Below are 72,089 nucleotides of genomic sequence, written 5' to 3' on the forward strand. Positions count from 1 at the left end.
CTCCTGTGAGTCCAGTTTTAGATTCCGCTACTTCACTTCAGGTTTACTGTATCCCTTAGACCTTCTTATTGACGATGAAACCCAGAAATTGCATCCGAATTTAATACATATGGCACAATGCCGACTTTAGTACAAGAGGACTGACACTCTCACTTTCTATGATTTGTACCTCTCCTGTGAGTCCAGGTTTGGAATCCGATGCTTCACTTCAGGTTAACTGTATCCGTTGGACCATCTTATTGACGATGAAACACAGAAATTGCATCCGAATTTAATAGAAAAGCCACAATGCCGACTTAAGTACAAGAGGACTGACACATTCCCTTTCTATGATTTGAACCTCTCCTGTGAGCCCAGTATTAGATTCCGATGCTTAACTTCAGGTTTACTGTATCCCTTGGACCTTCTTATTGACGATGAAGCACAGAAATTGCATCCAAATTTAATACAAAAGGCACAATGCCGTCTTAAGTACAAGAGGACAGACACTCTAACTTACTACGATTTGAACCTCTCCTGTGAGTCCAGTTTTAGATTCCGATGCTTCACATCAGGTTTGCTGTATACCTTGGAACTACTTATTGACGATGAAACACAGATATTGCATCGGAATTAAATTCAAAAGGCACAATGTCGACTTAAGTACAAGAGGACTGACACTCTATCTTTCTAAAATTTAAACCTCTCCTAAGAGTCCAGTTTTTGATTCCGATGCTTCACTCCAGGTTTACTGTATCCCTTGGACCTTCTTATTGACGATGAAACACAGAAATTGCATCCGAATTTAGTACAAAAGGCACAATGCCGACTTAAGTACAAGATGACTGACACTCTCACTTTCTATGATATGAACCACTTCTGTGAGTCCAGTTTTAGATTCCGATGCTTCACTTCAGGGTTACTGTATCCCTTGGACCTTTTAATTGACGATGAAACACAGAAATTGGATCCGAATTTAATACAAAAGGCACAATGCCGACTTAAGTACAAGAGGACTGACACTCTAACTGTCTATTATTTGAACCTCTCCTGTGAGTCCAGTTTTAGATTCCGATGCCTCAATTCAGGTTTTCTGTATCCCATGGACCTTCATTTTGACGATGAAAAACAAAAATTGCATCCGAATTTAATACAAAAGGCACAATGCTGACTTAGGTACAAGAGGACTGACACTCTAACTTTCGATGATTTGAACCTCCCCTGTGAGTCCAGTTTTAGATTACGATGCCTTACTTCAGGTTTACTGTATACCTTGTACTTTCTTATTGACGTTGAAACACAGAAATTGCATCGGAATTAAATTCAAAAGGCACAATGCCGACTTAGGTACAAAAGGACTAATACTCTAACTTTCTATGATTTGAACCTCTGCTGTGAATACAGTTTTTGATTCTGATGCTTCTTTTCAGGGTTACTGTATACCTTGGACCTTCGTGTTGACGGTGAAACACAGAAATTGCATCGGAATTAAATTCAAAAGGCACAATGCCGACATAGGTACAAGAGGACTGACACTCTAACTTTCGATGATTTGAACCTCCCCTGTGAGTCCAGTTTTAGATTACGATGCCTTACTTCAGGTTTACTGTATACCTTGGACTTTCTTATTGACGTTGAAACACAGAAATTGCATCGGAATTAAATTCAAAAGGCACAATGCCGACTTAGGTACAAGAGGACTGATACTCTAACTTTCTATGATTTGAACCTCTGCTGTGAATACAGTTTTTGATTCCGATGCTTCTTTTCAGGTTTACTGTATACCTTGGACCCTCGTGTTGACGGTGAAACACAGAAATTGCATCGGAATTACATTCAAAAGGCACAATGCCGACTTAGGTACAAGAGGACTGACACTCTAACTTTCGATGATTTGAACCTCCCCTGTGAGTCCAGTTTTAGATTACGATGCATCACTTCAGGTTTACTGTATACCTTAGACCTTCTTATTGACGTTGAAACACAGAAATTGCATCGGAATTAAATGCAAAAGGCACAATGCCGACTTAGGTACAAGAGGACTGACACTCTCACTTTCTATGATTTGAACCTCTCCTGTGAGCCCAGTTTTAGTTTCCGATGCTTCACTTCAGATTTATTGTGTACCTTGGACCTTCTTATTGACAATGAGGCACAGAAATTGCATCGGAATTAAATTCAAAATGCACAATGCCCAGTTAAGTACAAGAGGACTGACACTTTAACTTTCTATGATTTGAACCTCTCCTGTGAGTTTAGTTTTGGATTCCGATGCTTCACTTCAGGTTTACTGTATCCCTTGGAGCTTCTTATTGACGATGAAACACAGAATTGCATCTGAATTTAATATAAAAGGCACAATGCCGACTTAAGAACAAGAGGACTGACACTCTAATTTTCTATGATTTGAACCTCTCCTGTGAGTCCAGTTTTAGATTCCGATGCTTCACTTCAGGTTTACTGTATCCTTGGTACCTTCTTATTGACGATGAAACAAAGAAATTGCATCCGAATTTAATACAAAAGGCACAATACCGACTTAAGTCCAAGAGGACTGACACTCTAACTTTCTATGATTTAAACCTCTCCTGTGAGTCCAGTTTTAGATTTCGATGCTTCACTTCAGGTTTCCTTTATACCTTGGACCTTCTTATTGACGATGAAACACAGAAATTGCATCCGAATTTAAAACAAAAGGCACAATGCCGACTTAAGTACAAGAGGACTGACACTCTCATTTTCTATGATTTGAACCTCTCCTGTGAGTCCAGTTTTAGATTCCGATGCTTCACTTCAGGTTTACTGTATCCCTTGGACCTTCATATTGACGATGAAACATAGAAATTGCATCCGAATATTATACAAAAGACACAATTACGACTTAAGTACAAGAGACTGACACTCTAACTTCCTATGATTTGAAGCTCCCCTGTGAGTCCAGTTGTAGATTCCGATGCTTCACTTCAGTTTTACCGTATACCTTGGAACTTCTTATTGACGATGAAACACAGAAATTGCATCGGAATTAAATTCAAAAGGCACAATGACGAGTTAAGTACAAGAGGACTGACACTCTAACTTTCTATGATTTGAACCACTCCTGTGGGTCCAGTTTTAGATTCCGCTGCTTCACTTCAGGTTTACTGTATCCCTTGGACTTTCTTATTGACGATTAAACACAGAAATTGCATCCGAATTTTATTCAAATGGCACAATTCCGACTTAAGTAGAAGAGGACTGACACTCTATTTTTCTATGATTCGAACCTCTCCTGGGAGTCCAGTTTTAGATTCCGATGCTTCACTTCAGGTTTACTGTATGCATTGGAGCTTCTTATTGACGATGAAACACAGAAATTTCATCCGAATTTAATACAAAAGGCACAATGCCGACTTAAGTACAAGAGGACTGACACTCTCACTTTCTATGATTTGAACCTCTCCTGTGCGTCCAGTTTTAGATTCCGATGCTTCACTTCAGGTTTACTGTATACCTTGGACCTTCTTATTGACAATGAAACACAGAAATTGCTTCGGAATTACATTCAAAAGGCACAATGGCCACTTAGGTACAAGAGGACTGACACTCTCACTGTCTATGATTTGAATCTCTCCTTTGAGTCCAGTTTTAGATTCCGCTGCTTCACTTCAGGTTTACTGTATCCCTTGGACCTTCTTATTGACGATGAAACACAGAAATTGCATCCGAATTTTATACAAAAGGCACAATTCCGACTTAAGTACAAGAGGACCGACACTCTATTTTTCTATGATTCGAACCTCTCCTGGGAGTCCAGTTTTAGATTCCGAAGCTTCACTTCAGGTTTACTGTATCCCTTGGACCTTCTTACTGACGACGAAAAACAGAAATTGCATCCGAATTTAATACAAAAGGCACAATACCGACTTAAGTACAAGAGGACTGACACTCTAAATTTCTATGATTTAAACCTCTCCTGTGAGTCCAGTTTTAGATTCCGATGCTTCACTTCAGGTTTACTGTATCCCTTGGACCTTCATATTGACGATGAAACATAGAAATTGCATCCGAATATTATACGAAAGACACAATTACGGTTTAGGTACAAGAGACTGACACTCTAACTTCCTTTGATTTGATGCTCCCCTGTGAGTCCAGTTTTACATTCCGATGCTTCACTTCAGGTTTACCGTATACCTTGGAACTTCTTATTGACGATGAAACACAGAAATTGCATCGGAATTAAATTCAAAAGGCACAATGCCGAGTTAAGTACAAGAGGACTGACACTCTAACTTTCTATGATTTGAACCACTCCTGTGGGTCCAGTTTTAGATTCCGCTGCTTCACTTCAGGTTTACTGTATCCCTTGGACTTTCTTATTGACGATTAAACACAGAAATTGCATCCGAATTTTATACAAATGGCACAATTCCGACTTAAGTAGAAGAGGACTGACACTCTATATTTCTATGATTCGAACCTCTCCTGGGAGTCCAGTTTTAGATTCCGATGCTTCACTTCAGGTTTACTGTATGCATTGGTGCTTCTTATTGACGATGAAACACAGAAATTGCATCCGAATTTAATGTAAAAGGCACAATGCCGACTTATGAACAAGAGGACTGACACTCTAACTTTCTATGATGTGAACCTCTCCTGTGGGTCCAGTTTTAGATTTCGATGCTTTACTTTAGGTTTACTGTATCCCTTGTACCTTCTTATTGACGATGAAACACAGAAATTTCATCCGAATTTAATACAAAAGGCACAATGCCGACTTAAGTACAAGAGGACTGACACTCTCACTTTCTATGTTTTGAACCTCTCCTGTGCGTCCAGTTTTAGATTCCGATGCTTCACTTCAGGTTTACTGTATACCTTGGACCTTCTTATTGACAATGAAACACAGAAATTGCTTCGGAATTACATTCAAAAGGCACAATGGCGACTTAGGTACAAGAGGACTGACACTCTCACTGTCTATGATTTGAATCTCTCCTTTGAGTCCAGTTTTAGATTCCGCTGCTTCACTTCAGGTTTACTGTATCCCTTGGACCTTCTTATTGACGATGAAACACAGATATTGCATCAGAATTTTATACAAAAGGCACAATTCCGACTTAAGTACAAGAGGACCGACACTCTATTTTTCTATGATTCGAACCTCTCCTGGGAGTCCAGTTTTAGATTCCGAAGCTTCACTTCAGGTTTACTGTATCCCTTGGACCTTCTTACTGACGACGAAAAACAGAAATTGCATCCGAATTTAATACAAAAGGCACAATACCGACTTAAGTACAAGAGGACTGACACTCTAACTTTCTATGATTTAAACCTCTCCTGTGAGTCCAGTTTTAGATTCCGATGCTTCACTTCAGGTTTACTGTATCCCTTGGACCTTCATATTGACGATGAAACATAGAAATTGCATCCGAAAATTATACAAAAGACACAATTACGACTTAAGTACAAGAGACTGACACTCTAACTTCCTTTGATTTGAAGCTCCCCTGTGAGTCCAGTTTTACATTCCGATGCTTCACTTCAGGTTTACCGTATACCTTGGAACTTCTTATTGACGATGAAACACAGAAATTGCATCGGAATTAAATTCAAAAGGCACAATGCCGAGTTAAGTACAAGAGGACTGACACTCTAACTTTCTATGATTTGAACCACTCCTGTGGGTCCAGTTTTAGATTCCGCTGCTTCACTTCAGGTTTACTGTATCCCTTGGACTTTCTTATTGACGATTAAACACAGAAATTGCATCCGAATTTTATACAAATGGCACAATTCCGACTTAAGTAGAAGAGGACTGACACTCTATTTTTCTATGATTAGAACCACTCCTGGGAGTCCAGTTTTAGATTCCGATGCTTCACTTCAGGTTTACTGTATGCATTGGAGCTTCTTATTGACGACGAAACACAGAAAGTGCATCCGAATTTAATATAAAAGGCACAATGCCGACTTATGAACAAGAGGACTGACACTCTAACTTTCTATGATTTGAACCTCTCCTGTGGGTCCAGTTTTAGATTTCGATGCTTCACTTTAGGTTTACTGTATCCCTTGTACCTTCTTATTGACGATGAAACACAGAAATTTCATCCGAATTTAATACAAAAGGCACAATGCCGACTTAAGTACAAGAGGACTGACACTCTCACTTTCTATGATTTGAACCTCTCCTGTGCGTCCAGTTTTAGATTCCGATGCTTCACTTCAGGTTTACTGTATACCTTGGACCTTCTTATTGACAATGAAACACAGAAATTGCTTCGGAATTACATTCAAAAGGCACAATGGCGACTTAGGTACAAGAGGACTGACACTCTCACTGTCTATGATTTGAATCTCTCCTTTGAGTCCAGTTTTATATTCCGCTGCTTCACTTCAGGTTTACTGTATCCCTTGGACCTTCTTATTGACGATGAAACACAGAAATTGCATCCGAATTTTATACAAAAGGCACAATGCCGACTTAAGTACAAGAGGACTGACACAATCCCATTCTATGATTTGAAACTCTCCTGTGAGTGTAGTTTTAGATCCCGATGCTTAACTTCAGGTTTACTGTATGCCTTGGACCTTCTTATTGACGATGAATTACAGAAATTGCATCCAAATTTAATACAAAAGGCACAATGCCGACTTAAGTACAAGATGACTGACACTCTCACTTTCTATGATATGAACCTCTTCTGTGAGTCCAGTTTTAGATTCCGATGCTTCACTTCAGGGTTACTGTATCCCTTGGACCTTTTAATTGACGATGAAACACAGAAATTGCATCCGAATTTAATACAAAAGGCACAATGCCGACTTAAGTACAAGAGGACTGACTTTCTAACTTTCTTTGATTTGAAACTCTCCTGTGAGTCCAGTTTTGGATTCCGATGCTTCACTTCAGGTTTACAGTAAACCTTGGCCCTTCTTATTGACAATGAATCACAGAAATTGCATCCGAATTTAATACAAAAGGCACAATGCCGACTTAAGTACAAAAGGAATGACACTCTAACTGTCTATGATTTGAACCTCTCCTGTGAGTCCAGTTTTAGATTCCGAAGCCTCAATTCAGGTTCACTGTATCCCATGGACCTTCATTTTGGCGATGAAAAACAAAATTGCATCCGAATTTAATACAAAAGGCACAATGCCGACTTAAGTACAAGAGGACTGATACTCTAACTTTATATGATTTGAACCTCTGCTGTGAATACAGTTTTTCATTCCGATGCTTCACTTCAGGTTTCCTTTATACCTTGGACCTTCTTATTGACGATGAAACACAGAAATGGCATCCGAATGTAATACAAAAGGCACAATGCCGACTTAAGTACAAGAGGACTGACACTCTAACTTTCTATGGTTTGAACCTTCCCTGTGAGTCCAGTTTACGATTACGATGCATCACTTCAGGTTTACTGTATACCTTGGACCTTCTTATTGACGTTGAAACACAGAAATTGCATCGGAATTAAATTCAAAAGTCAAAATGCCGACTTAGGTACAAGATTACTGACACTCTCAATTTCTATGATTTGAACCTCTCCTGTGAGCCCAGTTTTAGTTTCCGATGCTTCACTTCAGATTTACTGTGTACCTTGGACCTTCTTATTGACTATGAGGCACAGAAATTGCATCGAAACTAAATTCAAAATGCACAATGCCGAGTTAAGTACAAGAGGACTGACACTCTAACTTTCAATGATTTGAACCTCTCCTGTGAGTTTAGTTTTGGATTCCGATGCTTCACTTCAGGTTTACTGTATCCCTTGGAGCTTCTTATTGACGATGAAACACAGAAATTGCATCCGAAGTTAATATAAAAGGCACAATGCCGACTTAAGAATAAGAGGACTGACACTCTAACTTTCTATGATTTGAACCTCTCCTGTGGGTCCAGTTTTAGATTCCGATGCTTCACTTCAGGTTTACCGTATACCTTGGACCCCCTAATTGACGATGAAACACAGAAATTGCATCGGAATTAAATTCAAAAGGCACAATGCCGAGTTAAGTACAAGAGGACTGACACTCTAACTTTCTATGATTTGAACCACTCCTGTGGGTCCAGTTTTAGATTCCGCTGCTTCACTTCAGGTTTACTGTATCCCTTGGACCTTCTTATTGACGATGAAACACAGATATTGCATCCGAATTTTATACAAAAGGCACAATTCCGACTTAAGTACAAGAGGACTGACACTCTATTTTTCTATGATTCGAACCTCTCCTGAGAGTCCAGTTTTAGATTCCGATGCTTCACTTCAGGTTTCCTTATCCCTTGGAGCTTCTTATTGACGATGAAACACAGAAATTGCATCCGAATTTAATATAAAAGGCACAATGCCGACTTAAGAACAAGAGGACTGACACTCTAACTTTCTTTGATTTGAACCTCTCCTGTGGGTCCAGTTTTAGATTCCGATGCTTCACTTTAGGTTTACTGTATCCCTTGTACCCTCTTATTGACGATGAAACACAGCAATTGCATCCAAATTTAATACAAATGGCACAATGCCGCCTTAAGTACAAGAGGACAGACACTCTAACTTTCTATGATTTGAACCTCTCCTGTGAGTCCAGTTTTAGATTCCGATGCTTCACTTCAGGGTTGCTGTATACCTTGGAACTTCTTATTGACGATGAAACACAGAAATAGCATCGGAATTAAATTCAAAAGGCACAATGCCGACGTAAGTACAAGAGGACTGACACTCTAACTTTCTAAAATTTAAACCTCTCCTAAGAGTCCAGTTTTTGATTCCGATGCTTCACTTCAGGTTTACTGTATCCCTTGGACCTTCTTATTGACGATGAAACACAGAAATTGCATCCGAATTTAGTACAAAAGGCACAATGCCGACTTAAGTACAAGATGACTGACACTCTCACTTTCTATGATATGAACCTCTTCTGTGAGTCCAGTTTTAGATTCCGATGCTTCACTTCAGGTTTACTGTATCCCTTGGAACATTTAATTGACGATGAAACACAGAAATTGCATCCGAATTTAGTACAAAAGGCACAATGCCGACTTAAGTACAAGATGACTTACATTCTCACTTTCTATGATATGAACCTTATCTGTGAGTCCAGTTTTAGATTCCGATGCTTCACTTCAGGGTTACTGTATCCCTTGGACCTTTTAATTGACGATGAAGCACAGAAATTGCATCCGAAATTAATATAAAAGGCACAATGCCGACTTAAGAACAACAGTTTTAGATTCCGATGCTTCACTTTAGGTTCACTGTATCCCTTGTACCTTCTTATTGAGGATGAAACACAGAAATTGCATCCGAATTTAATACAAAAGTCATAATGCCGACTTAAGTACAAGAGGACTGACACTCTAACTGTCTATGATTAGAACCTCGCCTGTGAGTCCAGTTTTAGATTCCGAAGCCTCAATTCAGGTGTACTGTATCCCATGGACCTTCATTTTGAAGATGAAAAACAAAAATTGCATCCGAATTTAATACAAAAGGCACAATGCCGACTTAAGTACAAGAGGACTGATACTCTAACTTTCTATGATTTGAACCTCTGCTGTGAATACAGTCTTTGATTCCGATGCTTCTTTTCCGGTTTACTGTATACCTTGGAACTTCGTGTTGACGGTGAAACACAGAAATTGCATCGGAATTAAATTCAAAAGGCACAATGCCGACTTAAGTACAAGAGGACTGACACTCTAACTTTCTAAAATTTAAACCTCTCCTAAGAGTCCAGTTTTTGATTCCGATGCTTCACTTCAGGTTTACTGTATCCCTTGGACCTTCTTATTGACGATGAAACACAGAAATTGCATCCGAATTTAGTACAAAAGGCACAATGCCGACTTAAGTACAAGATGACTGACACTCTCACTTTCTATGATATGAACCTCTTCTGTGAGTCCAGTTTTAGATTCCGATGCTTCACTTCAGGTTTACTGTATCCCTTGGAACATTTAATTGACGATGAAACACAGAAATTGCATCCGAATTTGGTACAAAAGGCACAATGCCGACTTAAGTACAAGATGACTTACATTCTCACTTTCTATGATATGAACCTTATCTGTGAGTCCAGTTTTAGATTCCGATGCTTCACTTCAGGGTTACTGTATTCCTTGGACCTTTTAATTGACGATGAAGCACAGAAATTGCATCCGAAATTAATATAAAACGCACAATGCCGACTTAAGAACTACAGTTTTAGATTCCGATGCTTCACTTTAGGTTCACTGTATCCCTTGTACCTTCTTATTGAGGATGAAACACAGAAATTGCATCCGAATTTAATACAAAAGTCACAATGCCGACTTAAGTACAAGAGGACTGACACTCTAACTGTCTATGATTAGAACCTCTCCTGTGAGTCCAGTTTTAGATTCCGAAGCCTCAATTCAGGTTTACTGTATCCCATGGACCTTCATTTTGAAGATGAAAAACAAAAATTGCATCCGAATTTAATACAAAAGGCACAATGCCGACTTAAGTACAAGAGGACTGATACTCTAACTTTCTATGATTTGAACCTCTGCTGTGAATACAGTCTTTGATTCCGATGCTTCTTTTCCGGTTTACTGTATACCTTGGAACTTCGTGTTGACGGTGAAACACAGAAATTGCATCGGAATTAAATTCAAAAGGCACAATGCCGACTTAGGTACAAGAGGACTGACACTCTAACTGTCGATGATTTGAACCTCTTATATGAGTTTAGTTTTGATTCCGATGCTTCACTTCAGGTTTACTGTATCCCTTGGAGCTTCTTATTGACGATGAAACACAGAAATTGCATCCGAAATTAATATAAACGGCACAATGCCGACTTAAGAACAAGAGGACTGACACTCTAAATTTCTATGACTTGAACCTCTCCTGTGGGTCCAGTTTTAGATTCCGATGCTTCACTTTAGGTTCACTGTATCCCTTGTACCTTCTTATTGACGATGAAACACAGAAATTGCATCCGAATTTAATACAAAAGGCACAATGCTGACTTAAGTACAAGAGGGCCGACACTCTCACATTCTATGATTTGAACCCCTCCTGTGAGTCCAGTTTTAGATTCCGATGCTTCACTTCAGGTTTACTGTATCCCTGGTACTTTCTTATTGACGATGAAATAAAGAAATTGCATCCGAATTTAATACAAAAGGCACAATGCCGACTTTAGTACAAGAGGACTGACACTCTCACTTTCTATGATTTGCACCTCTCCTGTGAGTCCAGTTTTAGAATCCGATGCTTCACTTCAGGTTAACTGTATCCCTTGGACCTTCTTATTGACGATGAAACACAGATATTGCATCCGAATTTAATAGAATAGCCACAATGCCGACTTAAGTACAAGAGGACTGACACATTCCCTTTCTATGATTTGAACCTCTCCTGTGAGTCCAGTTTTAGATTCCGATGCTTCACCTCAGGTTTACTGTATCCCTTGGACCTTCGTATTGACGATGAAGCACAGAAATTGCATCCAAATTTAATACAAAATGCACAATGCCGTCTTAATACAAGAGGACAGACACTCTAACTTTCTATGATTTGAACCTCTCCTGAGAGTCCAGTTTTAGATTGCGAAGCCTCAATTCAGGTTTACTGTATCCCATGGACCTTCTTATTGACGATGAAACACAGAAATTGCATCCGAATTTAGTACCAAAGGCACAATGCCGACTTAAGTACAAGATGACTGACACTCTCACTTTCTATGATATGAACCTCTTCTGTGAGTCCAGTTTTAGATTTCGATGCTTCACTTCAGGGTTACTGTATCCCTTGGAACATTTAATTGACGATGAAAAACAGAAATTGCATCCGAATTTAGTACAAAAGGCACAATGCCGACTTACGTACAAGATGACTGACACTCTCACTTTCTATGATATGAACCTTATCTGTGAGTCCAGTTTTAGATTCCGATGCTCCACTTCAGGGTTACTGTATACCTTGGACCTTTTAATTGACGATGAAACATAGAAATTGCATCCGAATATAATATAAAAGGCACAATGCCGACTTAAGTACAAGAGGAATGCCTTTCTAACTTTCTTTGATTTGAAACTCTCCTGTGAGTTCAGTTTTGGATTCCGATGCTTCACTTCAGGTTTACAGTATACCTTGGACCTTCTTATTGACAATGAATCACAGAAATTGCATCCGAATTTAATACAAAAGGCACAATGCCGACTTAAGTACAAAAGGACTGACACTCTGACTGTCTATGATTTGAACCTCTCCTGTGAGTCCAGTTTTAGATTCCGAAGCCTAAATTCAGGTTTACTGTATCCCATGGACCTTCATTTTGACGATGAAAAACAAAAATTGCATCCGAATTTAATACAAAAGGCACAATGCCGACTTAAGTACAAGAGGACTGATACTCTAACTTTCTATGATTAGAACCTCTGCTGTGAATACAGTTTTTGATTCCGATGCTTCTTTTCCGGTTTACTGTATACCTTGGAACTTCGTGTTGACGGTGAAACACAGAAATTGCATCGGAATTAAATTCAAAAGGCACAATGCCGACTTAGGTACAAGAGGACTGACACCCTAACTGTCGATGATTTGAACCTCCCCTGTGAGTCCAGTTTTAGATTACGATGCATCACTTCAGGTTTACTGTATACCTTGGACCTTCTTATTGACGTTGAAACACAGAAATTGCATCGGAATTAAATTCAAAAGTCACAATGCCGACTTAGGTACAAGAGGACTGACACTCTCAATTTCTATGATTTGAACCTCTCCTGTGAGCCCAGTTTAGTTTCCGATGCTTCACTTCAGATTTACTGTGTACCTTGGACCTTCTTATTGACGATGAGGCACAGAAATTGCATCGGAATTAAATTCAAAATGCACAATGCCGAGTTAAGTACAAGAGGACTGACACTCTAACTTTCAATGATTTGAACCTCTTATGTGAGTTTAGTTTTGGATTCCGATGCTTCACTTCAGGATTACTGTATCCCTTGGAGCTTCTTATTGACGATGAAACACAGAAATGGCATCCGAAATTAATATAAAAGGCACAATGCCGACTTAAGAACAAGAGGACTGACACTCTAACTTTCTATGGTTTGAACTTCTCCTGTGGGTCCAGTTTTAGATTCCGATGCTTCACTTTAGGTTCACTGTATCCCTTAAACCTTCTTATTGACGATGAAACACAGAAATTGCATCCTAATTTAATACAAAAGGCACAATGCTGACTTAAGTACAAGAGGACTGACACTCTCACATTCTATGATTTGAACCCCTCCTGTGAGTCCAGTTTTAGATTCCGATGCTTCACTTCAGGTTTACTGTATCCCTGGTACCTTCTTATTGACGATGAAACAAAGTAATTGCATCCGAATTTAATACAAAAGGCACAATACCGAGTTAAGTACAAGAGGACTGTCACTCTAACTTTCTATGATATAAACCTCTCCTGTGAGTCCAGTTTTAGGTTCCGATGCTTCACTTCAGGTTTCCTTTATACCTTGGACCTTCTTATTGACGATGAAACACAGAAATTGCATCCGAATTTAATACAAAAGGCACAATGCCGTCTTAAGTACAAGAGGACAGACACTCTAACTTTCTATGATTTGAACCTCTCCTATGAGTCCAGTTTTAGATTCCGATGCTTCACTTCAGGTTCGCTGTATACCTTGGAACTTCTTATTGACGATGAAACACAGATATTGCATCGTAATTAAATTCAAAAGGCACAACGCCGACTTAAGTACAAGAGGACTGACACTCTAATTTTCCATGATTCGAACATCTCCTGGGAGTACAGTTTTAGATTCGGAAGCTTCACTTCAGGTTTACTGTATCCCTTGGACCTTCTTACTGACGACGAAAAACAGAAATTGCATCCGAATTTAATACAAAAGGCACAATGCCGAATTAAGTACAAGAGGACTGACACTCTAGTTTTCTATGATTTGAACCTCTCCTGTGAGTCCAGTTTTAGAATCCGATGCTTCACTTCAGGTTTACTGTATCCCTTGGACCTTCTTATTGACGATGAAACACAGATATTGCATCCGAATTTAATAGAAAAGCCACAATGCCGACTTAAGTACAAGAGGACTGACACATTCCCTTTCTATGATTTAAACCTCTCCTGTGAGTCCAGTTTTAGATTCCGATGCTTAACTTCAGGTTTACTGTATCCCTTGGACCTTCTTATTGACGATGAAGCACAGAAATTGCATCCAAATTTAATACAAAAGGCACAATGCCGACTTAAGTACAAGAGGACAGACACTCTAACTTTCTATGATTTGAACCTCTCCTGTGAGTCCAGTTTTAGATTCCGATGCTTCACTTCAGGTTCGCTGTATACCTTGGAACTTCTTATTGACGATGAAACACAGATATTGCATCGTAATTAAATTCAAAAGGCACAATGCCGACTTAAGTACAAGAGGACTGACACTCTAACTTTCTAAAATTTCAACCTCTCCTGAGAGTCCAGTTTTTGATTCCGATGCTTCACTTCAGGTTTACTGTATCCCTTGGACCTTCTTATTGACGATGAAACACAGAAATTGCATCCGAATGTAGTACAAAAGGCACAATGCCGACTTAAGTACAAGATGACTGACACTCTCACTTTCTATGATATGAACCTCTACTGTGAGTCCAGTTTTAGATTCCGATGCTTCACTTCAGGGTTACTGTATCCCTTGGACCTTTTAATTGACGATGTAACACAGAAATTGCATCCGAATTAAATACAAAAGGCACAATGCCGACTTAAGTACAAGAGGACCGACACTCTAACTGTCTGTGATTTGAACCTCTCCTGTGAGTCCAGTTTTAGATTCCGATGCCTCAATTCAGGTTTACTGTATCCCATGGACCTTCATTTTGACGATGGAAAACAAAAATTGCATCCGAATTTAATACAAAAGGCACAATGCCGACTTAAGTACAAGAGGACTGATACTCTAACTTTCTATGATTTGAACCTCTGCTGTGAATACAGTATTTGATTCCGATGCTTCTTTTCAGGTTTACTGTATACCTTGGACCTTCGTGTTGACGGAGAAACACAGAAATTGCATCGGAATTAAATTCAAAAGGCACAATGCCGACTTAGGTAGAAGAGGACTGACACTCTAACTTTCGATGATTTGAACCTCCCCTGTGAGTCCAGTTTTAAATTACGATGCTTTACTTCAGGTTTACTGTATACCTTGGACCTTCTTAATGACGTTGAAACACAGAAATTGCATCGGAATTAAATTCAAAAGGCACAATGCCGACTTATGTACAAGAGGACTGACACTCTCACTTTCTATGACTTGAACCTCTCCTGTGAGCCCAGTTTTAGTTTCCGATGCTTCACTTCAGATTTACTGTGTACCTTGGACCTTCTTATTGACGATGAGGCACAGAAATTGCATCCGAATTTAATATAAATGGCACAATGCCGACTTAAGGACAAGAGAACTGATACTCTAACTTTCAATGAATTGAACCTCTCCTGTGAGTCCAGTTTTAGATTCCGAAGCCTAAATTCAGGTTTACAGTATCCCATGGACATTCATTTTGACGATGAAAAACAAAAATTGCATCCGAATTTAATACAAAAGGCACAATGCCGACTTAAGTACAAGAGGACTGATACTCTAACTTTCTATGATTTGAACCTCTGCTGTGAATACAGTCTTTGATTCCGATGCTTCTTTTCCGGTTTACTGTATACCTTGGAACTTCGTGTTGACGGTGAAACACAGAAATTGCATCGGAATTAAATTCAAAAGGCACAATGCCGACTTAGGTACAAGAGGACTGACACTCTAACTGTCGATGATTTGAACCTCTTATATGAGTTTAGTTTTGATTCCGATGCTTCACTTCAGGTTTACTGTATCCCTTGGAGCTTCTTATTGACGATGAAACACAGAAATTGCATCCGAAATTAATATAAACGGCACAATGCCGACTTAAGAACAAGAGGACTGACACTCTAAATTTCTATGACTTGAACCTCTCCTGTGGGTCCAGTTTTAGATTCCGATGCTTCACTTTAGGTTCACTGTATCCCTTGTACCTTCTTATTGACGATGAAACACAGAAATTGCATCCGAATTTAATACAAAAGGCACAATGCTGACTTAAGTACAAGAGGGCCGACACTCTCACATTCTATGATTTGAACCCCTCCTGTGAGTCCAGTTTTAGATTCCGATGCTTCACTTCAGGTTTACTGTATCCCTGGTACTTTCTTATTGACGATGAAATAAAGAAATTGCATCCGAATTTAATACAAAAGGCACAATGCCGACTTTAGTACAAGAGGACTGACACTCTCACTTTCTATGATTTGCACCTCTCCTGTGAGTCCAGTTTTAGAATCCGATGCTTCACTTCAGGTTAACTGTATCCCTTGGACCTTCTTATTGACGATGAAACACAGATATTGCATCCGAATTTAATAGAATAGCCACAATGCCGACTTAAGTACAAGAGGACTGACACATTCCCTTTCTATGATTTGAACCTCTCCTGTGAGTCCAGTTTTAGATTCCGATGCTTCACCTCAGGTTTACTGTATCCCTTGGACCTTCTTATTGACGATGAAGCACAGAAATTGCATCCAAATTTAATACAAAATGCACAATGCCGTCTTAATACAAGAGGACAGACACTCTAACTTTCTATGATTTGAACCTCTCCTGAGAGTCCAGTTTTAGATTGCGAAGCCTCAATTCAGGTTTACTGTATCCCATGGACCTTCTTATTGACGATGAAACACAGAAATTGCATCCGAATTTAGTACCAAAGGCACAATGCCGACTTAAGTACAAGATGACTGACACTCTCACTTTCTATGATATGAACCTCTTCTATGAGTCCAGTTTTAGATTTCGATGCTTCACTTCAGGGTTACTGTATCCCTTGGAACATTTAATTGACGATGAAAAACAGAAATTGCATCCGAATTTAGTACAAAAGGCACAATGCCGACTTACGTACAAGATGACTGACACTCTCACTTTCTATGATATGAACCTTATCTGTGAGTCCAGTTTTAGATTCCGATGCTCCACTTCAGGGTTACTGTATACCTTGGACCTTTTAATTGACGATGAAACATAGAAATTGCATCCGAATATAATATAAAAGGCACAATGCCGACTTAAGTACAAGAGGAATGCCTTTCTAACTTTCTTTGATTTGAAACTCTCCTGTGAGTTCAGTTTTGGATTCCGATGCTTCACTTCAGGTTTACAGTATACCTTGGACCTTCTTATTGACAATGAATCACCCAGAAATTGCATCCGAATTTAATACAAAAGGCACAATGCCGACTTAAGTACAAAAGGACTGACACTCTGACTGTCTATGATTTGAACCTCTCCTGTGAGTCCAGTTTTAGATTCCGAAGCCTAAATTCAGGTTTACTGTATCCCATGGACCTTCATTTTGACGATGAAAAACAAAAATTGCATTAGAATTTAATACAAAAGGCACAATGCCGACTTAAGTACAAGAGGACTGATACTCTAACTTTCTATGATTAGAACCTCTGCTGTGAATACAGTTTTTGATTCCGATGCTTCTTTTCCGGTTTACTGTATACCTTGGAACTTCGTGTTGACGGTGAAACACAGAAATTGCATCGGAATTAAATTCAAAAGGCACAATGCCGACTTAGGTACAAGAGGACTGACACCCTAACTGTCGATGATTTGAACCTCCCCTGTGAGTCCAGTTTTAGATTACGATGCATCACTTCAGGTTTACTGTATACCTTGGACCTTCTTATTGACGTTGAAACACAGAAATTGCATCGGAATTAAATTCAAAAGTCACAATGCCGACTTAGGTACAAGAGGACTGACACTCTCAATTTCTATGATTTGAACCTCTCCTGTGAGCCCAGTTTAGTTTCCGATGCTTCACTTCAGATTTACTGTGTACCTTGGACCTTCTTATTGACGATGAGGCACAGAAATTGCATCGGAATTAAATTCAAAATGCACAATGCCGAGTTAAGTACAAGAGGACTGACACTCTAACTTTCAATGATTTGAACCTCTTATGTGAGTTTAGTTTTGGATTCCGATGCTTCACTTCAGGATTACTGTATCCCTTGGAGCTTCTTATTGACGATGAAACACAGAAATGGCATCCGAAATTAATATAAAAGGCACAATGCCGACTTAAGAACAAGAGGACTGACACTCTAACTTTCTATGGTTTGAACTTCTCCTGTGGGTCCAGTTTTAGATTCCGATGCTTCACTTTAGGTTCACTGCATCCCTTAAACCTTCTTATTGACGATGAAACACAGAAATTGCATCCTAATTTAATACAAAAGGCACAATGCTGACTTAAGTACAAGAGGACTGACACTCTCACATTCTATGATTTGAACCCCTCCTGTGAGTCCAGTTTTAGATTCCGATGCTTCACTTCAGGTTTACTGTATCCCTGGTACCTTCTTATTGACGATGAAACAAAGTAATTGCATCCGAATTTAATACAAAAGGCACAATACCGAGTTAAGTACAAGAGGACTGTCACTCTAACTTTCTATGATATAAACCTCTCCTGTGAGTCCAGTTTTAGGTTCCGATGCTTCACTTCAGGTTTCCTTTATACCTTGGACCTTCTTATTGACGATGAAACACAGAAATTGCATCCGAATTTAATACAAAAGGCACAATGCCGTCTTAAGTACAAGAGGACAGACACTCTAACTTTCTATGATTTGAACCTCTCCTATGAGTCCAGTTTTAGATTCCGATGCTTCACTTCAGGTTCGCTGTATACCTTGGAACTTCTTATTGACGATGAAACACAGATATTGCATCGTAATTAAATTCAAAAGGCACAACGCCGACTTAAGTACAAGAGGACTGACACTCTAATTTTCCATGATTCGAACATCTCCTGGGAGTACAGTTTTAGATTCGGAAGCTTCACTTCAGGTTTACTGTATCCCTTGGACCTTCTTACTGACGACGAAAAACAGAAATTGCATCCGAATTTAATACAAAAGGCACAATGCCGAATTAAGTACAAGAGGACTGACACTCTAGTTTTCTATGATTTGAACCTCTCCTGTGAGTCCAGTTTTAGAATCCGATGCTTCACTTCAGGTTTACTGTATCCCTTGGACCTTCTTATTGACGATGAAACACAGATATTGCATCCGAATTTAATAGAAAAGCCACAATGCCGACTTAAGTACAAGAGGACTGACACATTCCCTTTCTATGATTTAAACCTCTCCTGTGAGTCCAGTTTTAGATTCCGATGCTTAACTTCAGGTTTACTGTATCCCTTGGACCTTCTTATTGACGATGAAGCACAGAAATTGCATCCAAATTTAATACAAAAGGCACAATGCCGACTTAAGTACAAGAGGACAGACACTCTAACTTTCTATGATTTGAACCTCTCCTGTGAGTCCAGTTTTAGATTCCGATGCTTCACTTCAGGTTCGCTGTATACCTTGGAACTTCTTATTGACGATGAAACACAGATATTGCATCGTAATTAAATTCAAAAGGCACAATGCCGACTTAAGTACAAGAGGACTGACACTCTAACTTTCTAAAATTTCAACCTCTCCTGAGAGTCCAGTTTTTGATTCCGATGCTTCACTTCAGGATTACTGTATCCCTTGGACCTTCTTATTGACGATGAAACACAGAAATTGCATCCGAATGTAGTACAAAAGGCACAATGCCGACTTAAGTACAAGATGACTGACACTCTCACTTTCTATGATATGAACCTCTACTGTGAGGCCAGTTTTAGATTCCGATGCTTCACTTCAGGGTTACTGTATCCCTTGGACCTTTTAATTGACGATGTAACACAGAAATTGCATCCGAATTAAATACAAAAGGCACAATGCCGACTTAAGTACAAGAGGACCGACACTCTAACTGTCTGTGATTTGAACCTCTCCTGTGAGTCCAGTTTTAGATTCCGATGCCTCAATTCAGGTTTACTGTATCCCATGGACCTTCATTTTGACGATGGAAAACAAAAATTGCATCCGAATTTAATACAAAAGGCACAATGCCGACTTAAGTACAAGAGGACTGATACTCTAACTTTCTATGATTTGAACCTCTGCTGTGAATACAGTATTTGATTCCGATGCTTCTTTTCAGGTTTACTGTATACCTTGGACCTTCGTGTTGACGGAGAAACACAGAAATTGCATCGGAATTAAATTCAAAAGGCACAATGCCGACTTAGGTAGAAGAGGACTGACACTCTAACTTTCGATGATTTGAACCTCCCCTGTGAGTCCAGTTTTAAATTACGATGCTTTACTTCAGGTTTACTGTATACCTTGGACCTTCTTAATGACGTTGAAACACAGAAATTGCATCGGAATTAAATTCAAAAGGCACAATGCCGACTTATGTACAAGAGGACTGACACTCTCACTTTCTATGACTTGAACCTCTCCTGTGAGCCCAGTTTTAGTTTCCGATGCTTCACTTCAGATTTACTGTGTACCTTGGACCTTCTTATTGACAATGAAACACAGTAATTGCATCCGAATTTAATACAAAAGGCGCAATGCCGACTTATGTACAAGAGGACTGACACTCTCACAATCTATGTTTTGAACCCCTCCTGTGAGTCCAGTTTTAGATTCCGATGCTTCACCTCAGGTTTACTGTATCCCTGGTACCTTCTTATTGACGATGAAACAAAGAAATTGCATTCTAATTTAATACAAAAGGCACAACACCGACTTAAGTACAAGAGTACTGACACTCTAACTTTCTATGATTTGAACCTCCCCTGTGAGTCCAGTTTTAGATTCCGATGCTTCACTTCAGGTTTACTGTATGCCTTGGACCTTCTTATTGACGATGAAACAAAGAAATTGCATCCGAATGTAATATAAAAGGCACAATGCCGACTTAAGTACAAGAGGACTGACACACTGACTCTCCATGATGTGAACCTCTCCTGTGAGTCCAGTTTTAGATTCCGATGCGTCACTTCAGGTTTACTGTATCCCTGGTACCTTCTTATTGACGATGAAACAAAGAAATTGTATCCGAATTTAATACTAAAGGCACAATGCCGACTTAAGTACAAGAGGACTGACACTCTAACTTTCTATGATTTGAACCTCTCCTGTGAGCCCAGTTTTAGATTCCGATGCTTCACTTCAGGTTTCCTTTATACCTTGAACCATCTTATTGACGATGAAACACAGAAATTGCATCCGAATTTAATACAAGAGGCACAATTCCGACTTAAGTACAAGAGGACTGACACTCTCACTTTCTATGATTTGAACCTCTCCTGTGAGCCCAGTTTTAGATTCCGATGCTTCACTTCAGGTTTCCTGTATCCCTTGGACCTTCTTATTGACGATGAAAGACAGAAATTGCAACCGAATTTAATAAAAAAGGCACAATGCCGACTTCAGTACAAGAGGACTGACACTGTCGCATTCTATGATTTGAACCTCTCCTGTGAGTCCAGTTTTAGATTCCGATGCTTCACTTCAGGTTTACTGTATCCCTGGTACCTTCTTATTGTCGATGAAATAAAGAAATTGCATTCGAATTTAATACAAAAGGCACAATGTCGACTTAAGTACAAGAGGACTGACACTCTAACTTTCTATGATTTGAACCTGTCCTGTGAGTTAAGTTTTAGATTCCGATGCTTGACTTCCGGTTTACTATATCCCTTGGACCTTCTTATTGGCGATGAAACACAGAAATTGCATCCGAATATTATACAAAATTCACAATTCCGGCCTAAGTACAAGAGGACTGACACTCTAACTTTCTATGATTTGAACCTCTCCTGTGAGTCCAGTTTGAGATTCCGATGCTTCACTTCAGGTTTACTGTATCCCTTGGACCTCCTTATTGACGGCGAAAAACAGAAATTGCATCCGAATATAATACAAAAGGCACAATGCCGACATAAGTACAAGAGGACTGACACCCTCACTTTCTATGATTTGAACCTAACCTGTGAGACCAGTTTTAGATTCCGATGCTTCACTTCAGGTTTACTGTATCCCTTGTACCTGCTTATTGACGATGAAACACAGAAATTGCATCCGAATTTAATATAAAAGGTTCAATGCAGAATTAGTTCAAGCGGACTGACACACTAAACTTCTATGATTTGAACCTCTCCTGTGAGTCCAGTTTTAGATTCCGATGCTTCACTTCATTTTTACTGTAACCCTTGGACCTTCATATTGGCGATGGAAAACAGAAATTGCATCCGAACTTAATACAAAAGGCAAAATGCCGACATAAGTACAAGAGGACTGACACTCTCACTTTCTATGATTTGAACCTCTCCTGTGAGTCCAGTTTTAGATTCCGATGCCTCACATCAGGTTTACTGCATACCTTGGAGCTTCGTATTGACGATGAAACACAGAAATTGCATCGGAATGTAATATAAAAGGCACAATGCCGACTTAAGTACAAGAGGACTGACACTCTGACTTTCTATGATTTGAACCTCTCCTGTGAGTCCAGTATTAGATTCCGATGCTTCACTTCAGGTTTACTGTATCCCTGGTACCTTCTTATTGACGATGAAACAAAGAAATTGTATGCGAATTTATTACAAATGGTACAATGCCGACTTAAGTACAAGAGGACTGACACTCTAACTTTCTATGATTTATACCTCTCCAGTGAGTCCAGTTTTACATTCCGATGCTTCACTTCAGGTTTCCTTTATACCTTGGACCTTCTTATTGACGATGAAACACAGAAATTGCATCCGAATTTAATACAAAAGGCAGAATGCCGACTTAAGTACAAGAGGACTGACACTCTCACTTTCTATGATTTGAAACTATCCTGTCAGTCCAGATTTAGATTCCGATGCTTCACTTCAGGTTTACTGTATACCTTGGACCTTCTTATTGGCGATGAAACACAGAAATTGCATCCGAATTTAATACAAAATGCACAATGCCGACTTAAGTACAAGAGGACTAACACTCTCACTTTCTATGGTTTGAACCTCTCCTGTGAGTCCAGTTTTAGATTCCGATGCTTCACTTCAGTTTTACTGTATCCCTTGGACCTTCTTATTGTCGATGAAACACAGAAATTGCCTCAAAATGTAATACAAAAGGCACAATGCCTAAATAAGTACAAGAGGACTGACACTCTCACATTCTATGATTTGAACCTCTCCTGTGAGTCCAGTTTTAGATTCCGATGCTTCACTTCAGGTTTACTGTATCCCTGGGACCTTCTTATTGACGATGAAACACAGAAATTGCATCCGAATTTAATACAAAAGGCACAATGCTGACTTATGTACAAGAGGACTGACACTCTCACTCTCTATGATTTGAACCTATCCTGTGATTCCTGTTTTAGTTTCCAACGCTTCACTTCAGGTTTACTGTATCCCTTGTACCTTCTTATTGACGATGAAACACAGAAATTGCATCCGATATTAATACAAAATGCACAATGCCGACTTAAGTACAAGAGGACTAACACTCTCACTTTCTATGGTTTGAACCTCTCCTGTGAGTCCAGTTTTAGATTCCGATGCCTCACTTCAGGTTTACTGTATCCCTTGGACCTTCTTATTGACGTTGAAACACATAATTTGCATCCGAGTTTTATACAAAAGGCACAATTCCGACTTAAGTACAAGAGGACTGACACTCTAACATTCTTTGATTTGAACCTCTTCTGTGACTCCAGTTTTAGATTCCGGAGCTTCACTTCAGGTTTACTGAATCCCTTGGACCTTCTTATTGACGACCAAAAACAGAAATTGCATCCGAATTTAATACAAAAGGCACAATGCCGACTTAATGACCAGAGCATTGACACTGTAATTTTCTATGATTTGAACCTCTCCTTTGAGTCCAGTTTTAGATTCCGCTGCTTCACTTCAGGTTTACAGTATCCCTTGGACCTTCTTATTGACGATGAAACACAGAAATTGCATCCTAATTTAATACAAATGGCACAATGCCGACTTATGTACAAGAGGACTGACACTCTCACTTCCTATGATTTGAACCTCTCCTGTGAGTCCAGTTTTAGATTCTGATGCTTCAATTCAGGTTTTCTGTATCTCTGGTACTTTCTTATTGACGATGAAACAAAGAAATTGCATCCGAATTTAATAAAAAAGGCACAATGATGACTTAAGTACAAGAGGTCTGACACTCTAACTTTCTATGATTTAAACCTCTCCAGTGAGCCCAGTTTTATATTCCGATGCTTCACTTCAGGTTTCCTTCATACCTTGGACCTTCTAATTGACAATGGAACACAGAAATTGCATCCGAATTTAATACAAAAGGCACAATACCGACTTAAGTACAAGAGGACTGACACTCTCACTTTTTATGATTTGAACCTCTCCTGTGAGTCCAGTTTTAGATTCCGATGCTTCACTTCAGGTTTCCTGTATACCTTGGGCCTTTTTATTGACGATGAAACACAGAAATTGCATCCGAATTTAATACAAAAGGCACAATGCCGACTTAAGTACAAGAGGACTGACACTCTACCTTTCTATGATTTGAACCTCTCCTGTGAGTCCAGTTTTAGATTCCGATGCTTCACTTCCGGTTTACTATATCCCTTGGACTTTCTTATTGACGATGAAACACAGAAATTGCATCCGAATTTAATACAAAATGCACAATGCCGACTTAAGTACAAGAGGAATGACACCCTCACTTTCTATGAATTGAACCTAACCTGTGAGTCCAGTTTTGGATTCCGATGCTTCACTTTAGGTATACTGTATACCTTGGACCTTCTTATTGGCGATGAAACATAGAAATTGCATCGGAATTTAATACAAAAGGCACAATGCCGACTTAAGTACAGGAAGAATGACACTCTAACTTTCTATGATTTGAGCCTCTCCTGTGAGTCCGGTTTTAGATTCCGATGCTTCACTTCAGGTTTACTGTATCCCTGGGACGTTCTTATTGACGATGAAACACAGAAATTGCATCCGACTTTAATACAAAACGCACAATGCTGACTTATGTACAAGAGGACTGACACTCTCACTCTCTATGATTTGAACCTATCCTGTGAGTCCTGTTTTAGTTTCCAATGCTTCACTTCAGATTTACTGTATCCCTTGTACTTTCTTACTGACGATGAAACACAGAAATTGCATCCGAAGTTAATATAAAAGGCCCAATGCCGACTTAAGTACAAGAGGACTGACACACAAACTATCTATGATTTGAACCCCTCCTGTGAGTCCAGTTTTCGATTCCGATGCTTCACTTCAGGTTTCCTGTATACCTTGGACGTTCTTATTGACGATGTAACACAGAAATTGCATCCCAATTTAATACAAAAGGCACAATGCAATCTTAAGTACAAAGAGGACTGACTCTCTCACTTTCTATGATTTGAACCACTACTGAGAGTCCAGTTTTAGATTCAGATGCTTAACTTCAGGTTTGCTGTATACCTTGGACCTTCTTATTGACGATGAAACACAGAAATTGCATCCGAATTTAATACAAGAGGCACAATGCCGACTTAAGTACAAGAGGAATGACACACTCTCTCTCTATTATTTGAACCTCTCCTGTGAGTCCAGTTTTAGATTCCGATGCTTCACTTCTAGTTTACTGTATACCTTGGACCTTCTTATTGACGATGAAACACAGAAATTGCATCCGAATTTAATACAAAAGGCACAATGAGGACTTAAGTACAAGAGGACTGACACTCTAAATTTCTATGATTTAAACATCTCCTGTGAGTCCAGTTTTGGATTCCGATGCCTCATTTCAGGTTTACTGTATCCCTTGGACCTTCTTATTGACGATGAAACACAGAAATTACATCCGAATATAATACAAAAGTCACAATGCCGACTTAAGTACAAGAGGACTGACACTCTAACTTTCTATGATTTGAACCTCTCCTGTGAGTCCAGTTTTAGATTCCGATGCTTCACTTCTGGTTTACTGAATACCTTGGACCTTCTTATTGACGATGAAACACAGAAATTGCATCCGAATTTAATACAAAAGGCACAATGCCGACTTAAGTACAAGAGGACTGACACTCTAAATTTCTATGATTTGAACCTCTCCTGTGAGTCCAGTATAGATTCCGATGCCTCACTTCAGGTTTACTGTATCCCTTCGACCTTCTTATTGACGATGAAACACAGAAATAACATCCGAATAGAATACAAAAGTCACAATGCCGACTTAAGTACAAGAGGACTGACACTCTAACTTTCTATGATTTGAACCTCTCCTGTGAGTCTAGTTTTAGATTCCGATGCTTCACTTCAGGTTTACTGTATACCTTGGACCTTCGTATTGACGATGAAACAGAGAAATTGCATCCGAATTGAAGACAAAAGGCACAATGCCGACTTATGTACAAGACGACTGATACTCTAACTTTCTATGATTTGAACCTCTCCTGTGAGTCCAGTTTTAGATTCCGATGCCTTACTTCAGGTTTGTTTTATACCTTGGACCTTCTTATTGACGATGAAACACAGAAATTGCATCCGAATTTAATACAAAAGGCACGATGCCGACTTAAGTACAAGAGGAATGACACTCTCACTTTCTATGATTTGAACCTCTCCTGTGAGTCTTGTTTTAGTTTCCAATGCTTCACTTCAGGTTTACTGTGTCCCTTGTACCTTCTTATTGACGATGAAACACAGAAATTGCATCCGAAGTTAATATAAAAGGCCCAATGCCGACTTAAGTACAAGAGGACTGACACACAAACTATCTATGATTTGAACCTCTCCTGTGAGTCCAGTTTTCTTTTCCGATGCTTCACTTCAGGTTTCCTGTATACCTTGGGCGTTCTTATTGACGATGAAACACAGAAATTGCATCTGAATTTAATACAAAAGGCGCAATGCCAACTTAAGTACAAAGGGGACTGAGACTCTCACTTTCTATGATTTGAACCACTACTGAGAGTCATGTTTTAGATTCCGATGCTTAACTTCAGGTTTGTTGTATACCTTGGACCTTCTTATTGACGATGAAACACAGAAATTGCATCCGAATTTAATACAAAGGCACAATGCCGACTTAAGTACAAGTGGACTGACACTCTCACTTTCTATGATCTGAACCTCTCCTGTAAGTCCAGTTTTAGATTCCGATGCTTCACTCTAGGTTTACTGTATCCCTTGTACCTTCTTATTGACGATGAAACAACGAAATTGCATCTGAATTTAATACAAGAGGCACAATGCCGACTTAAGTACAAGAGGACTGACACCCTAACTATCTTTCATTTGAACCTCTCCTGTGAGTCGAGTTTTGGATTCCGATGCTTAACGTAAGGTTTACAGTATACCTTGGACCTTCTTATTGACAATGAATTACAGAAATTGCATCCGAATTTAATACAAAAGGCACAATGCCGACTTAATAACAAGAGGACTGACACTCTAACAGTCTATGATTTGAACCTCTCCTGTGAGTCCAGTTTTAGATTCCGATGCCTCACTTGAGGTTTACTGTATCCCATGGACCTTCAATTTGACGATGAGAAACAGAAATTGCATCCGAATTTAATACAAAAGGCACAATGCCGAGATAAGTACAAGAGGACTGACACTCTAACTTTCTATGATTTGAACCTCTGCTGTGAGTCCAGTTTTAGATTCCGATGCTTCACTTCAGGGTTACTGTATCCCTTGGACCTTTTAATTGACGATGAAACACAGAAATTGCATCCGAATTTAATACAAAAGGCACAATGCCGACTAAAGTACAAGAGGACTGACACTCTCACTTTCTATGATTTGAAGCTCTCCTATGAGTATAGTTTTAGATTCCGATGCTTCACTTCAGTTTTTCACTGTATCCCTTGGACCTTCTTGTTGTCGATGAAACACAGAAATTGCATCCGAATTTAATACAAAAGGCACAATGCAAACTTAAGTACAAAGAGGACTGACTCTCTCACTTTCTATGATTTGAACCACTACTGAGAGTCCAGTTTTAGATTCCGATGCTTAACTTCAGATTTGCTGTATACCTTGGACCTTCTTATTGACGATGAAACACTGAAATTGCATTAGAAATTAATACAAAGGCACAATGCCGACTTAAGTACAAGTGGACTGACACTCTCACTTTCTATGATCTGAACCTCTCCTGTGGGTCCAGTTTTAGATTCCGATGCTTCACTTGAGGTTTACTGTATCCCTTGTACCTTCTTATTGACGATGATACAACGATATTGCATCTGAATTTAATACAAGAGGCACAATGCCGACTTAAGTACAAGAGGACTGACACTCTAACTTTCTATGATTTGAACCTCTCCAGTGAGTCCAGTTTTAGATTCCGATGCTTCACTTCAGGTTTCCTTATACCTTTGGACCTTCTTATTGACGATGAAACACAGAAATTGCATCCGAATTTAATACAAAAGGCACAATGCCGACTTAAGTACAAGAGGACTGACACTCTAAATTTCTATGATTTGAACCTCTCCTGTGAGTCCAGTTTAAGATTCCGATGCCTCACTTCAGGTTTACTGTATCCCTTGGACCTTCTTATTGACGATGAAACACAGAAATTACATCCGAATATAATACAAAAGTCACAATGCCGACTTAACTACAAGAGGACTGACACTCTAACTTACTATGATTTGAACCTCTCCAGTGAGTCCAGTTTTAGATTCCGATGCTTCACTTCTGGTTTACTGTATACCTTGGACCTTCTTATTGACGATGAAACACAGAAATTGCATCCGAATTTAATACAAAAGGCACAATGCCGACTTAAGTACAAGAGGACTGACACTCTAACTTTCTATGATTTGAACCTCTCCTGTGAGTCCAGTTTTAGATTCCGATGCCTTACTTCAGGTTTGTTTTATACCTGGGACCTTCTTATTGACGATGAAACACAGAAATTGCATCCGAATTTAATACAAAAGGCACGATGCCGACTTAAGTACAAGAGGAATGACCCTCTCACTTTCTATGATTTGAACCTCTCCTGTGAGTCCTGTTTTAGATTCCGATGCTTCCCTTTAGGTTTCCTGTATACCTTGGACCTTCGTACTGACGATGAAACACAGAAATTGCATCCGAATTTAATACAAGAGGCACAATGCCGACTTAAGTACAATAAGACTGACACTCTAACTTTCTATGATCTGAACCTCTCCTGTGAGTCCAGTTTTAGATTCCGATGCTTCACTTCCGGTTTACTATATCCCTTGGACCTTCCTATTGACGATGAAACACAGAAATTGCATCCGAATTTTATACAAAAGGCACAATTCCGACTTAAGTACAAGAGAACTGACACTCTCACTTTCTATGATTTGAACCTCTCCTGTGAGTCCAGTTTTAGATATCGATGCTTCAATACAGGTTTCCTGTATACCTTGGACCTTCTTATTGACGATGAAACACAGAAATTGCATCCGAATTTAATACAAAAGGCAGAATGCCGACGTAAGTACAAGAGGACTGACACTCTCACTTTCTATGATTTGAAACTATCCTGTGAGTCCAGTTTTAGATTCCTATGCTTCACTTCGGGTTTACTGTATACCTTGGACTTTCTCATTGGCGATGAAACACAGAAATTACATCCGACTTTAATACAAAAAGCACAATGCCGACTTAAGTACAAGGGGAATGACACTCTCACTTTCTATGATTTGAACCACTCCTGTGTGTCGTGTTTTAGTTTCCAATGCTTCACTTCAGGTTTACTGAATCCCTTGTACCTTCTTATTGACGATGAAACACAGAAATTGCATCCGAAGTTAATATAAAAGGCCCAATGCCGACTTAAGTTCAAGAGGACTGACACACAAACTATCTATGATTTGAACCTCTCCTGTGAGTCCAGTTTTCGTTTCCGATGCTTCACTTCAGGTTTCCTGTATACCTTGGACGTTCTTATTGACGATGAAACACAGAAATTGCATCTGAATTTAATACAAAAGGCACAATGCCAACTTAAGTACAAAGAGGACTGACATTCTCACTTTTTATGATTTGAACCACTACTGAGAGTCCAGTTTTAGATTCCGATGCCTAACTTCAGGTTTCCTGTATACCTTGGACCTTCTTATTGACGATGAAACACAGAAATTGCATCCGAATGTAATACAAAGGCACAATGCCGACTTAAGTACAAGTGGACTGACACTCTCACTTTCTATAATTTGAACCTCTCCTGTGAGTCCAGTTTTAGATTCCGATGCCTCACTTGAGGTTTACTGTATCCCATGGACCTTCATTTTGACGATGAAAAATAGAAATTGCATCCGAATTTAATACAAAAGGCACAATGCCGACTTAAGTACAAGAGGACTGACACTCTCACTTTCTATGATTTGAACCTCTCCTGTGAGTCCAGTTTCAGAATCCGATGCTTCACTTCTGGTTAACTGTATCCCTTGTACCATCTTATCGACGATGAAACACAGAAATTGCATCCGAAGTTAATACAAAAGGCACAATGCCGACTTCAGTACAATAGGACTGACACTTTCACTTTCTATGATTTGAACCTCTCCTGTGAGTCCAGTTTTAGATTCCGATGCTTCACTTCAGGTTTACTGTATCCCTTGGACCTTCTTATTGACGATGAAACACAGATATTGCATCCGAATTTAATACAAAAGGCACAATGCCGACTTAAGTACAAGATGACCGACACTCTCACTTTCTATGATTTGAACCTCATCTGTGAGTCCAGTTTCAGATTCCGATGCTTCACTTCAGGGTTACTGTATCCCTTGGACCTTTTAATTGACGATGAAACACAGAAATTGCATCCGAATTTAATACAAAAGGCACAATGCCGACTAAAGTACAAGAGGACTGACACTCTCACTTTCTATGATTTGAAGCTCTCCCATGAGTCCAGTTTTAGATTCCGATGCATCACTTCAGGTTTACTGTATACCTTGGACCTTCTTATTGACAATGAAACACAGAAATTGCATCCGAATTTAATACAAAAGGCGCAATGCCGACTTATGTACAAGAGGACTGACACTCTCACAATCTATGATTTGAACCCCTCCTGTGAGTCCAGTTTTAGATTTCGATGCTTCACCTCAGGTTTACTGTATCCCTGGTACCTTGTTATTGACGATGAAACAAAGAAATTGCATTCTAAATTAATACAAAAGGCACAATACCGACTTAAGTACAAGAGGACTTACACTCTAACTTTCTATGGTTTAAACCTCTCCTGTGAGTCCGGATTTAGATTCCGATGCTTCACATCAGGTTTCCTTTATACCGTGGACCTTCTTATCGTCGATGAGACACAGAAATTGCATCCGAATTTAATACAAATGGCACAATGCCGACTTAAGTACAAGAGGACTGACACTCTCACTTTCTATGATTTCAACCTCTCCTGTGAGTCCAGTTTTAGATTTCGATGCTTCACTTCAGGTTTACTGTATCCCTTGGACCTTCATATTGACGATGAAACACAGAAATTGCATCCGAATTTTATACAAAAGACACAATTACGACTTAAGTACAAGAGGACTGACACTCTAACTTTCTATGATTTGAACCTCCCCTGTGAGTCCAGTTTTAGATTCCGATGCTTCACTTCAGGTTTCCTGAATACCTTGGACCTTCTAATTGACGATGAAACACAGAAATTGCATCCGAGTTTAATACAAAAGGCACAATGCCGACTTAAGTACAAGAGGACTGACTCTCTCACTTTCTATGATTTGAACCTCTCCTGTGAGTCCAGTTTTAGATTCCGATGCTTCACTTCCGGTTTTCTATATCCCTTGGACCTTCTTATTGACGATGAAACACAGAAATTGCATCTGAATTTTATACAAAATTCACAATTCCGACCTAAGTACAAGAGGACTGACACTCTAACTTTCTATGATTTGAACCTCTCCTATGAGTCCAGTTTGAGATTCCGATGCTTCACTTCAGGTTTACTGTATCCCTTGGGCCTCCTTATTGTCGATGAAAAAGAGAAATTGCATCCGAATTTAATACAAAAGGCACAATGCCGACTTATGTACAAGAGGACTGACACCCTCACTTTCTATGATATGAACCTATCCTGTGAGTCCAGTTTTAGATTCCGATGCTTCACTTCAGGTTTACTGTATCCCTTGTACCTGCTTATTGACGATTAAACACAGAAATTGCATCCGAATTTGATATAAAAGGCCCAATGCAGAATTAGTACAAAAGGACTGACACACTAACCTTCTATGATTTGAACCTCTAATGTGAGTCCAGTTTTAGATTCCGATGCCTCACTTCAGGTTTACTGTATCCCTTGGACCCTCATATTGACGGTGAACAACAGAAATTGCAACCGAATTTAATACAAAAGGCACAATGCCGACTTAAGTACAAGAGGACTGACACTCTCACTTTCTATGATTTGAACCTCTCCTGTGAGTCCAATTTTAGATTCCGATGCTTCACTTCAGGTTTACTGTATACCTTGGACCTTCGTATTGACGATGAAACACAGAAATTGCATCGGAATTAAATTCAAAAGGTACAATGCCGACTTAGGTACAAGAGGACTGACACTCTAACTTTCTATGATTTGAACCTCCCCTGTGAGTCCAGTTTTAGATTCCGATGCTTCACTTCAGGTTTACTGTATGCCTTGGACCTTCTTATTGACGATGAAACAAAGAAATTGCATCCGAATGTAATATAAAAGGCACAATGCCGACTTAAGTACAAGAGGACTGACACTCTGACTCTCTATGATTTGAACCTCTCCTGTGAGTCCAGTTTTAGATTCCGATGCGTCACTTCAGGTTTACTGTATCCCTGGTACCTTCTTATTGACGATGAAACAAAGAAATTGTATCCGAATTTAATACTAAAGGCACAATGCCGACATAAGTACAAGAGGACTGACTCACTAACTTTCTATGATTTAAACCTCTCCAGTGAGTACAGTTTTAGATTCCGATGCTTCACTTCAGGTTTCCTTTATACCTTGGACCTTCTTATTGACGATGAAACACAGAAATTGCATCCGAATTTAATACAAAAGGCAGAATGCCGACTTAAGTACAAGAGGACTGACACTCTAACTTTCTATGATTTAAACCTCTCCTGTGAGTCCAGTTTTAGATTCCGATGCTTCATTTCAGGTTTCCTTTATACCTTGAACCATCTTATTGACGATGAAACACAGAAATTGCATCCGAATTTAATACAAGAGGCACAATTCCGACTTAAAAACAAGAGGACTGACACTCTCACTTTCTATGATTTGAACCTCTCCTGTGAGCCCAGTTTTAGATTTAGATGCTTCACTTCAGGTTTCCTGAATACCTTGGACCTTCTTATTGACGATGAAAGACAGAAATTGCAACCGAATTTAATACAAAAGGCACAATGCCGACTTAAGTACAAGAGGACTGACACTCTAATTTTCTGTGATTTGAACCTGTCCTGTGAGTTCAGTTTTAGATTCCGATGCTTCACTTCCGGTTTACTATATCCCTTGGACCTTCTTATTGGCGATGAAACACAGAAATTGCATCCGAATTTTATACAAAATTAACAATTCCGACCTAAGTACAAGAGGACTGACACTCTAACTTTCTATGATTTGAACCTCTCCTGTGAGTCCAGTTTGAGATTCCGATGCTTCACTTCAGGTTTACTGTATCCCTTGGATCTCCTGCTTGACGACGAAAAACAGAAATTGCATCCGAATTTAATACAAAAGGCACAATGCCGACATAAGTACAAGAGGACTGACACCCTCACTTTCTACGATTTGAACCTATCCTGTGAGTCCAGTTTTAGATTCCGATGCTTCACTTCAGGTTTACTGTATCCCTTGTACCTGCTTAATGACGATGAAACACAGAAATTGCATCCGAATTTAATATAAAATGCCCAATGCAGAATTAGTTCAAGAGGACTGACACACTAACCTTCTATGATTTGAACCTCTCCTGTGAGTCCAGTTTTAAATTCCGATGCTTCACTTCATTTTTACTGTAAACCTTGGACCTTCATATTGACGATGGAAAACAGAAATTGCATCCGAATTTAATACAAAAGGCACAATGCCGACTTAAGTACAAGAGGACTGACACTCTCACTTTCTATGATTTGAACCTCTCCTGTGAGTCCAGTTTTAGATTCCGATGCTTCACGTCAGGTTTACTGCATACCTTGGAGTTTCGTATTGACGATGAAACACAGAAATTGCATCGGAATGTAATATAAAAGGCACAATGCCGACATAAGTACAAGAGGACTGACATTCTGACTTTCTATGATTTGAACCTCTCCTGTGAGTCCAGTATTAGATTCCGATGCTTCACTTCAGGTTTACTGTATCCCTGGTACCTTCTTATTGACGATGAAACAAAGAAATTGTATCCGAATATATTACAAATGACACAATGCCGACTTAAGTACAAGAGGACTGACACTCTAAATTTCCATGATTTATACCTCTCCAGTGAGTCCAGTTTTAGATTCCGATGCTTCACTTCAGGTTTCCTTTATACCTTGGACCTTCTTACTGGCGATCAAACACAGAAATTGCATCCGAATTTAATACAAAAGGCAGAATGCCGACTTAAGTACAAGAGGACTGACACTCTCACTTTCTATTATTTGAAACTATCCTGTGAGTCCAGTTCTAGATTCCGATGCTTCACTTCAGTTTTACTGTATCCCTTGGACCTTCTTATTGTCGATGAAACACAGAAATTGCCTCAAAATGTAATACAAAAGGCACAATGCCTAAATAAGTACAAGAGGACTGACACTCTCACTTTCTATGATTTGAACCTCTCCTGTGAGTCCAGTTTTAGATTCCGATGCTTCACTTTAGGTTTACTGTATCCCTTGCACCTTCTTATTGACGATGAAACACAGAAATTGCATCCGAATTTAATACAAAATGCTAAATGCCGACTTAAGTACAAGAGGACTGACACCCTCACTTTCTATGATTTGAACCTCTCCTGTGAGTCCAGTTTTAGATTCCGATGCCTCACTTCAGGTTTACTGTATCCCTTGAACCATCTTATTGACGATGAAACACAGAATTTGCATCCGAGTTTTATACAAAAGGCACAATTCCGACTTAAGTACAAGAGGACTGACACTCTAACATTCTTTGTTTTGAACCTCTTCTGTGACTCCAGGTTTAGATTCCGGAACTTCACTTCAGGTTTACTGAATCCCCTGGACCTTCTTATTGATGACCAAAAACAGAAATTGCATCCGAATTTAATACAAAAGGCACAATGCCGACTTAATGACCAGAGGACTGACACTCTAATTTTCTATGATTTGAACGTCTCCTTTGAGTCCAGTTTTAGATTCCGCTGCTTCACTTCAGGTTTACAGTATCCCTTGGACCTTCTTATTGACGATGATACACAGAAATTGCATTAGAATTTAATACAAAAGGCACAATGCCGACTTATGTACAAGAGGACTGACACTCTCACTTCCTATGATTTGAACCACTCCTGTGAGTCCAGTTTTAGATTCCGATGCTTCACTTCAGGTTTTCTGTATCCCTGGTACTTTCTTATTGACGATGAAACAAAGAAATTGCAACCGAATTTAATACAAAAGGCATAATGATGACTTAAGTACAAGAGGTCTGACACTCTAACTTTTTATGATTTAAACCTCTCCAGTGAGCCCAGTTTTATATTCCGATGCTTCACTTCAGGTTTCCTTTATACCTTGGACCTTCTAATTGACAATGAAACACAGAAATTGCATCCGAATTTAATACAAAAGGCACAATACCGACTTAAGTACAAGAGGACTGACACTCTCACTTCCTATGATTTGAACCTCTCCTGTGAGTCCAGTTTTTGATTCCGATGCTTCACTTCAGGTTTCCTGTATACCTTGGGCCTTTGTATTGACGATGAAACACAGAAATTGCATCCGAATTTAATACAAAAGGCACAATGCCAACTTAAGTACAAGAGGACAGACACTCTAACTTTCTATGATTTGAACCTCTCCTGTGAGTCCAGTTTTAGATTCCGATGCTTCACTTCCGGTTTACTATATCCCTTGGACTTTCTTATTGACGATGAAACACAGAAATTGCATCCGAATTTAATACAAAAGGCACAATGCCGACTTAAGTACAAGAGGAATGACACCCTCACTTTCTATGATTTGAACCTATCCTGTGAGTCCAGTTTGAGATTCCGATGCTTCACTTCAGGTTTACTGTATCCCTTGGATCTCCTGCTTGACGACGAAAAACAGAAATTGCACCCGAATTTAATACAAAAGGCACAATGCCGACATAAGTACAAGAGGACTGACACCCTCACTTTCTACGATTTGAACCTATCCTGTGAGTCCAGTTTTAGATTCCGATGCTTCACTTCAGGTTTACTGTATCCCTTGTACCTGCTTATTGACGATGAAACACAGAAATTGCATCCGAATTTAATATAAAATGCCCAATGCAGAATTAGTTCAAGAGGACTGACACACTAACCTTCTATGATTTGAACCTCTCCTGTGAGTCCAGTTTTAAATTCCGATGCTTCACTTCATTTGCACTGTAAACCTTGGACCTTCATATTGACGATGGAAAACAGAAATTGCATCCGAATTTAATACAAAAGGCACAATGCCGACTTAAGTACAAGAGGACTGACACTCTCACTTTCTATGATTTGAACCTCTCCTGTGAGTCCAGTTTTAGATTGCGATGCTTCACGTCAGGTTTACTGCATACCTTGGAGTTTCGTATTGGCGATGAAACACAGAAATTGCATCGGAATGTAATATAAAAGGCACAATGCCGACATAAGTACAAGAGGACTGACATTCTGACTTTCTATGATTTGAACCTCTCCTGTGAGTCCAGTATTAGATTCCGATGCTTCACTTCAGGTTTACTGTATCCCTGGTACCTTCTTATTGACGATGAAACAAAGAAATTGTATCCGAATATATTACAAATGGCACAATGCCGACTTAAGTACAAGAGGACTGACACTCTAACTTTCCATGATTTATACCTCTCCAGTGAGTCCAGTTTTAGATTCCGATGCTTCACTTCAGGTTTCCTTTATACCTTGGACCTTCTTACTGGCGATCAAACACAGAAATTGCATCCGAATTTAATACAAAAGGCAGAATGCCGACTTAAGTACAAGAGGACTGACACTCTCACTTTCTATGATTTGAAACTATCCTGTGAGTCCAGTTTTAGATTCCGATGCTTCACTTCAGTTTTACTGTATCCCTTGGACCTTCTTATTGTCGATGAAACACAGAAATTGCCTCAAAATGTAATACAAAAGGCACAATGCCTAAATAAGTACAAGAGGACTGACACTCTCACTTTCTATGATTTGAACCTCTCCTGTGAGTCCAGTTTTAGATTCCGATGCTTCACTTCAGGTTTACTGTATCCCTTGCACCTTCTTATTGACGATGACACACAGAAATTGCATCCGAATTTAGAAACAAAATGCTAAATGCCGACTTAAGTACAAGAGGACTGACACCCTCACTTTCTATGATTTGAACCTCTCCTGTGAGTCCAGTTTTAGATTCCGATGCCTCACTTCAGGTTTACTGTATCCCTTGAACCATCTTATTGACGATGAAACACAGAATTTGCATCCGAGTTTTATACAAAAGGCACAATTCCGACTTAAGTACAAGAGGACTGACACTCTAACATTCTTTGTTTTGAACCTCTTCTGTGACTCCAGGTTTAGATTCCGGAACTTCACTTCAGGTTTACTGAATCCCCTGGACCTTCTTATTGATGACCAAAAACAGAAATTGCATCCGAATTTAATACAAAAGGCACAATGCCGACTTAATGACCAGAGGACTGACACTCTAATTTTCTATGATTTGAACCTCTCCTTTGAGTCCAGTTTTAGATTCCGCTGCTGCACTTCAGGTTTACAGTATCCCTTGGACCTTCTTATTGACGATGATACACAGAAATTGCATTAGAATTTAATACAAAAGGCACAATGCCGACTTATGTACAAGAGGACTGACACTCTCACTTTCTATGATTTGAACCACTCCTGTGAGTCCAGTTTTAGATTCCGATGCTTCACTTCAGGTTTTCTGTATCCCTGGTACTTTCTTATTGACGATGAAACAAAGAAATTGCAACCGAATTTAATACAAAAGGCATAATGATGACTTAAGTACAAGAGGTCTGACACTCTAACTTTTTATGATTTAAACCTCTCCAGTGAGCCCAGTTTTATATTCCGATGCTTCACTTCAGGTTTCCTTTATACCTTGGACCTTCTAATTGACAATGAAACACAGAAATTGCATCCGAATTTAATACAAAAGGCACAATACCGACTTAAGTACAAGAGGACTGACACTCTCACTTCCTATGATTAGAACCTCTCCTGTGAGTCCAGTTTTTGATTCCGATGCTTCACTTCAGGTTTCCTGTATACCTTGGGCCTTTTTATTGACGATGAAACACAGAAATTGCATCCGAATTTAATACAAAAGGCACAATGCCAACTTAAGTACAAGAGGACAGACACTCTAACTTTCTATGATTTGAACCTCTCCTGTGAGTCCAGTTTTAGATTCCGATGCTTCACTTCCGGTTTACTATATCCCTTGGACTTTCTTATTGACGATGAAACACAGAAATTGCATCCGAATTTAATACAAAAGGCACAATGCCGACTTAAGTACAAGAGGAATGACACCCTCACTTTCTATGATTTGAACCTATCCTGTGAGTCCAGTTTTAGATTCCGATGCTTCACTTCAGGTTTACTGTATCCCTTGTACCTTCTTATTGACGATGAAACAAAGAAATTGCATCCGAATTTATTACAAATGGCACAATGCCGACTTAAGTGCAAGAGGACTGACACTCTAACTTTCCATGATTTATACCTCTCCAGTGAGTCTAGTTTTAGATTCTGATGCTTCACTTCAGGTTTCCTTTATACCTTGGACCTTCTTATTGACGATGAAACACAGAAATTGCATCCGAATTTAATACAAAAGGCAGAATGCCGACTTCAGTACAAGAGGACTGACACTCTCACTTTCTATGATTTGAAACTATCCTGTGAGTCCAGTTTTAGACTCCGATGCTTCACTTCAGGTTTACTGTATACCTTGGACCATCTTATTGGCGATGAAACACAGAAATTGCATCCGAATTTAATACAAAAGACACAATGCCGACTTAAGTACAAGAGGACTAACACTCTCACTTTCTATGATTTGAACTTCTCCTGTGAGTCCAGTTTTAGATTCCGATGCTTCACTTCAGTTTTACTGTATCCCTTGGACCTTCTTATTGTCGATGAAACACAGAAATTGCCTCAAAATGTAATACAAAAGGCACAATGCCTAAATAAGTACAAGAGGACTGACACTCTCACTTTCTATGATTTGAACCTCTCCTGTGAGTCCAGTTTTAGATTCCAATGCTTCACTTCAGGTTTACAGTATCCCTTGGACCTTCTTATTGACGATGATACACAGAAATTGCATCCGATTTTAATACAAAAGGCACAATGCCGACTTATGTACAAGAGGACTGACACTCTAACATTCTTTGTTTTGAACCTCTTCTGTGACTCCAGTTTTAGATTCCAGAACTTCACTTCAGGTTTACTGAATCCCTTGGACCTTCTTATTGACGACCAAAAACAGCAATTGCATCCGAATTTGATACAAAAGGCACAATGCCGACTTATGTACAAGAGGACTGACACTCTCACTTTCTATGATTTGAACCTCTCCTGTGAGTCCAGTTTTAGATTCCGATGCTTCACTTCAGGTTTTCTGTATGACTGGTACTTTCTTATTGACGATGAAACAAAGAAATTGCAACCGAATTTAATACAAAAGGCATAACGATGACTTAAGTACAAGAGGTCTGACACTCTAACTTTTTATGATTTAAACCTCTCCAGTGAGCCCAGTTTTATATTCCGATGCTTCACTTCAGGTTTCCTTTATACCTTGGACCTTCTAATTGACAATGAAACACAGAAATTGCATCCGAATCTAATACAAAAGGCACAATACCGACTTAAGTACAAGAGGACTGACACTCTCACTTTCTGTGATTTGAACCTCTCCTGTGAGTCCAGTTTTTGATTCCGATGCTTCACTTCAGGTTTCCTGTATACCTTGGGCCTTTTTTTGTCGATGAAACACAGAAATTGCATCAGAATTTAATACAAAAGGCACAATGCCGACTTAAGTACAAGAGGACTGACACTCTAACTTTCTATGATTTGAACCTCTCCTGTGAGTCCAGTTTTAGATTCCGATGCTTCACTTCCGGTTTACTATATCCCTTTGACTTTCTTATTGACGATGAAACACAGAAATTGCATCCGAATTTAATACAAAAGGCACAATGCCGACTTAAGTACAAGAGGAATGACACCCTCACTTTCTATGATTTGAACCTATCCTGTGAGTCCAGTTTTAGATTCCGATGCTTCACTTCAGGTTTACTGTATCAGTTGTACCTGCTTATTGACGATGAAACACAGAAATTGCATCCGAATTTAATATAAAAGGCCCAATGCAGAATTAGTACAAAAGGACTGACACACTAACTTTCTATGATTTGCACCTCTCCTGTGAGTCCAGTTTTAGATATCGTTGCTTCACTTCAGGTTTCCTGTATACCTTGGACCTTCTTATTGACGATGAAACACAGAAATTGCATCCAAATTTAATACAAAAGGCAGAATGCCGACTTAAGTACAAGAGGACTGACACTCGCACTTTCTATGATTTGAAACTATCCTGTGAGTCCAGTTTTGGATTCCGATGCTTCACTTCAGGTTTACTGTATACCTTGGACCTTCTTATTGGCGATGAAACATAGAAATTGCATCGGAATTTAATACAAAAGGCACAATGCCGACTTAAGTACAGGAGGACTGACACTCTAACTTTCTATGATTTGAACCACTCCTGTGAGTCCAGTGTTTGATTCAGATGCTTCACTTTAGGTTTACTGTATCCGTTGGACCTTCTTATTGACGATGAAACACAGAAATTTCATCCGAATTTAATACAAAAAGCACAATGCCGACTTAAGTACAAAAGAACTGACACTCTAGCATTCTATGATTTGAACCTCTCCTGTGAGTCCAGTTTTAGATTCCGATGCTTCACTTCAGGTTCACTGTATACCTTGGACCTTCTTATTGACGATGAAACACAGAAATTGCATCGTAATTAAATTCAAAAGGCACAAAGCCGATTTCAGTACAAGAGGACTGACACTCTAACTTTCTATGATTTGAACCTCTCCTGTGAGTCCAGTTTTAGATTCCGATGCTTCACTTTAGGTTTCCTTTATACCTTGGTCTTTCTTATTGACGATGAAACACAGAAATTGCATCCGAATTTAATACAAAAGGCACAAAGCCGACTTAAGTACAAGAGTACTAACACTCTCACTTTCTATGATTTGTACCTTTCCTGTGTGTCCAGTGTTAGATTCCGATGCTTCACTTCAGTTTTACTGTATCCCTTGGACCCTCTTGTTGTCGATGAAACACAGAAATTGCATCAAAATGTAATACAAAAGGCACAATGCCTAAATAAGTACAAGAGGACTGACACTCTCACTTTCTATGATTTGAACCTCTCCTGTGAGTCCGGTTTTTGATTCCGATGCTTCACTTCAGGTTTACTATATCCCTGGGACCTTCTTATTGACGATGAAACAGAGAAATTGCATCCGACTTTAATGCAAAAGGCACAATGTTGACTTATGTACAAGAGGACTGACACTCTCACTCTGTATGATTTGAACCTATCCTGTGAGTCCTGTATTAGTTTCCAATGCTTCACTTCAGGTTTACTGTATCCCTTGTACTTTCTTATTGACGATTAAAATCAGAAATTGCATCCGAAGTTAATATAAAAGGCCCAATGCCGTCTTAAGTACAAGAGGACTGACACACAAACTTTCTATGATTTGAACCTCTCCTGTGAGTCCAGTTTTCGATTCCGATGCTTCAGTTCAGGTTTCCTGTATACCTTGGACGTTCTTATTGACGATGAAACACAGAAATTGCAATCGAATTTAATACAAAAGGCACAATGCCAACTTAAGTACAAAGAGGACTGACTCTCTCACTTTCTATGATTTGAACCACTACTGAGAGTCCAGTTTTAGATTCCGATGCTTAACTTCAGGTTTGCTGTATACCTTGGACCTTCTTATTGACGATGAAACACAGAAATTGCATCCGAATTTAATACAAAGACACAATGCCGACTTAAGTACAAGTGGACTGACACTCTCACTTTCTATGATCTGAACCTCTCCTGTGAGTCCAGTTTTAGATTCCGATGCTTCACTTGAGGTTTACTGTATCCCTTGTACCTTCTTATTGACGATGAAACAACGAAATTGCATCTGAATTTAATACAAGAGGCACAATGCCGACTTAAGTACAAGAGGGCTGACACTCTAACTTTCTATGATTTGAACCTCTCCTGTGAGTCCAGTTTTAGATTCCGATGCTTCACTTCAGGTTTCCTTATACCTTTGGACCTTCTTATTGACGATGAAACACAGAAATTGCATCCGAATTTAATACAAAAGGCACAATGCCAACTTAAGTACACGAGGAATGACACACTCTCTCTCTATTATTTTAACCTCTCCTGTGAGTCCAGTTTTAGATTCCGATGCTTCACTTCTGGTTTACTGTATACCTTGGACCTTCTTATTGACGATGAAACACAGAAATTGATTCCGAATTTAATACAAAAGGCACAATGCCGACTTAAGTACAAGAGGACTGACACTCTAAATTTCTATGATGTGAACCTTTCCTGTGAGTCCAGTTTTAGATTCCGATGCCTCACTTCAGGTTTACTGTATCCCTTGGACCTTCTTATTGACGATGAAACACAGAAATTACATCCGAATATAATACAAAAGTCACAATGCCGACTTAAGTACAAGAGGACTGACACTCTAACTTTCTATGATTTGAACCTCTCCTATGAGTCCAGTTTTAGATTCCAATGCTTCACTTCTGGTTTACTGTATACCTTGGACCTTCTTATTGACGATGAAAGACAGAAATTGCATCCGAATTTAATACAAAAGGCACAATGCCGACTTAAGTACAAGAGGACTAACACTCTCACTTTCTATGATTTGAACTTCTCCTGTGAGTCCAGTTTTAGATTCCGATGCTTCACTTCAGTTTTACTGTATCCCTTGGACCTTCTTATTGTCGATGAAACACAGAAATTGCCTCAAAATGTAATACAAAAGGCACAATGCCTAAATAAGTACAAGAGGACTGACACTCTCACTTTCTATGATTTGAACCTCTCCTGTGAGTCCAGTTTTAGATTCCAATGCTTCACTTCAGGTTTACAGTATCCCTTGGACCTTCTTATTGACGATGATACACAGAAATTGCATCCGATTTTAATACAAAAGGCACAATGCCGACTTATGTACAAGAGGACCGACACTCTAACATTCTTTGTTTTGAACCTCTTCTGTGACTCCAGTTTTAGATTCCAGAACTTCACTTCAGGTTTACTGAATCCCTTGGACCTTCTTATTGACGACCAAAAACAGAAATTGCATCCGAATTTGATACAAAAGGCACAATGCCGACTTATGTACAAGATGACTGACACTCTCACTTTCTATGATTTGAACCTCTCCTGTGAGTCCAGTTTTAGATTCCGATGCTTCACTTCAGGTTTTCTGTATGACTGGTACTTTCTTATTGACGATGAAACAAAGAAATTGCAACCGAATTTAATACAAAAGGCATAACGATGACTTAAGTACAAGAGGTCTGACACTCTAACTTTTTATGATTTAAACCTCTCCAGTGAGCCCAGTTTTATATTCCGATGCTTCACTTCAGGTTTCCTTTATACCTTGGACCTTCTAATTGACAATGAAACACAGAAATTGCATCCGAATTTAATACAAAAGGCACAATACCGACTTAAGTACAAGAGGACTGACACTCTCACTTTCTGTGATTTGAACCTCTCCTGTGAGTCCAGTTTTTGATTCCGATGCTTCACTACAGGTTTCCTGTATACCTTGGGCCTTTTTTTGTCGATGAAACACAGAAATTGCATCAGAATTTAATACAAAAGGCACAATGCCGACTTAAGTACAAGAGGACTGACACTCTAACTTTCTATGATTTGAACCTCTCCTGTGAGTCCAGTTTTAGATTCCGATGCTTCACTTCCGGTTTACTATATCCCTTTGACTTTCTTATTGACGATGAAACACAGAAATTGCATCCGAATTTAATACAAAAGGCACAATGCCAACTTAAGTACAAGAGGAATGACACCCTCACTTTCTATGATTTGAACCTATCCTGTGAGTCCAGTTTTAGATTCCGATGCTTCACTTCAGGTTTACTGTATCAGTTGTACCTGCTTATTGACGATGAAACACAGAAATTGCATCCGAATTTAATATAAAAGGCCCAATGCAGAATTAGTACAAAAGGACTGACACACTAACTTTCTATGATTTGCACCTCTCCTGTGAGTCCAGTTTTAGATATCGTTGCTTCACTACAGGTTTCCTGTATACCTTGGACCTTCTTATTGACGATGAAACACAGGAATTGCATCCAAATTTAATACAAAAGGCAGAATGCCGACTTAAGTACAAGAGGACTGACACTCGCACTTTCTATGATTTGAAACTATCCTGTGAGTCCAGTTTTGGATTCCGATGCTTCACTTCAGGTTTACTGTATACCTTGGACCTTCTTATTGGCGTTGAAACATAGAAATTGCATCGGAATTTAATACAAAAGGCACAATGCCGACTTAAGTACAGGAGGACTGACACTCTAACTTTCTATGATTTGAACCACTCCTGTGAGTCCAGTGTTTGATTCAGATGCTTCACTTTAGGTTTACTGTATCCGTTGGACCTTCTTATTGACGATGAAACACAGAAATTTCATCCGAATTTAATACAAAAAGCACAATGCCGACTTAAGTACAAAAGAACTGTCACTCTAGCATTCTATGATTTGAACCTCTCCTGTGAGCCCAGTTTTAGATTCCGATGCTTCACTTCAGGTTCACTGTATACCTTGGACCTTCTTATTGACGATGAAACACAGAAATTGCATCGTAATTAAATTCAAAAGGCACAAAGCCGCCTTAAGTACAAGAGGACTGACACTCTAACTTTCTATGATTTGAACCTCTCCTGTGAGTCCAGTTTTAGATTCCGATGCTTCACTTTAGGTTTCCTTTATACCTTGGTCTTTCTTATTGACGATGAAACACAGAAATTGCATCCGAATTTAATACAAAAGGCACAAAGCCGACTTAAGTACAAGAGGACTAACACTCTCACTTTCTATGATTTGTACCTTTCCTGTGTGTCCAGTGTTAGATTCCGATGCTTCACTTCAGTTTTACTGTATCCCTTGGACCCTCTTGTTGTCGATGAAACACAGAAATTGCATCAAAATGTAATACAAAAGGCACAATGCCTAAATAAGTACAAGAGGACTGACACTCTCACTTTCTATGATTTGAACCTCTCCTGTGAGTCCGGTTTTTGATTCCGATGCTTCACTTCAGGTTTACTATATCCCTGGGACCTTCTTATTGACGATGAAACAGAGAAATTGCATCCGACTTTAATACAAAAGGCACAATGTTGACTTATGTACAAGAGGACTGACACTCTCACTCTCTATGATTTGAACCTATCCTGTGAGTCCTGTTTTAGTTTCCAATGCTTCACTTCAGGTTTACTGTATCCCTTGTACTTTCTTATTGACGATGAAAATCAGAAATTGCATCCGAAGTTAATATAAAAGGCCCAATGCCGTCTTAAGTACAAGAGGACTGACACACAAACTTTCTATGATTTGAACCTCTCCTGTGAGTCCAGTTTTCGATTCCGATGCTTCAGTTCAGGTTTCCTGTATACCTTGGACGTTCTTATTGACGATGAAACACAGAAATTGCAATCGAATTTAATACAAAAGGCACAATGCCAACTTAAGTACAAAGAGGACTGACTCTCTCACTTTCTATGATTTGAACCACTACTGAGAGTCCAGTTTTAGATTCCGATGCTTAACTTCAGGTTTGCTGTATACCTTGGACCTTCTTATTGACGATGAAACACAGAAATTGCATCCGAATTTAATACAAAGACACAATGCCGACTTAAGTACAAGTGGACTGACACTCTCACTTTCTATGATCTGAACCTCTCCTGTGAGTCCAGTTTTAGATTCCGATGCTTCACTTGAGGTTTACTGTATCCCTTGTACCTTCTTATTGACGATGAAACAACGAAATTGCATCTGAATTTAATACAAGAGGCACAATGCCGACTTAAGTACAAGAGGGCTGACACTCTAACTTTCTATGATTTGAACCTCTCCTGTGAGTCCAGTTTTAGATTCCGATGCTTCACTTCAGGTTTCCTTATACCTTTGGACCTTCTTATTGACGATGAAACACAGAAATTGCATCCGAATTTAATACAAAAGGCACAATGCCAACTTAAGTACACGAGGAATGACACACTCTCTCTCTATTATTTGAACCTCTCCTGTGAGTCCAGTTTTAGATTCCGATGCTTCACTTCTGGTTTACTGTATACCTTGGACCTTCTTATTGACGATGAAACACAGAAATTGATTCCGAATTTAATACAAAAGGCACAATGCCGACTTAAGTACAAGAGGACTGACACTCTAAATTTCTATGATGTGAACCTTTCCTGTGAGTCCAGTTTTAGATTCCGATGCCTCACTTCAGGTTTACTGTATCCCTTGGACCTTCTTATTGACGATGAAACACAGAAATTACATCCGAATATAATACAAAAGTCACAATGCCGACTTAAGTACAAGAGGACTGACACTCTAACTTTCTATGATTTGAACCTCTCCTATGAGTCCAGTTTTAGATTCCAATGCTTCACTTCTGGTTTACTGTATACCTTGGACCTTCTTATTGACGATGAAAGACAGAAATTGCATCCGAATTTAATACAAAAGGCACAATGCCGACTTAAGTACAAGAGGACTGACACTCTAAATTTCAATGATTTGAACCTCTCCTGTGAGTCCAGTATTAGATTCCGATGCCTCACTTCAGGTTTACTGTATCCTTTGGACCTTCTTATTGACGATGAAACACAGAAATTACATCCGAATATAATACAAAAGTCACAATGCCGACTTAAGTACAAGAGGACTGACACTCTAACTTCCTATGATTTGCACCTCTCCTGTGAGTCCAGTTTTAGATTCCGATGCTTCACTTCAGGTTCACTGTATACCTCGGACCTTCCTTTTGACGATGAAACAGAGAAATTGCATCCGAATTGAAGACAAAAGGCACAATGCCGACTTAAGTACAAGACGACTGACACTCTAACTTTCTATGATTTGAACCTCTCCTGTGAGTCCAGTTTTAGATTCCGATGCTTTACTTCAGCTTTCCTTTATACCTTGGACCTTCTTATTGACGATGAAACACAGAAATTGCAACCGAATTTAATACAAAAGGCACGATGCCGACTTAAGTACAATAGGAATGACACTCTCACTTTCTATGATTTGAACCTCTCCTGTGAGTCCAGTTTTAGATTCCGATGCTTCACTTCAGGTTTCCTGTATAACTTGGACCTTCGTATTGACGATGAAACTCAGAAATTGCATCCGAATCTAATACAAAAGGCTCAATGCCGACTTAAGTACAATAAGACTGACACTCTAACTTTCTATGATTTGAACCTCTCCTGTGAGTCCAGTTTTAGATTCCGATGCTTCACTTCCGGTTTACTATATCCCTTGGACCTTCTTATTGACGATGAAACACAGAAATTGCATCCGAATTTTATACAAAAGCCACAATTCCGACTTAAGTACAAGAGGACTGACACTCTCACTTTCTATGATTTGAACCTCTCCTGTGAGTCCAGTTTTAGATATCGATGCTTCACTTCAGGTTTCCTGTATACCTTGGACCTTCTTATTGACGATGAAACACAGAAATTGCATCCGAATTTAATACAAAAGGCAGAATGCCGACGTAAGTACAAGTGGACTGACACTCTCACTTTCTATGATTTGAAACTATCCTGTGAGGCCAGTTTTAGATTCCGATGCTTCACTTCAGGTTTACTGTATACCTTGGACTTTCTCATTGGCGGTGAAACACAGAAATTACATCCGACTTTAATACAAAAAGCACAATGCCCACTTAAGTACAAGAGGGATGACACTCTCACTTTCTATGATTTGAACCTCTCCTGTGAGTCCAGTTTTAGATTCCGATGCTTCACTTCAGTTTTACTGTATCCCTTGGACCTTCTTATTGTCGATGAAACACAGAGATTGCATCAAAATGTAATACAAAAGGCACAATGCCTAAATAAGTATAAGAGGACTGACACTCTCACTTTCTATGATTTGAACCTCTCGTGTGAGTCCAGATTTAGATTCCGATGCTTCACTTCAGGTTTACTGTATCCCTGGGACCTTCTTATTGACGATGAAACACAGAAATTACATCCGATTTTAATGCAAAAGGCACAATGCTGACTTATGTACAAGAGGACTGACACTCTCACTCTCTATGATTTGAACCTATCCTGGAGTCCTGTTTTAGTTTCCAATGCTTCACTTCAGGTTTACTGTATCCCTTGTACCATCTTATTGACGATGAAACACAGAAATTGCATCCGAAGTTAATATAAAAGGCCCAATGCCGACTTAAGTACAAGAGGACTGACACACAAACTATCTATGATTTGAACCTCTCCTGTGAGTCCAGTTTTCGATTCCGATGCTTCACTTCAGGTTTCCTGTATACCTTGGACGTTCTCATTGACGATGAAACACAAAAATTGCATCCGAATTTAATACAAAAGGCACAATGCCAACTTCAGTACAAAGAGGACTGACACTCTCACTTTCTATGATTTGAACCACTACTGAGAGTCCAGTTTTAGATTACGATGCTTAACTTCAGGTTTGCTGTATACCTTGGTCCTTCTTATTGACGATGAAACACAGAAATTGCATCCGAATTTAATACAAAGGCGCAATGCCGACTTAAGTACAAGTGGACTGACACTCTCACTTTCTATGATCTGAACCACTCCTGTGAGTCCAGTTTTAGATTCCGATGCTTCACTTGAGGTTTACTGTATCCCTTGTACCTTCTTATTGACGATGAAACAACGAAATTGCATCTGAATTTAATACAAGAGGCACAATGCCGACTTAAGTACAAGAGGACTGACACTCTAACTTTCTATGATTTGAACCTCTCCTGTGAGTCCAGTTTTAGATTCCGATGCTTCACTTCAGGTTTCCTTATACCTTGGACCTTCTTATTGACGATGAAACACAGAAATTGCATCCGAATTTAATACAAAAGGCACAATGCCGACTTAAGTACAAGAGGAATGACACACTCCCTCTCTATTGCTCTATTGTTTGAACCTCTCCTGTGAGTCCAGTTTTAGATTCCGATGCTTCACTTCTGGTTCACTGTATACCTTGGACCTTCTTTTTGACGATGAAACACAGAAATTGCATCCGAATTTAATACAAAAGGCACAATGCCGACTTAAGTACAAGAGGACTGACACTCTAAATTTCTATGATTTGAACCTCTCCTGTGAGTCCAGTTTTAGATTCCGATGCTTCACTTCAGGTTTCCTGTATAACGTGGACCTTCGTATTGACGATGAAACTCAGAAATTGCATCCGAATCTAATACAAAAGGCTCAATGCCGACTTAAGTACAATAAGACTGACACTCTAACTTTCTATGATTTGAACCTCTCCTGTGAGTTCAGTTTTAGATTCCGATGCTTCACTTCCGGTTTACTATATCCCTTGGACCTTCTTATTGACGATGAAACACAGAAATTGCATCCGAATTTTATACAAAAGCCACAATTCCGACTTAAGTACAAGAGGACTGAACTCTCACTTTCTATGATTTGAACCTCTCCTGTGAGTCCAGTTTTAGATATCGATGCTTCACTTCAGGTTTCCTGTATACCTTGGACCTTCTTATTGACGATGAAACACAGAAATTGCATCCGAATTTAATACAAAAGGCAGAATGCCGACGTAAGTACAAGTCGACTGACACTCTCACTTTCTATGATTTGAAACTATCCTGTGAGGCCAGTTTTAGATTCCGATGCTTCACTTCAGGTTTACTGTATACCTTGGACTTTCTCATTGGCGATGAAACACAGAAATTACATCCGACTTTAATACAAAAAGCACAATGCCGACTTAAGTACAAGAGGGATGACACTCTCACTTTCTATGATTTGAACCTCTCCTGTGAGTCCAGTTTTAGATTCCGATGCTTCACTTCAGTTTTACTGTATCCCTTGGACCTTCTTATAGTCGATGAAACACAGAGATTGCATCAAAATGTAATACAAAAGGCACAATGCCTAAATAAGTATAAGAGGACTGACACTCTCACTTTCTATGATTTGAACCTCTCGTGTGAGTCCAGATTTAGATTCCGATGCTTCACTTCAGGTTTACTGTATCCCTGGGACCTTCTTACTGACGATGAAACACAGAAATTACATCCGATTTTAATGCAAAAGGCACAATGCTGACTTATGTACAAGAGGACTGACACTCTCACTCTCTATGATTTGAACCTATCCTGGAGTCCTGTTTTAGTTTCCAATGCTTCACTTCAGGTTTACTGTATCCCTTGTACCATCTTATTGACGATGAAACACAGAAATTGCATCCGAAGTTAATATAAAAGGCCCAATGCCGACTTAAGTACAAGAGGACTGACACACAAACTATCTATGATTTGAACCTCTCCTGTGAGTCCAGTTTTCGATTCCGATGCTTCACTTCAGGTTTCCTGTATACCTTGGACGTTCTTATTGACGATGAAACACAAAAATTGCATCCGAATTTAATACAAAAGGCACAATGCCAACTTCAGTACAAAGAGGACTGACACTCTCACTTTCTATGATTTGAACCACTACTGAGAGTCCAGTTTTAGATTACGATGCTTAACTTCAGGTTTGGTGTATACCTTGGTCCTTCTTATTGACGATGAAACACAGAAATTGCATCCGAATTTAATACAAAGGCGCAATGCCGACTTAAGTACAAGTGGACTGACACTCTCACTTTCTATGATCTGAACCACTCCTGTGAGTCCAGTTTTAGATTCCGATGCTTCACTTGAGGTTTACTGTATCCCTTGTACATTCTTATTGACGATGAAACAACGAAATTGCATCTGAATTTAATACAAGAGGCACAATGCCGACATAAGTACAAGAGGACTGACACTCTAACTTTCTATGATTTGAACCTCTCCTGTGAGTCCAGTTTTAGATTCCGATGCTTCACTTCAGGTTTCCTTATACCTTGGACCTTCTTATTGACGATGAAACACAGAAATTGCATCCGAATTTAATACAAAAGGCACAATGCCGACTTAAGTACAAGAGGAATGACACACTCCCTCTCTATTGTTTGAACCTCTCCTGTGAGTCCAGTTTTAGATTCCGATGCTTCACTTCTGGTTCACTGTATACCTTGGACTTTCTTTTTGACGATGAAACACAGAAATTGCATCCGAATTTAATACAAAAGGCACAATGCCGACTTAAGTACAAGAGGACTGACACTCTCACTTTCTATGATTTGAAACTATCCTGTAAGTCCAGTTTTAGATTCCGATGCTTCACTTCAGGTTTACTGTATACCTTGGACTTCCTCATTGGCGATGAAACACAGAAATTGCATCCGAATTTAATACAAAAGGCACAATGCCGACTTAAGTACAAGAGGACCAACACTCTCACTTTCTATGATTTGAACCTCTCCTGTGAGTCCAGTTTTAGATTCCGATGCTTCACTTCAGTTTTACTGTATCCCTTGGACCTTCTTATTGTCGATGAAACACGGAAATGGCATCAAAACGTAATACAAAAGGTACAATGCTTAAATAAGTACAAGAGGACTGACACTCTCACTTTCTATGATTTGAACCTCTCCTGTGAGTCCAGTTTTAGATTCCGATGCTTCACTTCAGGTTTACTGTATACCTTGGACCTTCTTATTGACGATGAAACACAGAAATTGCATCCGAATTTAATACAAAAGGCACAATGCCGACTTAAGTACAAGAGGATTGACACTCTAAATATCTATGATTTGAACCGCTCCTGTGAGTCCAGTTTTAGATTCCGATGCCTCACTTCAGGTTTACTGTATCTCTTGGACCTTCTTATTGACGATGAAACACAGAAATTGCATCCGAATTTAATACAAAAGGCAGAATGCCGACTTAAGTACAAGAGGACTGACACTCTCACTTTCTATGATTTGAAACTATCCTGTAAGTCCAGTTTTAGATTCGGATGCTTCACTTCAGGTTTACTGTATACCTTGGACTTCCTCATTGGCGATGAAACACAGAAATTGCATCCGAATTTAATACAAAAGGCACAATGCCGACTTAAGTACAAGAGGACTAACACTCTCACTTTCTATGATTTGAACCTCTCCTGTGAGTCCAGTTTTAGATTCCGATGCTTCACTTCAGTTTTACTGTATCCCTTGGACCTTCTTATTGTCGATGAAACACAGAAATGGCATCAAAACGTAATACAAAAGGCACAATGCTTAAATAAGTACAAGAGGACTGACACTCTCACTTTCTATGATTTGAACCTCTCCTGTGAGTCCAGTTTTAGATTCCGATGCTTCACTTCAGGTTTACTGTATCCCTGGGACCTTCCTATTGACGATGAAACACAGAAATTACATCCGACTTTAATGCAAAAAGCACAATGCTGACTTATGTACAAGAGGACTGACACTCTCACTCTCTATGATTTGAACCTATCCTGTGAGTCCTGTTTCAGTTTCCAATGCTTCACTTCAGGTTTACTGTATCCCTTGTACGTTCTTATTGACGATGAAACACAGAAATTGCATCCGAATTTAATACAAAAGGCACAATGCAGACTTACGTACAAGAGGACTGACACCCTCACTTTTTATGATTTGAACCTATCCTGTGAGACCAGTTTTAGATTCCGATGCTTCACTTCGGGTTTACTGTATCCGTGGTACCTTCCTATTGACGATGAAACAAAGAAATTGAATCCGAATTTAATACAAATGGCACAATGCCGACTTAAGTACAAGAGGACTGACACTCTAACTTTCTGTGATTTAAACCTCTCCAGTGAGTCCAGTTTTAGATACGATGCTTCACTTCAGGTTTCCTTTATACCTTGGACCTTCTTATTGACGATGAAACACAGAAATTGCATCCGAATTTAATACAAAAGGCACAATGCCGACTTAAGTACAAGAGGAATGACACACTCTCTCTCTATTATTTGAACCTCTCCTGTGAGTCCAGTTTTAGATTCTGATGCTTCACTTCAGGTTTACTGTATACCTTGGACCTTCTTATTGACGATGAAACACAGAAATTGCATCCGAATTTAATACAAAAGGCACAATGCCGACTTAAGTACAAGAGGATTGACACTCTAAATATCTATGATTTGAACCGCTCCTGTGAGTCCAGTTTTAGATTCCGATGCCTCACTTCAGGTTTACTGTATCTCTTGGACCTTCTTATTGACAATGAAACACAGAAATTGCATCCGAATTTTATACAAAAGGCAGAATGCCGACTTAAGTACAAGAGGACTGACACTCTCACTTTCTATGATTTGAAACTATCCTGTAAGTCCAGTTTTAGATTCCGATGCTTCACTTCAGGTTTACTGTATACCTTGGACTTCCTCATTGGCGATGAAACACAGAAATTGCATCCGAATTTAATACAAAAGGCACAATGCCGACTTAAGTACAAGAGGACTAACACTCTCACTTTCTATGATTTGAACCTCTCCTGTGAGTCCAGTTTTAGATTCCGATGCTTCACTTCAGTTTTACTGTATCCCTTGGACCTTCTTATTGTCGATGAAACACAGAAATGGCATCAAAACGTAATACAAAAGGCACAATGCTTAAATAAGTACAAGAGGACTGACACTCTCACTTTCTATGATTTGAACCTCTCCTGTGAGTCCAGTTTTAGATTCCGATGCTTCACTTCAGGTTTACTGTATCCCTGGGACCTTCCTATTGACGATGAAACACAGAAATTACATCCGACTTTAATGCAAAAAGCACAATGCTGACTTATGTACAAGAGGACTGACACTCTCACTCTCTATGATTTGAACCTATCCTGTGAGTCCTGTTTCAGTTTCCAATGCTTCACTTCAGGTTTACTGTATCCCTTGTACGTTCTTATTGACGATGAAACACAGAAATTGCATCCGAATTTAATACAAAAGGCACAATGCAGACTTACGTACAAGAGGACTGACACCCTCACTTTTTATGATTTGAACCTATCCTGTGAGACCAGTTTTAGATTCCGATGCTTCACTTCGGGTTTACTGTATCCGTGGTACCTTCCTATTGACGATGAAACAAAGAAATTGAATCCGAATTTAATACAAATGGCACAATGCCGACTTAAGTACAAGAGGACTGACACTCTAACTTTCTATGATTTAAACCTCTCCAGTGAGTCCAGTTTTAGATACGATGCTTCACTTCAGGTTTCCTTTATACCTTGGACCTTCTTATTGACGATGAAACACAGAAATTGCATCCGAATTTAATACAAAAGGCACAATGCCGACTTAAGTACAAGAGGAATGACACACTCTCTCTCTATTATTTGAACCTCTCCTGTGAGTCCAGTTTTAGATTCTGATGCTTCACTTCAGGTTTACTGTATACCTTGGACCTTCTTATTGACGATGAAACACAGAAATTGCATCCGAATTTAATACAAAAGGCACAATGCCGACTTAAGTACAAGAGGATTGACACTCTAAATATCTATGATTTGAACCGCTCCTGTGAGTCCAGTTTTAGATTCCGATGCCTCACTTCAGGTTTACTGTATCTCTTGGACCTTCTTATTGACAATGAAACACAGAAATTGCATCCGAATTTTATACAAAAGGCAGAATGCCGACTTAAGTACAAGAGGACTGACACTCTCACTTTCTATGATTTGAAACTATCCTGTAAGTCCAGTTTTAGATTCCGATGCTTCACTTCAGGTTTACTGTATACCTTGGACTTCCTCATTGGCGATGAAACACAGAAATTGCATCCGAATTTAATACAAAAGGCACAATGCCGACTTAAGTACAAGAGGACTAACACTCTCACTTTCTATGATTTGAACCTCTCCTGTGAGTCCAGTTTTAGATTCCGATGCTTCACTTCAGTTTTACTGTATTCCTTGGACCTTCTTATTGTCGATGAAACACAGAAATGGCATCAAAACGTAATACAAAAGGCACAATGCTTAAATAAGTACAAGAGGACTGACACTCTCACTTTCTATGATTTGAACCTCTCCTGTGAGTCCAGTTTTGATTCCGATGCTTCACTTCAGGTTTACTGTATCCCTGGGACCTTCTTATTGACGATGAAACACAGAAATTACTTCCGACTTTAATACAAAAAGCACAATGCTGACTTATGTACAAGAGGACTGACACTCTCACTCTCTATGATTTGAACCTATCCTGTGAGTCCTGTTTTAGTTTCCAATGCTTCACTTCAGGTTTACTGTATCCCTTGTACGTTCTTATTGACGATGAAACACAGAAATTGCATCCGAATTTAATACAAAAGGCACAATGCAGACTTACGTACAAGAGGACTGACACCCTCACTTTCTACGATTTGAACCTATCCTGTGAGACCAGTTTTAGATTCCGATGCTTCACTTCAGGTTTACTGTATCCGTGGTACCTTCCTATTGACGATGAAACAAAGAAATTGAATCCGAATTTAATACAAATGGCACAATGCCGACTTAAGTACAAGAGGACTGACACTCTAACTTTCTATGATTTAAACCTCTCCAGTGAGTCCAGTTTTAGATTCCGATGCTTCACTTCAGGTTTCCTTTATACCTTGGACCTTCTTATTGACGATGAAACACAGAAATTGCATCCGAATTTAATACAAAAGGCACAATGCCGACTTAAGTACAAGAGGAATGACACACTCTCTCTCTATTATTTGAACCTCTCCTGTGAGTCCAGTTTTAGATTCTGATGCTTCACTTCAGGTTTACTGTATACCTTGGACCTTCTTATTGACGATGAAACACAGAAATTGCATCCGAATTTAATACAAAAGGCACAATGCCGACTTAAGTACAAGAGGATTGACACTCTAAATATCTACGATTTGAACCGCTCCTGTGAGTCCAGTTTTAGATTCCGATGCCTCACTTCAGGTTTACTGTATCTCTTGGACCTTCTTATTGACGATGAAACACAGAAATTGCATCCGAATATAATACAAAAGGCACAATGCCGACTTAAGTACAAGAGGACTGACACTCTAACTTTCTATGATTTGAACCTCTCCTGTGAGTCCAGTTTTAGATTCCGATGCTTCACTTAAGGTTTACTGTATACCTTGGACCATCCTATTGACGATGAAACAGAGAAATTGCATCCGAATTGAATACAAAAGGCACAAAGCCGACTTAAGTACAAGACGACTGACACTCTAACTTTCTATGATTTGAACCTCTCCTGTGAGTCCAGTTTTAGATTCCGATGCTTTACTTCAGGTTTCCTTTATAATTTGGACCTTCTTATTGACGATGAAACACAGAAATTGCATCCGAATTTAATACAAAAGGCACGATGCCGACTTAAGTACAAGAGGAATGACACTCTCACTTTCTATGATTTGAAACTCTCCTGTGAGTCCAGTTTTAGATTCCGATGCTTCACTTCAGGTTTCCTGTATACCTTGGACCTTCGTATTGACGATGAAACACAGGAATTGCATCCGAATTTAATACAAAAGGCACAATGCCGACTTAAGTACAATAAGACTGACACTCTAACTTTCTATGATTTGAACCTCTCCTGTGAGTCCAGTTTTAGATTCCGATGCTTCACTTCCGGTTTACTATATCCCTTGGACCTTCTTATTGACGATGAAACACAGAAATTGCATCCGAATTTTATACAAAATGCACAATTCCGACTTAAGTACAAGAGGACTGACACTCTCACTTTCTATGATTTGAACCTCTCCTGTGAGTCCAGTTTTAGATATCGATGCCTCACTTCAGGTTTCCTGTATACCTTGGACCTTCTTATTGACGATGAAACACAGAAATTGCATCCGAATTTAATACAAAAGGCAGAATGCCGACTTAAGTACAAGAGGACTGACACTCTCACTTTCTATGATTTGAAACTATCCTGTAAGTCCAGTTTTAGATTCCGATGCTTCACTTCAGGTTTACTGTATACCTTGGACTACCTCATTGGCGATGAAACACAGAAATTGCATCCGAATTTAATACAAAAGGCACAATGCCGACTTAAGTACAAGAGGACAAACACTCTCACTTTCTATGATTTGAACCTCTCCTGTGAGTCCAGTTTTAGATTCCGATGCTTCACTTCAGTTTTACTGTATCCCTTGGACCTTCTTATTGTCGATGAAACTCAGACATGGCATCAAAACGTAATACAAAAGGCACAATGCTTAAATAAGTACAAGAGGACTGACACTCTCACTTTCTATGATTTGAACCTCTCCTGTGAGTCCAGTTTTAGATTCCGATGCTTCACTTCAGGTTTACTGTATCCCTGGGACCTTCTTATTGACGATGAAACACAGAAATTACATCCGACTTTAATACAAAAAGCACAATGCTGACTTATGTACAAGAGGACTGACACTCTCACTCTCTATGATTTGAACCTATCCTGTGAGTCCTGTTTTAGTTTCCAATGCTTCACTTCAGGTTTACTGTATCCCTTGTACGTTCTTATTGACGATGAAACACAGAAATTGCATCCGAATTTAATACAAAAGGCACAATGCAGACTTACGTACAAGAGGACTGACACCCTCACTTTCTATGATTTGAACCTATCCTGTGAGACCAGTTTTAGATTCCGATGCTTCACTTCAGGTTTACTGTATCCGTGGTACCTTCCTATTGACGATGAAACAAAGAAATTGAATCCGAATTTAATAAAAAATGGCACAATGCCGACTTAAGTACAAGAGGACTGACACTCTAACTTTCTATGATTTAAACCTCTCCAGTGGTCCAGTTTTAAATTCCGATGCTTCACTTCAGGTTTCCTTTATACCTTGGACCTTCTTATTGACGATGAAACACAGAAATTGCATCCGAATTTAATACAAAAGGCACAAGGCCGACTTAAAAACAAGAGGAATGACACACTCTCTCTCTATTATTTGAACCTCTCCTGTGAGTCCAGTTTTAGATTCTGATGCTTCACTTCAGGTTTACTGTATACCTTGGACCTTCTTATTGACGATGAAACACAGAAATTGCATCCGAATTTAATACAAAAGGCACAATGCCGACTTAAGTACAAGAGGATTGACACTCTAAATATCTATGATTTGAACCGCTCCTGTGAGTCCAGTTTTAGATTCCGATGCCTCACTTCAGGTTTACTGTATCTCTTGGACCTTCTTATTGACGATGAAACACAGATATTGCATCCGAATATAATACAAAAGGCACAATGCCGACTTAAGTACAAGAGGACTGACACTCTAACTTTCTATGATTTGAACCTCTCCTGTGAGTCCAATTTTAGATTCCGATGCTTCACTTAAGGTTACTGTATACCTTGGTCCATCCTATTGACGATGAAACAGAGAAATTGCATCCGAATTGAATACAAAAGGCACAAAGCCGACTTAAGTACAAGACGACTGACACTCTAACTTTCTATGATTTGAACCTCTCCTGTGAGTCCAGTTTTAGATTCCGATGGTTTACTTCAGGTTTCCTTTATAATTTGGACCTTCTTATTGACGATGAAACACAGAAATTGCATCCGAATTTAATACAAAAGGCACGATGCTGACTTAAGTACAAGAGGAATGACACTCTCACTTTCTATGATTTGAACCTTTCCTGTGAGTCCAGTTTTAGATTCCGATGCTTCACTTCAGGTTTCCTGTATACCTTGGACCTTCGTATTGACGATGAAACACAGGAATTGCATCCGAATTTAATACAAAAGGCACAATGCCGACTTAAGTACAATAAGACTGACACTCTAACTTTCTATGATTTGAACCTCTCCTGTGAGTCCAGTTTTAGATTCCGATGCTTCACTTCCGGTTTACTATATCCCTTGGACCTTCTTATTGACGATGAAACACAGAAATTGCATCCGAATTTTATACAAAATGCACAATTCCGACTTAAGTACAAGAGGACTGACACTCTCACTTTCTATGGTATGAACCTCTCCTGTGAGTCCAGTTTTAGATATCGATGCTTCACTTCAGGTTTCCTGTATACCTTGGACCTTCTTATTGACGATGAAACACAGAAATTGCATCCGAATTTAATACAAAAGGCAGAATGCCGACTTAAGTACAAGAGGACTGACACTCTCACTTTCTATGATTTGAAACTATCCTGTGAGTCCAGTTTTAGATTCCGATGCTTCACTTCAGGTTTACTGTATACCTTGGACTTTCTCATTGGCGATGAAACACAGAAATTGCATCCGAATTTAATACAAAAGGCACAATGCCGACTGAAGTACAAGAGGACTAACACTCTCACTTTCTATGATTTGAACCTCTCCTGTGAGTCCAGTTTTAGATTCCTATGCTTCACTTCAGTTTTACTGTATCCCTTGGACCTTCGTATTGTCGATGAAACTCAGAAATTGCATCAAAATGTAATACAAAAGGCACAATGCCTAAATAAGTACAATAAGACTGACACTCTAACTTTCTATGATTTGAACCTCTCCTGTGAGTCCAGTTTTAGATTCCGATGCTTCACTTCCGGTTTACTATATCCCTTGGACCTTCTTATTGACGATGAAACACAGATATTGCATTCGAATTTTATACAAAAGGCACAATTCCGACTTAAGTACAAGAGGACTGACACTCTCACTTTCTATGATTTGAACCTCTCCTGTCAGTCCAGTTTTAGATATCGATGCTTCACTTCAGGTTTCCTGTATAGGTTGGACCCTCTTATTGACGATGAAACACAGAAATTGCATCCGAATTTAATACAAAAGGCAGAATGCCGACTTAAGTACAAGAGGACTGACACTCTGACTTTCTATGATTTGAAACTATCCTCTGAGTCCAGTTTTAGATTCCGATGCTTCACTTCAGGTTTACTGTATACCTTGGACTTTCTCATTGGCGATGAAACACAGAAATTGCATCCGAAATTAATACAAAAAGCACAATGCCGACTTAAGTACAAGAGGACTAACACTCTCACTTTCTATGATTTGAACCTCTCCTGTGAGTCCAGTTTTAGATTCCGATGCTTCACTTCAGTTTTACTGTATCCCTTGGACCTTCTTATTGTCGATGAAACACAGAAATGGCATCAAAACGTAATACAAAAGGCACAATGCCTAAATAAGTACAAGAGGACTGACACTCTCACTTTCTATGATTTGAACCTCTCCTGTGAGTCCAGTTTTAGATTCCGATGCTTCACTTCAGGTTTACTGTATCCCTGGGACCTTATTATTGACGATGGAACACAGAAATTACATACGACTTTAATACAAAAAGCACAATGCTGACTTATGTACAAGAGGACTGACACTCTCACTCTCTATGATTTGAACCTATCCTGTGAGTCCTGTTTTAGTTTCCAATGCTTCACTTCAGGTTTACTGTATCCCTTGTACGTTCTTATTGACGATGAAACACAGAAATTGCATCCGAATTTAATACAAAAGGCACAATGCCGACTTAAGTACAAGAGGACTGACACCCTCACTTTCGATGATTTGAACCTATCCTGTGAGACCAGTTTTAGATTCCGATGCTTCACTTCAGGTTTACTGTATCCCTGGTACCTTCCTATTGACGATGAAACAAAGTAATTGAATCCGAATTTAATACAAATGGCACTATGCCGACTTAAAATCAAGAGGACTGACACTCTAACTTTCTATGATTTAAACCTCTCCAGTGAGTCCAGTTTTAGATTCCGATGCTTCACTTCAGGTCCCCTTTATACCTTGGACCTTCTTATTTACGATGAAACACAGAAATTGCATCCGAATTTAATACAAAAGGCAGAATGCCGACTTAAGTACAAGAGGAATGACACACTCTCTCTCTATTATTTGAACCTCTCCTGTGAGTCCAGTTTTAGATTCCGATGCTTCACTTCAGGTTTACTGTATACCTTGGACCTTCTTATTGACGATGAAACACAGAAATTGCATCCGAATTTAATACAAAAGGCACAGTGCCGACTTAAGTACAAGAGGATTGACACTCTAAGTTTCTATGATTTGAACCTCTCCTGTGAGTCCAGTTTTAGATTCCGATGCCTCACTTCAGGTTTACTGTATCCCTTGGACCTTCTTATTGACGATGAAACACAGAAATTGCATCCGAATATAATACAAAAGGCACAATGCCGACTTAAGTACAAGAGGACTGACACTCTAACTTTCTATGATTTGAACCTCTCCTGTGAGTCCAGTTTTAGATTCCGATGCTTCACTTCAGGTTTACTGTATACCTTGGACCATCCTATTGACGATGAAACAGAGAAATTGCATCCGAATTGAATACAAAAGGCACAATGCCGACTTAAGTACAAGACGACTGACACTGTAACATGCTATGATTTGAACCTCTCCTGTGAGTCCAGTTTTAGATTCCGATGCTTTACTTCATGTTTCCTTTATACCTTGGACCTTCTTATTGACGATGAAACACAGAAATTGCATCCGAATTTAATACAAAAGGCACGATGCCGACTTTAGTAAAAGAGGAATGACACTCTCACTTTCTATGATTTGAACCTCTCCTGTGAGTCCAGTTTTAGATTCCGATGCTTCACTTCAGGTTTCCTGTATACCTTGGACTTTCGTATTGACAATGAAACACATGAATTGCATCCGAATTTAATACAAAAGGTACAATGCCGACTTAAGTACAAGAGGAATGACACACTCTCTCTCTATTATTTGAACCTCTCCTGTGAGTCCAGTTTTAGATTCTGATGCTTCACTTCAGGTTTACTGTATACCTTGGACCTTCTTATTGACGATGAAACACAGAAATTGCATCCGAATTTAATACAAAAGGCACAATGCCGACTTAAGTACAAGAGGATTGACACTCTAAATATCTATGATTTGAACCGCTCCTGTGAGTCCAGTTTTAGATTCCGATGCCTCACTTCAGGTTTACTGTATCTCTTGGACCTTCTTATTGACGATGAAACACAGAAATTGCATCCGAATTTAATACAAAAGGCAGAATGCCGACTTAAGTACAAGAGGACTGACACTCTCACTTTCTATGATTTGAAACTATCCTGTAAGTCCAGTTTTAGATTCCGATGCTTCACTTCAGGTTTACAGTATACCTTGGACTTCCTCATTGGCGATGAAACACAGAAATTGCATCCGAATTTAATACAAAAGGCACAATGCCGACTTAAGTACAAGAGGACTAACACTCTCACTTTCTATGATTTGAACCTCTCCTGTGGGTCCAGTTTTAGATTCCGATGCTTCACTTCAGTTTTACTGTATCCCTTGGACCTTCTTATTGTCGATGAAACACAGAAATGGCATCAAAACGTAATACAAAAGGCACAATGCTTAAATAAGTACAAGAGGACTGACACTCTCACTTTCTATGATTTGAACCTCTCCTGTGAGTCCAGTTTTGATTCCGATGCTTCACTTCAGGTTTACTGTATCCCTGGGACCTTCTTATTGACGATGAAACACAGAAATTACATCCGACTTTAATACAAAAAGCACAATGCTGACTTATGTACAAGAGGACTGACACTCTCACTCTCTATGATTTGAACCTATCCTGTGAGTCCTGTTTTAGTTTCCAATGCTTCACTTCAGGTTTACTGTATCCCTTGTACGTTCTTATTGACGATGAAACACAGAAATTGCATCCGAATTTAATACAAAAGGCACAATGCAGACTTACGTACAAGAGGACTGACACCCTCACTTTCTACGATTTGAACCTATCCTGTGAGACCAGTTTTAGATTCCGATGCTTCACTTCAGGTTTACTGTATCCGTGGTACCTTCCTATTGACGATGAAACAAAGAAATTGAATCCGAATTTAATACAAATGGCACAATGCCGACTTAAGTACAAGAGGACTGACACTCTAACTTTCTATGATTTAAACCTCTCCAGTGAGTCCAGTTTTAGATTCCGATGCTTCACTTCAGGTTTCCTTTATACCTTGGACCTTCTTATTGACGATGAAACACAGAAATTGCATCCGAATTTAATACAAAAGGCACAATGCCGACTTAAGTACAAGAGGAATGACACACTCTCTCTCTATTATTTGAACCTCTCCTGTGAGTCCAGTTTTAGATTCTGATGCTTCACTTCAGGTTTACTGTATACCTTGGACCTTCTTATTGACGATGAAACACAGAAATTGCATCCGAATTTAATACAAAAGGCACAATGCCGACTTAAGTACAAGAGGATTGACACTCTAAATATCTATGATTTGAACCGCTCCTGTGAGTCCAGTTTTAGATTCCGATGCCACACTTCAGGTTTACTGTATCTCTTGGACCTTCTTATTGACGATGAAACACAGAAATTGCATCCGAATTTTATACAAAATGCACAATTCCGACTTAAGTACAAGAGGACTGACACTCTCACTTTCTATGATTTGAACCTCTCCTGTGAGTCCAGTTTTAGATATCGATGCCTCACTTCAGGTTTCCTGTATACCTTGGACCTTCTTATTGACGATGAAACACAGAAATTGCATCCGAATTTAATACAAAAGGCAGAATGCCGACTTAAGTACAAGAGGACTGACACTCTCACTTTCTATGATTTGAAACTATCCTGTAAGTCCAGTTTTAGATTCCGATGCTTCACTTCAGGTTTACTGTATACCTTGGACTACCTCATTGGCGATGAAACACAGAAATTGCATCCGAATTTAATACAAAAGGCACAATGCCGACTTAAGTACAAGAGGACTAACACTCTCACTTTCTATGATTTGAACCTCTCCTGTGAGTCCAGTTTTAGATTCCGATGCTTCACTTCAGTTTTACTGTATCCCTTGGACCTTCTTATTGTCGATGAAACTCAGACATGGCATCAAAACGTAATACAAAAGGCACAATGCTTAAATAAGTACAAGAGGACTGACACTCTCACTTTCTATGATTTGAACCTCTCCTGTGAGTCCAGTTTTAGATTCCGATGCTTCACTTCAGGTTTACTGTATCCCTGGGACCTTCTTATTGACGATGAAACACAGAAATTACATCCGACTTTAATACAAAAAGCACAATGCTGACTTATGTACAAGAGGACTGACACTCTCACTCTCTATGATTTGAACCTATCCTGTGAGTCCTGTTTTAGTTTCCAATGCTTCACTTCAGGTTTACTGTATCCCTTGTACGTTCTTATTGACGATGAAACACAGAAATTGCAACCGAATTTAATACAAAAGGCACAATGCAGACTTACGTACAAGAGGACTGACACCCTCACTTTCTATGATTTGAACCTATCCTGTGAGACCAGTTTTAGATTCCGATGCTTCACTTCAGGTTTACTGTATCCGTGGTACCTTCCTATTGACGATGAAACAAAGAAATTGAATCCGAATTTAATACAAATGGCACAATGCCGACTTAAGTACAAGAGGACTGACACTCTAACTTTCTATGATTTAAACCTCTCCAGTGGTCCAGTTTTAAATTCCGATGCTTCACTTCAGGTTTCCTTTATACCTTGGACCTTCTTATTGACGATGAAACACAGAAATTGCATCCGAATTTAATACAAAAGGCACAAGGCCGACTTAAGTACAAGAGGAATGACACACTCTCTCTCTATTATTTGAACCTCTCCTGTGAGTCCAGTTTTAGATTCTGATGCTTCTCTTCAGGTTTACTGTATACCTTGGACCTTCTTATTGACGATGAAACACAGAAATTGCATCCGAATTTAATACAAAAGGCACAATGCCGACTTAAGTACAAGAGGATTGACACTCTAAATATCTATGATTTGAACCGCTCCTGTGAGTCCAGTTTTAGATTCCGATGCCTCACTTCAGGTTTACTGTATCTCTTGGACCTTCTTATTGACGATGAAACACAGATATTGCATCCGAATATAATACAAAAGGCACAATGCCGACTTAAGTACAAGAGGACTGACACTCTAACTTTCTATGATTTGAACCTCTCCTGTGAGTCCAATTTTAGATTCCGATGCTTCACTTAAGGTTACTGTATACCTTGGTCCATCCTATTGACGATGAAACAGAGAAATTGCATCCGAATTGAATACAAAAGGCACAAAGCCGACTTAAGTACAAGACGACTGACACTCTAACTTTCTATGATTTGAACCTCTCCTGTGAGTCCAGTTTTAGATTCCGATGGTTTACTTCAGGTTTCCTTTATAATTTGGACCTTCTTATTGACGATGAAACACAGAAATTGCATCCGAATTTAATACAAAAGGCACGATGCCGACTTAAGTACAAGAGGAATGACACTCTCACTTTCTATGATTTGAACCTCTCCTGTGAGTCCAGTTTTAGATTCCGATGCTTCACTTCAGGTTTCCTGTATACCTTGGACCTTCGTATTGACGATGAAACACAGGAATTGCATCCGAATTTAATACAAAAGGCACAATGCCGACTTAAGTACAATAAGACTGACACTGTAACTTTCTATGATTTGAACCTCTCCTGTGAGTCCAGTTTTAGATTCCGATGCTTCACTTCCGGTTTACTATATCCCTTGGACCTTCTTATTGACGATGAAACACAGAAATTGCATCCGAATTTTATACAAAATGCACAATTCCGACTTAAGTACAAGAGAACTGACACTCTCACTTTCTATGGTTTGAACCTCTCCTGTGAGTCCAGTTTTAGATATCGATGCTTCACTTCAGGTTTCCTGTATACCTTGGACCTTCTTATTGACGATGAAACACAGAAATTGCATCCGAATTTAATACAAAAGGCAGAATGCCGACTTAAGTACAAGAGGACTGACACTCTCACTTTCTATGATTTGAAACTATCCTGTGAGTCCAGTTTTAGATTCCGATGCTTCACTTCAGGTTTACTGTATACCTTGGACTTTCTCATTGGCGATGAAACACAGAAATTGCATCCGAATTTAATACAAAAGGCACAATGCCGACTTAAGTACAAGAGGACTAACACTCTCACTTTCTATGATTTGAACCTCTCCTGTGAGTCCAGTTTTAGATTCCTATGCTTCACTTCAGTTTTACTGTATCCCTTGGACCTTCGTATTGTCGATGAAACTCAGAAATTGCATCAAAATGTAATACAAAAGGCACAATGCCTAAATAAGTACAATAAGACTGACACTCTAACTTTCTATGATTTGAACCTCTCCTGTGAGTCCAGTTTTAGATTCCGATGCTTCACTTCCGGTTTACTATATCCCTTGGACCTTCTTATTGACGATGAAACACAGATATTGCATCCGAATTTTATACAAAAGGCACAATTCCGACTTAAGTACAAGAGGACTGACACTCTCACTTTCTATGATTTGAACCTCTCCTGTGAGTCCAGTTTTAGATATCGATGCTTCACTTCAGGTTTCCTGTATAGCTTGGACCCTCTTATTGACGATGAAACACAGAAATTGCATCCGAATTTAATACAAAAGGCAGAATGCCGACTTAAGTACAAGAGGACTGACACTCTGACTTTCTATGATTTGAAACTATCCTCTGAGTCCAGTTTTAGATTCCGATGCTTCACTTCAGGTTTACTGTATACCTTGGACTTTCTCATTGGCGATGAAACACAGAAATTGCATCCGAAATTAATACAAAAAGCACAATGCCGACTTAAGTACAAGAGGACTAACACTCTCACTTTCTATGATTTGAACCTCTCCTGTGAGTCCAGTTTTAGATTCCGATGCTTCACTTCAGTTTTACTGTATCCCTTGGACCTTCTTATTGTCGATGAAACACAGAAATGGCATCAAAACGTAATACAAAAGGCACAATGCCTAAATAAGTACAAGAGGACTGACACTCTCACTTTCTATGATTTGAACCTCTCCTGTGAGTCCAGTTTTAGATTCCGATGCTTCACTTCAGGTTTACTGTATCCCTGGGACCTTCTTATTGACGATGGAACACAGAAATTACATCCGACTTTAATACAAAAAGCACAATGCTGACTTATGTACAAGAGGACTGACACTCTCACTCTCTATGATTTGAACCTATCCTGTGAGTCCTGTTTTAGTTTCCAATGCTTCACTTCAGGTTTACTGTATCCCTTGTACGTTCTTATTGACGATGAAACACAGAAATTGCATCCGAATTTAATACAAAAGGCACAATGCCGACTTAAGTACAAGAGGACTGACACCCTCACTTTCTATGATTTGAACCTATCCTGTGAGACCAGTTTTAGATTCCGATGCTTCACTTCAGGTTTACTGTATCCCTGGTACCTTCCTATTGACGATGAAACAAAGTAATTGAATCCGAATTTAATACAAATGGCACTATGCCGACTTAAAATCAAGAGGACTGACACTCTAACATTCTATGATTTAAACCTCTCCAGTGAGTCCAGTTTTAGATTCCGATGCTTCACTTCAGGTCCCCTTTATACCTTGGACCTTCTTATTTACGATGAAACACAGAAATTGCATCCGAATTTAATACAAAAGGCAGAATGCCGACTTAGGTACAAGAGGAATGACACACTCTCTCTCTATTATTTGAACCTCTCCTGTGAGTCCAGTTTTAGATTCCGATGCTTCACTTCAGGTTTACTGTATACCTTGGACCTTCTTATTGACGATGAAACACAGAAATTGCATCCGAATTTAATACAAAAGGCACAGTGCCGACTTAAGTACAAGAGGATTGACACTCTAAGTTTCTATGATTTGAACCTCTCCTGTGAGACCAGTTTTAGATTCCGATGCCTCACTTCAGGTTTACTGTATCCCTTGGACCTTCTTATTGACGATGAAACACAGAAATTGCATCCGAATATAATACAAAAGGCACAATGCCGACTTAAGTACAAGAGGACTGACACTCTAACTTTCTATGATTTGAACCTCTCCTGTGAGTCCAGTTTTAGATTCCGATGCTTCACATCAGGTTTACTGTATACCTTGGACCATCCTATTGACGATGAAACAGAGAAATTGCATCCGAATTGAATACAAAAGGCACAATGCCGACTTAAGTACAAGACGACTGACACTGTAACATGCTATGATTTGAACCTCTCCTGTGAGTCCAGTTTTAGATTCCGATGCTTTACTTCATGTTTCCTTTATACCTTGGACCTTCTTATTGACGATGAAACACAGAAATTGCATCCGAATTTAATACAAAAGGCACGATGCCGACTTTAGTAAAAGAGGAATGACACTCTCACTTTCTATGATTTGAACCTCTCCTGTGAGTCCAGTTTTAGATTCCGATGCTTCACTTCGGGTTTCCTGTATACCTTGGACTTTCGTATTGACGATGAAACACATGAATTGCATCCGAATTTAATACAAAAGGCACAATGCCGACTTAAGTACAATAAGACTGACACTCTAACATTCTATGACTTGAACCTCTCCTGTGAGTCCAGTTTTAGATTCCGATGCTTCACCTCCGGTTACTATATCCCTTGTACCTTCTTATTGACGATGAAACACAGAAATTGCATCCGAATTTATATAAAAGGCCCAATGCAGAATTAGTACAAGAGGACTGACACACTAACCTTATATGATTTGAACCTCTCCTGTGAGTCCAGTTTTAGATTCCGATGCCTCACTTTATTTTTACTGTATCCCTTGGAGCCTCATATTGACGAAAAAAACAGAAATTGCATCCGAATTTAATACAAATGCACAATGCCGACTTAAGTACGAGAGGACCGACGCTCTCACTTTCTATGATTTGAACCTCTATTGTGAGTCCAGTTTTTGATTCCGATGCTTCACTTCAGGTTTACTGCATACCTTAGAGCTTCGTATTGACGATGAAACACAGAAATTGCATCGGAATGTAATATAAAAGGCACAATGCCGACTTAAGTACAAGAGGACTGACACTCTGACTTTCTATGATTTGAACCTCTCCTGTGAGTCCGGTTTTAGATTCCGATGCTTCACTTCAGGTTTACTGTATCCCTGGTGCCTTCTTATTGACGATGAAACAAAGAAAGTGAATCCGAATTTAATACAAATGGCACAATGCCGACTTAATTACAAGAGGACTGACACTCTAACTTTCTATGATTTAAACCTCTCCAGTGAGTCCAGTTATAGATTCGGATGCTTCACTTCAGGTTTCCTTTATACCTTGGACCTTCTTATTGACGATGAAACATAGAAATTGCATCCTAATTTAATACAAAAGGCACAATGCCGACTTAAGTACAAGAGGACTGTCACTCTAACTTTCTATGATTTAAAACTCTCCAGTGAGTCCAGTTTTAGATTCAGATGCTTCACTTCAGGTGTCCTTTATACCTTGAACCTTCTTATTGACGATGAAACACAGAAATTGCATCCGAATTTAATACAAAAGGCACAATGCCGACTTAAGTACAAGAGGACTGACACTCTAACTTTCTATGATTTGAACCTCTCCTGTGAGCCCAGTTTTAGATTCCGATGCTTTACTTCAGGTTTCCTGAATACCTTGGACCTTCTTATTGACGATGAAACACAGAAATTGCATCCGAGTTTTATACAAAAGGCACAATTCCGACTTAAGTACAAGAGGACTGACACTCTAACATTCTATGATATGTACCTCTTCTGTGACTGCAGTTTTAGATTCCGCTGCTTCACTTCACTTTTACAGTATCCCTAGGACCTTCTTATTGACGATGAAACACAGAAATTGCATCCGAATTTAATACAAAAGGCACAATGCCGACTTATGTACAAGAGGACTGACGCTCTCACTTTCTATGATTTGAACCTCTCCTGTGAGTCCAGTTTTAGATTCCGATGCTTCACTTCAGGTTTACTGTATCCCTGGTACTTTCTTATTGACGATGAAACAAAGAAATTGCATCCGAATTTAATACAAAACGCACAATGATAACTTAAGTACAAGAGGTCTGACACTCTAACTTTCTGTGATTTAACCTCTCCAATGAGTCCAGTTTTAGATTCCGATGCTTCACTTCAGGTTTCCTTTATACCTTGGACCTTCTTATTGACGATGAAACACAGAAATTGCATTCGAATGTAATACAAAAGGCACAATGCCGACTTAAGTACAAGAGGACTGACACTCTAACTTTCTATGTTTTGAACCTCTCCTGTGAGTCCAGTTTTAGATTCCGATGCTTCACTTCCGGTTTACTATATCCCTTGGACCTTCTTATTGACGATGAAACACAGAAATTGCATCCGAATTTAATACAAAAGGCAGAATGCCGACTTAAGTACAAGAGGACTGACACTCTCACTTTCTATGATTTGAAACTATCCTGTGAGTCCAGTTTTAGATTCCGATGCTTCACTTCAGGCTTACTGTTTACCTTGGACCTTCTTATTGGCGATGAAACACAGAAATTGCATCGGAATTTAATACAAAAGGCACAATGCCGACTGCAGTACAAGAGGACTGACACTCTAACTTTCTATGATTTGAACCTCTCCTGTGAGTCCAGTGTTTGATTCTGATGCTTCACTTCAGGTTTACTGTATCCGTTGGACCTTCATATTGACGATGAAACACAGAAATTGCATCCGAATTTAATACAAAAAGCACAATGCCGACTGAAGTACAAGAGAACTGACACTCTAGCATTCTACGATTTGAACCTCTCCTGTGAGTCCAGTTTTAGATTCCGATGCTTCACTTCAGTTTTACTGTATACCTTGGACCTTGTTATTGACGATGAAACACAGAAATTGCGTCCGAATTTACTACAAAAGGCACAATGCCGACTTAAGTACAAGAGGACTAACACTCTCACTTTCTATGATTTGAACTTCTCCTGTGAGTCCAGTTTTAGATTCCGATGCTTCACTTCAGTTTTACTGTATGCCTTGGACCTTCTTATTGTCGATGAAACACAGAAATTGCATCAAAATGTAATACAAAAGGCACAATGCCTAAATAAGTACAAGAGGACTGACACTCTCACTTTCTATGATTTGAACCTCTCCTGTGAGTCCAGTTTTAGATTCCGATGCTTCACTTCAGGTTTACTGTATCCCTTGTACCTTGTTATTGACGATGAAACACAGAAATTGCATCCGAATTTAATATAAAAGGCCCAATGCCGACTTAAGTACAAGAGGACTGACACACAAACTATCTATGATTTGAACCTCTCCTGTGAGTCCAGTTTTTGATTCCGATGCTTTTCTGCAGGTTTCCTGTATACCTTGGACGTTCTTATTGACGATGAAACACAGAAATTGCATCCGAATTAATACAAAAGGCACATTGCCAACTTAAGTACAAAGAGGACTGACACTCTCACTTTCTATGATTTGAACCACTCCTGAGAGTCCAGTTTTAGATTCCGATGCTTAACTTCAGGTTTGCTGTATACCTTGGAGCTTCTTATTGACGCTGAAACACAGAAATTGCATCCCAATTTAATACAAATGGCACAATGCCGAATTAAGTTCAAGTGGACTGACACTCTCACTTTCTGTGATCTGAACCTCTCCTGTGAGTCCAGTTTAGGTTCCGATGCTTCACTTGAGGTTTGCTGTATCCCTTGGACCTTCTCATTGACGATGAAACACAGAAATTGCATCCGAATATAATACAAAAGGCACAATGCCCACCTAAGTACAAGAGGACTGACACTCTAACTTCTATGATTTGAACCTCTCCTGTGAGTTTAGTTTTTGATTCCGATGCTTCACTTCAGGTTTACTGT

The sequence above is a fragment of the Schistocerca americana genome, chromosome 3 (assembly GCF_021461395.2).
Source record: "Schistocerca americana isolate TAMUIC-IGC-003095 chromosome 3, iqSchAmer2.1, whole genome shotgun sequence".
NCBI classification, from domain to species: Eukaryota; Metazoa; Arthropoda; class Insecta; order Orthoptera; family Acrididae; genus Schistocerca; species Schistocerca americana.